We start from the raw sequence: 72,089 nt of genomic DNA, 5'->3' as shown, positions 1-72,089 counted from the left end.
TTAAATACTAGGGTTGTCTAGTACCTTTTCTATCTGATCCAAGCTTCAGCTCACCCGCTCTGTTTCTCTCAAGTTCCCTGGGTTGTTCTACAACTAAGATATCTATTTGCATGTGTCAGATAAACCCAATCAATGTGGGAAATCTAAGAGAATAGAGAGAAAAGATTTTATAATTTCCATAGGTCAAGGTCACCATCTTTGCACTTTTCTATTTTAGAAAAGAGAATTTCAACATGGTTTTGCTTGTATTTCCTCACTGAAACAGCTAGTTAAAAAAGAAACTCATATGCGTTTTTTTTTCTTTTATGGTTGTTTCATTGATCAAAGTTTAGTTCCTCTTCCACTCAAAATAAAGCCAGCTGTCCTTAAAATCTTTATCATTTGCAGTTCTGCAAGTGACCCCCAGTGAACCAGTTAGTGAGTACAGATGGAGAACTGGAAGAGAAAGGGTGTGGGTTTATAAAAGTGTCTCCTGGGTTTTAACTAGCCTCAGGCTACAATAAAATGTTAATGAAAATATATTAGAAGAAACAGTCAGAGACAACAATGATTAACCACATGAAACACCCCTGAATTATTTAAAACAATGCCTCCCCACCCTCCATCATTACACCTGCACAGGGAGAACAGGTCAGATGGAAAAGATCTCATAGCATTGCCTGAAGGTCAAGGTTCTAGGGCAAACCACAGAGAGCAAAAAAAATTCCAGAGGACAGGATGTAACATCTGCCTGAGGTCTGATTTGGGGAGGTTATAGTAAACATATTCCGCTGGATCCCGTCTGCAAATCCATGTTCCAATGCCTTCTGAATAAGAAGTGTTTCGAGGATGGCTAGGGCAATGCAGTCTCTGCTGAAGATGTGGTGTAGACAGTTTACATGTTTGTAAACCTAACCAAAATAATAGGAGCTAGTTTACGGTTATTCTGCTTTTTTTCCACAAAAAAAGCATTTCTGTGCTTCATGCTCTATTCGCCACCATACTGAATGCAATCTAACGTGTCACATTTTGAGAAACTGATTTTGGAAAGAGTCTCATTTGAATGAAATGGAATGAAATGTTTTTGTAGTGCAGATGAGAAAAGATGCTCTTTCGAATGTTCTCAGGCCCTGGTCTGTCACATCCACGGGCCTTAAATTCCACCAAATTCTTCATGGGACAGAGTGACATTTGCTTTCCTAACCACAGGAGAAGAAACTCTGAAGCCGAAAAACTGTCCCCAGGGACACAAAGTACTGGTAAAGCAACATGGCAACATGCATAATGCAAAAAACAGGTTAAATTTAGTGATGGATGAACATCAAATGATTTCTAGCTCTGTTTCAACTTAGATACTTATTCCAAGCATGTCGAAATGATATAAACCTTGTGAGCCTACATAACTGAGCTTAAAAATCTTTCTTTTCTGGAGCAGCTTGTCCTCACAACATCCCCCCCGGGCCCCCACCCCCCGGTACTTCTCCCTTCCCTCTCTTTGCCTCTTTGCATAGAAGAATCCGGAATGAAAAGCCAAAGAGTACACAAATATGAAAACAAACCTTGCAGAGTTTATAAATATGGTTCTGTCTGTTAGGCTAAAGAAGGACTCTGGTTTTGTTCACTTAACTTTGCCTACATCACCTAAACCTGATTCTCCTCATGCCACACAGGACAGGGAGCCAACATGCCAAAAATTCCCCATGGTCTTCGAAGCATAATTTATGGATAATGAAAAAATATGTCCTCAACTTGGATATAATGGCAATTTGCTTTCAAATTTTTAAAAGTTTGATTATTCTATTTTTCTAATACTTCAATAATGTATGTAAGAACACATATGTTTGTCCTTATGTAGTGTCATGCAAAAGACAAAAACTTTGGAACCAGTAGCCCTCCCTGAGATACCAGATTTGCCACTCAGTCTCTTTAAAGTGTTGCCTTCAATACTTTGGAAGAATATTAACCGTCTGATGCCCTTGAAGTTAAAATAAGAAAGTGGAAAGGGGCGCCTGGCTGGCCCAGTCGGTGGAGCGTGTGACTCTTGATCTCAAGTCATGGTTCGAGCCCCATGTTGGGTGTAGAGTTTAGTTAAAAATAAATAAATAAATAAATAAATAAATAAGAAAGTAGAAAGAGTCACACCTGAAACTTCTAAAGAAAGTAAGAAAATTGTCATGCCGAATTTCAATATAAAGAAGGAAAGACGGAGTGGCTCTGGGATTTGTCCCAGAGTCATGGTCACTGGAAGACCTAGACAAAACCTTTGGAATCCTAGCCCTGTGCTCTCATTCAGTTCCTGATGTCAATGTTTTGAAATGTGCCAGGAGAAATGTTTACTCAATAACACTTCACATGCCAAAAATGCTACCTAGCAAGAACAGGATCAGAACCAGAAGGAAGAACGGTGAATAAAAAACAAAAAACACTGCCATATACCTGAAATTAATATAGTATTGTATGTTAGCTATACTTCAATTAAAAAAGAAAGAAAAGATAATAAAATGGAGATCAAAAACAGAAAACAAATCTTTGAACAATCTAAAGCAAGGACTCCAGCCTCATGCATTTTTCTTAAAAGAGAATCCTTAAGCCTTCCCTAAGACTATTTACCTTTACTTTATATAGCAGTCTAACAACATTAATATGATTTGCGGACCTGTAATCAATCAGAAAAGAAAAAAGGGACCACTAGACAATAATGACAATAAACGACATTTATTGTTGAATGCATTAACATTGATGCCAGGGACAAATTTGAGGCTCAGATATGCCCTGTATGAATTTAGGTGGCATTACCGCTGGTATCTAGCAGAATCTGAAAATTTTCGTTGTGCAGAAATATGTCATGGGAAGAACAAGGGCTATACATAATTAAAAATTGGACATATGCAGCCAACCATGTTAGATAGAATGAGAGAGGGATGCCACAGTATTCAAGTTACCTGGAGCCCCTGAATAAAAAAAAAAAAAAAATCACCATCATTTTAAAAGGAAGTCCAAAAACCAGACATGATGTATAGAAAAAAACAAAACAAAACAGTTGTTCTGGGGTAAAGCATAACACCTAGACTTAAGTCCTTCCATCCCATCACTGAAAGAGTATAATTTCGGGACTCCCAGCAACTCTGCTATAAGGAACACCAAGAGAGGGATGCTAGCCAAAGAGAGAAAGTTAAGAGCCTGAGACCCAGAGCCCCGTGGACCTACTACTACTCAAAGTAGTATTGGAAAGAGCATCCTCAAAAGATCTATTTTATTGTTTGCCTCCTTCCAGTAGAATACTCCAGGAGAGCAGGAACTTTTGTCTATTTTGTTTACTGAGGTAGCCCAAGATCATAGAAGAGTGCTTGGAAAATAGTAGGTGTTGATGATTTTGATGGGTGAATCAGTCAACAGACTTGTGCACAAAGTGCAGGCATTGAGTACATCCCCAGCAATCAGCACGAGAGAAAGTGAGAGCAGCTAGAGCAGAGGAATGATAGAAGCTCGGAAAGCTGTGAATTTCCCTCTGAGGGAAAGAGCGAAGATCCTATCACTTGACAAGTGGGGGCTGTTGATTCAGCAGAACTGAACACAAATGGTTAGGATGTCTTTGTTTAAGCACCACTAACTCATGGGATCCAGGGGATGGTCAGGTTATGAGTGCGAATAGTTCTATCAAACAGCTCTACGTGTATCAAAAGTTCTTGAGGTCATTACTTCATAGAAATGAAATTTAAAAAAAAAATTAATGTTTATTTTTGAGAGAGAGAGAGACAGAGTGTGAGCTGGTGAAGGAGCAGAGAGAGAGAGAGACACAGAACCCGAAGCAGGTTCCAGGTTCTGAGCTGTCAGCACAGAGCCCGACACGGGGCTCCAACTCATCCACGAGACCACCACCCACGCCGAAGTCAGGCACTCAACCAACCAAGCCACACAAGCACCCCCATAGAAATGAAATTTTAAAGAAAATGTTCCTGATGCTACCTTGAGATATCAAAAAAAAAAATCTGTTATGTTCATTATGCTTTGGGAAAATCCATGATATATTTTAGAACTATTTTCCTCAAAAGTATCTAAAATATCAAGATCGTGAGGCTAGGTTAAGTTATCTGGGAATCTATGCTCTGTAAGACATCTCAACCATGGGCAATGGAGTAGTAACAATGCAGAATCACAGGATCAGTGCTCTGCCTCAGTCACACCAGGTATGATGCCTCCTGATTCGAGATGAACAGGGGTCTGGCATCACAATAGTGAAGATCAAAGCGGTCAATTCATTTTTTCCAACTTTGAGCACTTCACTGAAAAGGAACTTACAAATCTAGTGCAAAAAAATCTGTTCTGTATCAGTCCAGAATAATTATCCAAGCTCAAACCCAGTTCAGTTGGCCAATTATTTTATCTCAGTTATATTTACATAAACCTTATCAAAATCATCTCTTAAGATTTGGCTTAAGGGCTGCCAAAAGAATAATAATAATTTTTAAAAAGTAACAACTTCATGTCAAATCCCACCTTTACCAGCCCTAGAGTGCTAAAAAGAACCTTCGGTGTGTTACTGGATGTTGACTTCTATTGTTTTAATTAACAAGTCAATATGGGAGTCTTCCTGCTCTCTCTCTTCTCAATCTCAGAAGTGCGTTCCCCTGAAAACAGACATATATACTGCCTCACTTTGGCATGATATAAATAAAAGAACTTGGTATGGCATCACTGATCTACCAACCCTCATGAGGGTTTTAATTTTTGAAGATTAACAAGTCTGAGTAGGTATATTCATAACCTAAGCCAGATGTACTTTGCGATGCAGATTTTTCAGATTTTGAAAAGGCAATATGGCTCATATACTGAGCACCAGGTAGCCTCCCCTGGAAAGTCTGAGGAAACACCCAGACATATGATCTTGTCAGTGAAACATATAAATAAATAAAGATTATCAATAGCCCCACATCAATTTAGGACAAGTTTTGTGCTCAAATGAATTCTGGAAAAAACAATTTTCTCTCAAGAACTCTTTGGATTTGGGAGTTGGGGCTAATGGGTGGTAGACTGGAGTGGGAGTAGTATTGGAGTGTGAGAAGAGAACAAGGAAAGAGAACTCACGTTATTTTAACGCTCTGCCATCTAGAGAAGAAACTATTTTTGCATTTCCAATAGTTAATAGATTCTTTTGAGGGTTGATCCTTTCTAATTGAGACCTCACTGTCACATCTTCAAAAGGATCATTTGAAGTAGACAGCACGTGTATGTGCTTCCACTGTAGACCCTATAGTAATTTACTGCTTCCAAACTCCATCCAGTTCCTTTTAAAATGTTCACAGTTTCAGAATTCAGTCCTGCTTAAGTCTGAAATAGCAGTCCACCTGGCTCCATTTATCCCCCTTTCATATTAAGGACAATGTAACCCAAAACCCTTATCTTCAACCTTGAAACATTTCACACAGACCATTTGGGAAATTTATTGTCATCTTAAAAAGACTTGTCTTTTTCATTCAGCATACCCCACTACAAAAACCAGCTCAGTACCTGTCGGCCATCTGGTCTCTTTGTACACACCAGGCCAAAATTTCCAGATTTCCTCCTTGGAATTTGCTCTGTAGAAGACAAATCCGATTAGGTGAAAAATAATGCTGGAAGAGTTACAAGCCATTATTCTGAGCACAAATGACATTTTCTTTAATAAGTGTTCCCAGTCTAAATAAGCTTTGAACTTCGTATCTGCCTGGGTGCTGGAATATGTTTGCAATAGTCATGTCGCCAACATGACGACACCTCTGGCTGAGACCCAGATATTTCTAATCAGCAGAGCTGTAGTGTGTGAAACGGCTTCAAATGGTCCTTCCTTTACCATGTCAGAAATTTCCAGAAACCCAAGTTAGTGATTCTAGCACAGAGCCGAGAAAATTGAACCAAGCTTTGTTGCGTCATAACAGCCAATATGTACCAGTAATTTGAAATCTAACAGGCTTTGTAGCAACAAATAGGAAAAGATTTACTTTTTGAGAATATATAGGATTGTATGGCAGTGACAGCACGTAGGGTGAAAGCTCAGGGGTCTAGGTAAGGCATTTTAGTAGTTTATGAATGATTGCCCTTTCTTCCAGGTCATGGCTTCTCAACCCTACCTGCACATTAGACTCAGCTGAAATACATTTTATGTTATGTTGTGTTATGTTATGTTATGTTATGTTATGTTATGTTATGTTATGTTATTTTAACATACCAATGCTCCACTTCATAGCAGACATTAAACCAGAAACTCTAGGAGTGCATTTGAGACATCTTTATTTTTAATAGTTCTCTAGATGATTCAAATGTGCAGTCAAATTTGATAACAGCTGCTCTGAGCCATTCATTCATTCATTTGATCAATCATTCAACAAATATATACTGAGTATCAGCTATGTCCTGGGACTATTCTAAACGCTTGGGACTCAGAAGAAACATCTTCAGAGTGACTGGAAGATAGGCATCAAGGGTCACAGCTGATGTGGGACAGAGTGCAAGAGCTAGGTCATGCATAACCTTGAAGGACTTTGGATTTCATTCTAACCAATTGACAGCCATGGTGGTGGGTGGGGGAGTATCAAGCAGAGAAGTCACATGATCTGATTTATATTTTTAAAATAACATTTGGCTGCTCTTTGGAGAATACCATTAAAATTAAATCAAGTCCAAGGGCAGAGCAAAACAAATTTAGTGAGCAAGACAATGGAAACTATTGGACAATTGCTTTTATTATTGCCCTTGTCTCAGACCCCAACAGAGTGGTATGCCTGCTGTTTTAGAAAGTCATCATTCCTCCGGGCCATGTTTGGATGAATTACTCTGGCAGCGACCCACTCAGTGACCTCCCAATGTTTGGAGGAGACTGCATGTGACTTCCTCTGCTACTAGACAGAACTCACTTTCAGAGCACAGCACACATTTCTCAGCGTGATTATGCATGACTGGCTGCTTCCCAGCTTAGGCATTCATGTAGTGATAGGAGTATCAAAAGAATAACAAGCAATGACTCTTCCCAGCTGAGACACAGATGCACTATGTAGAAATAGCAAGTTTCTATGGGCTGTCAAACAGGTGCTAACATCTACAACCAGGGAGAAAGCTATGGTCTCTAACAAGGCTATGGGCTCTCTATCCTGTTTAGAAGATTATTGAAATAAGGTCTTATGTCTTTCTCATACATTATGATGCAAGCATTTTCCCTGTGGCATGGATTTGTGGGTCATACAAACATGATATAAGTCAAGGCCGATGAATTAAGGAACCCAATTTATGTTGTGTTCTCAACCAGATCACAACTGGGAATCAGAGCATCACTTAGAGAATAGGAAAAAAAGTAGAGACAACAGAACCTGGAAAACACAACCTGCTCTGTTAACGCCTTTTAATTGCCATTGCACTCCTTTCTCTTAAGTTGAGACTGTTCTGAAGTGTGCTCCAAGCTAAATAGTGCAGTCAAGGCCAAGAGCCAGTGAAAGACTCAAAAAGGCTCCTGCATAAATGGGTACAAAGGCAAATGCACCACATTTAGGTTTGGTTCCCACCATTTAGATCCATCAATTCATAAATTTTGGCCAGCATTTGAAAACGGGCAAAAGGATTTTTATAAGCTGATGTCACTGAAATAACATGCACAAAATAATCTTACTTTGAATCAGAAAATCAGTAACTGCTAAACCCCATTTCTCAAGGAGTCACTGTGTTTACGATGCAAGTTTCAATGACACAAATTTCCTGGGAAAGACAATTTTCTTTTAAAGCAGAATAAAAAGAAAATGAAAAAATCATTTGAGATGAGGCAAACTCTACCACAAAGTTATATTAAATTTAAGCATATTTAGTCTGGAAAATTCATACATTGCCATCTACTGAGAGATAATAATAACTTTAGTTGGAAATTTACTTATATTTAAAATGATAATCCCAGTTGGTAATGTAAATGAATCAATTAGTCAACAGTGATTTGATGGGCACCCATTCTAGGCACAGGGATAGAAAATGAGTAAGATCAAAGTGCTTCTGCGCATGGAGAGTTTGTCGAGCTGAGTGCCCACTTGCTCGGTTGCTTCTGTTTCCTGGCCCTTGTCACTAACCAATACGATGCATTTAGTTGTTTATTGTCATACTCCTCAGCTATGTTCAAGGAGGAACTGACTTATTTATGCTGTGTCACCAGACACCCAGCTCATAGCTGCCTGTCCATAAATATCTGCTAAATAATGAGTGAATCAATAAGCTGAAAATCACATAACTTGTAAAATACAGAACCCAAACTCAAACCCTGATCCATCAGACTGCAGAGCTCATGCCCTTCGGTTAAATTCTTCCATAATGTGCACGACTTCTTTAATTACGATGCCCCTACATTGGGAACAACCTACATTTTCTACAATAAGGGTGCCCTTTTAAGTGAATGATAGAACCAATGAAATAAAGTTTTCAAATTACCTTAAATGATGCTGGCAATTGCTGATTACATAATTTTTAGAAGGAAAAAAAAAAACCCAGGATATGATATTGTATATATAGCATGAGCAAAATTACTACAGGATATATGTCAAAGCAAGGATTGGAGGCAAATGCATGAAAATGTTTAGACTAGTTCACTCTGGATAATAAGACCGTGGTAATTTTGCTTTCTTTTTTTTTTTTTTTTTTTTTTTTTTTTTTTACTTTTGTAAAACACTATTTTCCAAGTGTTCTAGTAAGGACACACAACCACTTATAACCATAAAAAGATAATTTTGACACTTAAGAGATATTTTTAGTGGGATATTAGAGCAAAAATGGTGTGGTAGGTAGGGAGAATTTCACTAGCAAAGAAACAGAGGAAGAGATTTCCAGAAAATTAATTCATCTGGTCCTGACTCACTGTGTAAGGAGGTGGTAAAGAGACGCTCTTTACCAAAGGCATTTTGGAGCTTGATTATAGGAAACCTTTCAAGCTGAGCTTGGGCTTCCTCTCCAAGTAATAGGAAGCCATCTAGGGTATTTGACTTGACAGGAAAGTGCTACTGAATGCTCAAAGCCTAAGTAATTGTGAGAAAAGGGACACAACCCGAACGCTGATTAACCTCCATGTTCATTATTCCCCCTTGCTGACATGTCTTTAACTTTAGCATTCTGTAATTATATCTTAAAGATTCACACAAGAACACATTTACTTGCCAAAAGGCTCTTTGCTGACAAATGTTGCCACTGCAAACGCGCAGTGTCCCTTGTGCCAACGCCTTTGAGAAGACTGGTAATCTTAGAAGTACAACAAACAAAAGATTTTTTTTTCAAGTTATAGGTTCAATCAGGCATTAGTTTTCTCTATTTCTATTTGCTCCTCATGAAATAAATTTATAACAGGGAACTGGGATACAATATAGGAATATACTTATTGTTGAATATTGAGTATTTATGGTGGAAATTTTGTTTGTTAGATTTTTAATGCTGGGCATGTTCCTTTTTTTTCTTTTTTTTTTTTTTTTTTTTTTTGCTTTTTATTTTGACATGAATTTTTTTGGTTTTCTTGCACTATATCTAGAAGCCAATTAGCCAGGAGCATCATATGATGGTAATAGACATGCTCCTGTTATTATGGATTCTTACAAAATCATTGGACTGATTAATCAAACTTTTCTTCTTCTTCTTCTTCTTCTTCTTCTTCTTCTTCTTCTTCCCCTTTCCTCTTTTGCAGAGATAAACATCCATAGGAATTTTAAAATCCAAGCATATAATAATTCTCTTTTCTAAGGAGGGATTCAGAAGCCTCACGAAAATAGTTCTGAGTTTTTTCACTCTGAAAAGGAAATATGTACATGTACTAACTTATGTAAAACCTGTCTTTCCACTTGTTCTGCCATTAAACCTCATACTCGCTCTTCCCGATCTGGTTCGCATGTCACCTTTTTGGGAGGCCAAAGGTGTTAGAATTCTTTTGGTTTCAAGTGAAAGAAATGCAGCTCAAACTGGCTGAAGGGGGCAGGGGGAAGCCCAGTTTGTATAATTAAAAAGTCAGAGGGTATTTGACTTACATTCTACAAAGCTTAACAACTCCCGCAGAAAAATTGCATCTTTTATCCAACAGCTCGGCTCCTTCAGGGAACCCTAGATTTGTCTTTCACAGGACTGACTTGGGTATTTTGTCCTTCTCTGAACCCATCACTGAGCCTGGGCATGTAATGCTGTAATTGGTCAGAGGGAATCCTCTCTTGGCAGCCAGGTAGAAGATCCATTCTAAGCAGAGAAAATAACAAGAAAGAAGGACAAAGACTTACAATCAAAGGAAGGTGGAGTTTCTGGGGAATTACAAAGCACAGCATTCAGGAAAAATATTTGGAAAGGAGGAAAACATCGAGATGAGGCAGCAGAGAGAGTTAGGGAGAGACTACTGGATAATGAAGGACCTGGAATGTCCTACTCAGGGCTTGGAGTTCATCCTGAAACCAGGAGGGTAGCAACTGAAGAATTTAAAGCAAGAAAGTGGGATCATTTTGTGTTATTAGGGTAGCTCATTCTGAAAGCCAGATGAAAGGTGGATTGGAAGGAGGAAAAGTCTACATATTTTTTAACCTATGTTAAAATACTTATACTATTAAGTATGTAATAGTATACTTAATAGTATAAGTATTTTAATATACTACTGGTATATTGAATATATTAATAATATTAACAATATTAATAATAATATATTAACATATTTAATATATCTGGTATTGCCACTATGGAAAGCAGTATGGAGTTTTCTCAAAAAATAAAAAATAGAACTATATATGACCCAGCAATCCCATCTGTAGGATTATACCCCAAAGAAATGAAAACATTAAGTCAGAAAAATACCTGCAGTCCCAGGTATTTTTAATATTGGTAAGTTATTTTCATAAATTTTTATTATAGTATATAATATTATTATTTTAAAATAGTAAGGTATGTTTATAAATAATAGTGCATTATTTATAGTAACCAAGACATAGAAATAACTTAAGTGTCCCTTGATGGATGAATGGATAAAGAAACTGTGATATATATACACAATGGAATATTGGTCAGCCATCAAAAATAAGGAAATTCTATCATTTGTGATATGGATGGGCCTTGCAGGCATTATGCTAAGCAAAATAAGTCAGGCAGAGAAAGACAAATACTATTTGATCTCACTTGTATATGGAATCTTAAAAAAAGAAATTCATGCAAAAGATATCAGACTTGTGGTTACTAGAAATTTACTAGAAACCCCGACAGGGCGGTGGGGGAGGAGGGGATTGGAAGAAGGTGGTCAAAATGTACAAACCTTCAGTTATAAAGTAACAAATACTAGGGCTGTAATGTACAATATGATGACTACAGCTAACACTGCTACATGATACAGAGAAAAGTTTTGAAGAGACTAGCAGATTCTAAGTTTGTATCATAAGGAGAAGTTTTTTTCCCTTTCTTTTTATTGTATCTATGTGAGACAACGGATGTTAACTAAACCTATTACGGCAGACATTTCCCAATATATGCAAATTACATCATCATGTTGTACACCTTCAAATTACACAGTGATGTATGTCATTATTTCTCAGGAAAACTGGAAAAAATTGTAAGCCAATGTTCACGAGCTTTCTCTATTTTCTCTACTAACTGTCAGCTCCACTGGGGCAGGGCCAATTTTTTCTTCATCTTTATAGCCCTAATCTGTCACTGTAAATCCTTGATGAAACTCATTAAAATAAAGGAAAGTGAGTTTTCAATGAAACGACCATACGTTTTTCACATAAATCAGAACTGAAGGGTGAAGATATTACTGCAAATTCTAAGCTTCTGGAAAAAAAAAAGCCATAAAAATATTAATCTTCTTTTTATTTTTAAGTTTATTTTGAGGGGCACCTGGGTGGCTCAGTCGTTTAAGCGTCTGACTTCGGCTCAGGTCATGACCTCCTGGTTTGGGGGTTCGAGCCCAGCGTCGGACTCTGTGCTGATAGCTCAGAGCCTGGAGCCTGCTTCAGATTCTGCCCCTCCCCCACTCACGCTCTGTCTTTCTCTGTCTCTCAAAAAATAAACATCAAAAAAATAAATAAAGTTGTTTTTGTTTTTGTTTTTGTTTTGTTTTTGAGAGAGGGAGAGGGAAGAACAGAGAGAGAGGGAGAGAGAGAGAATCCCAAGCAGTCTCCACTGTCAGGCCAGAGCCTGATGCGGGTACCAAATTCATGAACCGTGAGATCATGGCCTGAGCCAAAATCAAGAGTCGGACACTTAACCAACTGAGCTACCCAGGTGCCCCATAAAAATATTAATCTTAGATTGGTTTCCAGACATTAAAATGTACTGAACTTAAGCCTTACACAAAATTTTTTTGCTGGATTGAAAAGTTGTCTTTGCTCTAGAAAGAATATTATACTTATGTGGATCCTGAGAAACTTAAGACCATGGGGGAGGGGAAGGAAAAAAAAAAGAGAGGGAGGGAGACAAACCATAAGAGACTCTCTTAAAAACTGAGAATAAACTAAGGGTTGAAGGGGGGTGGGAGGGAGGGGAAAGTGGGTGGTGGGCATTGAGGAGGGCACCTGTTGGGATGAGCACTGGGTGTTGTATGGAAACCAATTTGACAATAAATTTCATATAAAAAAAAAAGAAAGAGTATTATACATTTAGTAGCCCATGCTCTATTTTATCTTCTTCATTTCATGCTCTACACCACAAATAGGCAGTTTTTTACTGTAAAAGATCAAAAAGTAATTATTTTAGCCTTTGTGCACCACATGGTCTCTATTGCACCTACTCAAATCTGCCATTTAGCAAAAAAGCAGCCATAAACATTCATAAATGAATGCAGTTGTGTTCCAATGAAACTTTATTCATGAACAGTGAAATTCAAATATTATACAGTTTCGCATATCACAAAATATTACTCTTCTTTATTCTTTTACCAACCATTTAAAGTGTAGAAACCATTCTTAGCTCACAGGCCATACAAAAATGGGTGGCTCAGTTGGTTGAGCGACCAACCTGATTTCAGCTCAGGTCATGATCTCTTGGTTGGTGGGTTCAAGCCCCATGCTATAAGTGTGGAGCCTGCCTGGGAGTCTCTCTCTCCTTGTTCTCTGTCCCTCCCCCCACTGGCATGTGCACACGTTCTCTCTCTCTCTCTCTCTCTCTCAAAATAAATAAACTTTTTAAAGTTTTTTCTTTTAAGTTTATTTATTTATTTATTTTGAGATAGACAGAGGGAGTGAGGGAGGGAGGGGAACGGAGACAGGGAAAGGGAGAATCCAAGCTGGCTCCACGCTATCAGGGCAGAACCTGATGCGGGTCTGGAACTCACAAACCGTGAGATCATGACCTGAGCCAAAACCAAGAGTTGGACGCTTAACCGACTAAGCCACCCAGGTGCCCCAACTTTTTAAAGTTTTTTAAAAAGGATGACAGCAGCTGGATTTGATCTGCAGGCTGTAGTTAGTTGCCTATGCTTGCTTTACTATAAATCTGGAGAACTTGATTTTGCTCGCATCAACATCATCAGCAAGTGTATTGAGTGCCCATTGTATGGTCAGCCTAACATGTTTCCTTTGCCAAATTTAGTTCAGATGATATGTTTATTAAGTGATATCACTGCATTATCATCTGTCTTTGCAAAACTAAGTTAAATATATATTCCACTATATCCTTTTAAAGCGTTTTAAACTATGTTTATTGAAAATAAATAAAAATATTTATTATTATGATCATAAGAAGAGCAAGCCTTGAACCTAGCCTGATTCTATTTTTACTTTAACTATGCTTTAGAAGGATAATCAAGCAAGATGTTCATTAGTTTATAGCTGGCTGTCCGGTGAGTATACCTTTACTTACATTTACTGATTATATTTATTAGTCATCAACGTATGATTTGATTTATGAGTAACTCAGTAGGAGACCAACTTGACATTAAGGAATGTGGGCATGTCCTCTTGCCCCACAAATACCTCCCTATATTCTAGTAGGTGCCAAAAAATACTTGACATTCATTTGTTTGGGTTTCAACCAAGTATTCATTGCATTTTGTAGGACTTTCAGCTTTATGTTCTGGCACCTTAAAAGATAAAAAAAATAATAATAATAAGTAGCAGTCAATTAAAAGCCAAATATACACATAAAGTTGAAACACCAGCTGTCGGCTCCAAGTTTGTGGCTACAGAGTAAGAAGACGGTTGAAGGAGCAGCGGAAAGGAGGGTGCTAGGGAAAGAGTTCAGAAGGACAAGGTAGAAGAGAACGAAAGAAACGTATTTCTGACTTCACAGTTATGTCCAAGATGATGCCCCTAGTCCTGGATTTCTTTTGTGAGTCAGAGCACAATGTTTCCATTCTTAAAAATACTAGCTTTCCTTTTCATCTGACACTACCCATTGATAAGATTATTAAGGAAATAAATGGAATTATTCTTATTTCCTGAGCCTTTTATCCCCTTTCAAAGGGTTAAGTTCCTAGAGGATGGTAATAACTGAACCATGGTAGAGCAGTTTGTGGAAATTTTTACTTGACCTGTAACTTCGTTTTGTAAGTAATTCTAAGCAGTTCTCAATGACTATGCCTGATACATAATTGCTCATTGTGGTAGCAAATAAATTCTATCTGGGCAATTCAACAAGAATATAATCTCCAAAAACAAAAAAAAGACTTTCATTCAAAACTGTGGTTTCTAAGTATCATTGTTCATCAACTTGGCTAATAATATAACTTTGTATTTAGGAAATATACATTTTATATACTTAAAAGAAGGAGGAAAAAATACTTTGGTGTTCCAGGATTGTTTTTTGTTTTCTTTTTTTACAAGAGAACATAAGGAGAGGACATAGAGGGGAGGCAGGGCTGGAGAAGACCCAGTTAATGTAAATCAAGAAAACAAACCATAAGAGAGAAACACATACGTATTGCAATCCCAGAATAGCTGAATAATGCTTTGATGTATGGTAGCTAAGGGAAGGAATAAAAAACACAATATGCTCCAGTGACAGAAGGCTTTATTTTTCTTTGTTTCCCAATAATATGGTCTTCCTAATGTCTCCCTTCATTCTCATATTCCAAAATACTTATTGAATTTACTGAATACCAATGATTTGTTACGTACTAGGCAAGATGTTTTAAATCCTGAGACAAATAAGATACAATTCCTGACCTCTTTTCAGTTTTTTACTATTATAAATAAGGTTTCCGTGAGCATTCTTGCGTATGGCTTTTGGTGCACATAAACATTTTTATTTGTTAGGTATATGCTCGCAAGTGAAATCTTTGTGTAATAGAGAATTCTTATGTTTAGCTTTTCTCAGAACTGTCAGTTTTTTGAAATGATTATTCCAATTTTTACCCCCCATCAATGTAAGAGAGGTTCACATCCTCAGCAATGCTTATGAACGCCAGTCTTTAATTTTCGCAATCCTAGTGGGTAAATTGTGGTATCTTACCATAATTTTCACTTGAATTTCTTTGATAATTAATGATGCATATACTTATAGGACATTTTGATAGTCTTTCTTGTGGATTGCCTCTTCAAGTCTTTGTTATTTTTAAATTATCTATCTTTGTAATAATTTGAGGGTCATCCTATATATCTATAAGTCCTTTGAACTGGAGTCTGATCAAAGACTCTCCCCATTCCCAGAACTGGAGGACTTGACAGTAACTGGCTGGTGAAATTTCTGGATTTTTATAAGCCATCTCTCATTCTGTCCTTTTTATAATTACATTGTTTTTGTTCCATCATTTATGTGTATTTTGAATATTTTTGCCCAGTCTCTGATTTACCTTTTCACCCTTTTATTGATGTTTTTTTATAAACAGAAGTTTATAATTTATTTAAGTATATTTTATCAATTTTTTCAGGTTGATGGCTCTTGTGGCTGTTTAAGAAATCTTTGCCCATCTCAAGGCTGTCAGACTAGCCTATTGTCTTCTAAAAGTTTGCTTTCTTTCATTTAGGTCTATGGTCCATCCTGAATGAATTTTATATATGGCTTGAAATAGTGGTTAAAGTTAATTTTTTATCACATGGAAATATAGCTGCTCCAATAACATTTATTCCAAACATTGCATGTACCAATTTTTTACTAGTTACTATCTTCCAACTCCAAACCCACCTAGCTGTATGCTGTTTTGTGATGCTGGGGCTGAGACTTTGCAAAGCATGTTTCTGCTTTGCCAGCTGGCTTGCTGTTAAGCTGTACCAATGAACTTGCTAGGGAGAGGTGTCAAAGCTGGAGGAGAAGGAAAACCTACTGTTCCTGTTAGTTTGTTGTTTCTTTCCCGAGGGTTCTGGGGCTGGTGGTCTCTTTGTGTGGCAGCCCATCAACACTTCATCCTTATGGTGGCAAAAGAATGTTTTGCCCTTGTGCAGCAACAACACTCCCTTTTCAGAGGCCTGGGACCCATCACACAGGTTCATCCTCCAGCTGAGGACGTACCAGCTGAGGCGAGCCCTCCTCAGAGCTGAGAATCTGCCCTGCAAGCCCTTTCCCTAACTTCTCAAGCTTTTCCCTTTGATCCCTCAACTACAGGGATGGTGGCTGCAGTTTGCTTTCTGCAGTTGTTACGCTTGGATTCTCTGTTTGCCCTTTTAGTAGTTGATAACATCGTACTCTGTGAGCAATGCTTTATATTATCTTCTCTTTGTTCAAACTACTAGTGTGGTTTCTATCTCCTTTCAGAACCTCGACTGATGCACCATCTGTTCACTCACTGAATTGCGGGGGAATGTCACCGCAAATCAGGTGACTTCATATAAATGGGTGTGCTCTTGGCTTCTATTCTGTGTCATGAGTTTATTTGTGTGTCCTTGTGCCAGTACCACACTGTATTAATTACTGTATTATTGTAGTAAGTCTTAATATCTAATAGTCATGCACTTTTGTTTTTCTACAAGTGTCGTCTTGGCTCTCCTAGATGCTACATTTCCACGAGAATTTAGAATCAACTCATCAATTTCCACTTAAAAATGCTCAGATTATTATTGAGATTGCTTTGTGTCTATAGACCGACTTGGAAAGAGTGGACGTTTTACAATGTCGATTTTTTTCATGGTAACCAAAGGGATATATTCATGAACATGACAACTCCTACTTTGTATTTAAGACTTGCTTAATTCCTCACAAAACTGCTTTGTAACTTTCACCATAGTGTTTTTACATGTTTTTCATTAGGTTCAAACCTATGTACTTAATGGTTTTTGATACTATTGTAAAAGGCATAATTTTTCATTTCAATTTCCACTTGCTTGTTGTTAGTATATAGAAAAACATTTTTTCAGTATCCATCAACCTTGCTAAACTTACTTATTAGCTCTAATAATTCATAAGCTGCGTTTCTTTTTGTGTAGTTTTGATTAGTTGTGATTCCCAAGGAATTTTTCCTTTTAAGCTGAGCTGTCAAGTTTATCAGCATAAACTTGTCCACAGCATCTCTTATTATCCTCTTAATATCTGAAGGATCAATAATAGTATCTTCTTTTTCATTCTTCATATTGACATTTTTTGCCTCTATTTTATCTTGGTCAATACTGCTAAGGGTTTATTGATTTTATCGATTTATTAATCTTTTCAAAGAACCAACTTCTCCCTTTGCTGATTTTATTTATTAAACATTTGGTTTTTATTGCATTGCTTTTTTCTTTCATCTTTAGTGTTTTTCTCATTTTTTTTCTTTTTTCTTTTTTTGCTTTCTACATTTTGAATTTAATTTGCTCTCTTTTTATAGCTTATTGAAAATGCAAGGTCCCTCAAAGCATTGCTTCAGCTGCACCCCTGCAATTTTGATATGTCATATTTTTATTTTCATTTAGTTCAAAACACTTTCCAATTCTATCTTTCTTTTTAAAACAAAATATGGGTCATGCTGCTCAAAATATGAGTATGTGGCTTAATTTCCAAACATTTGGGAATTTTTCTAGGACCTTTGCTGCTGTTACTGACTTCTAGTTGAATTTCACTGTGGTCAGAGAACTTACAGTCTGATTTCAGCCCTTTCCAATTTATTAATATTTACTATGTATCATATGGTCTATTTTGGCAAATGTCCCATGTGTGCTGGAAAAGAATGTGTATCCTGTAGTTGTTAGATGAAATGTTCTAGAAGTATCAATTAAGGCAAGGTAAGTAATAACATAATTTGAGTTTTCTATAAACTTTTTTATAGTTTCTTCTGTTAAATAGTGAAAAATATTTGCTAAAAGTATACAATTCTGAATGTGGGTTTGTCTATTTCTTTTCAAAGTCCTGATGAATTTTTCACTGTTATTTATGTGCAAACACATTTTGAATCATTATGCCTTGTTGGTGAATTTTATTGAAAGATATAAAACAGATGAGAGAGAGAGAGAGAGAGAAATGGGAAGATTTAATATTGTAAAGATATTAAATAGTCTATAAGCTAACTGCAAGACCAATCAATAGCTTAACAATTTTCTCTTGTTGTAGTTGTCAAGTTCATTCTGTAAATCACACAGAAGAATTAAAACCTAAAAACAGACAAAACAATTTTAATGAAAGAATTTTAAAGGGGAGGATTCACATTTTACTAATCTTTCAATTACAAACATACAGAAATTAAATCAGAATGAGATTCTACCAAGTTACATAAGAAAATTAAGTGAATGGAAAAGAATACTTAGGAACATATCTATATCTATGTCTATATCTATGTCTATATCTATATCTATATCTATATCTATATCTATCTATATCTATATCTATGTCTACATAAGAGCTTGGCGTGTGATAGAGGTACATTACAAATCAGTGGAGAAAGAACAGTTTAATTATTGAATGGTGCTGGTATAACTGGCTATTCATTTGGGAGGTTAAAAAAAATGTGTTATCTCTACTTTCTACACACAAAAAATAAATTACAGGTAGATTAAAACCTAACTGTGATTTCTGTTTCTGGCACATTACAGAGTAGACATTTTGAATTAAATTGTTAAACTTCTAAGCAAATATGTAAATATTAAAAATCTTTTTGAATGCTTTGCTAAGCCGGCAACAAACAAAACAAAACAAAACAAAAAGCAAGCACACAGAGGTCAAAACTGATGGAATGCTAGAATTCTGTGATGAAATGTGTACCACAGCAGGTTTCCATCCTAGGGAATCTGGCCCCAAGTCCTAAAGACTGAGCTTTTATTTTGATGGCTGCATGGGGCAAGGACAGAGGATAAGCCTTGGGTTTAGCTAAAATGAATACCTAACAAAGCATAAAACTGGTTACCCAAAAACCTTTTTATCCTCTGTCAAAATGAAGAGGAAATAAACCTACTATACAGTAAGTTTACACTTATGGGAAGCTTTCCATTGAGTGAAAGTACAAACCAAAAATCTCCCCTGAGGATTTGTAACAAAGTCATCACTCACAATCATGTATGGTCCGAATTGCAGAACCAAGATGGTCTGAAAAACGTCAGTTCACTCAGATTGGTCGTATCCCCAGACAACTAGTACAAGCAAACACAAACCATCTTGGAGAGATTCAACTGAATTTGAGGCCTCAAAAAACTCAAACAAATGAAATAATAAAATTCCAAGGGAAATAGTCATCCAACAGTAAAAACACACAATCAGTGTTGGTTGGTGTGACAAGTAATGAGACGATTATCTGGGAAAGCAGTTTGTTGGTTTGGAGATGTGTGTCCCCATGTGTCCCCACAGTGGGCATGGTCCCTAGAGCAACTGTAGTATAGATGTGCAAGGAGAAATGAATATGCTCATGGACGCTGACTACAGCCCGCTGGTAATTCAAAAGCAGCAGGAATGAATGAGCTGTTTCTCGGTATGTGAATAAACTGGGGTCACAGAATGCTACATCTTCTAGAATGAATTCACTCCCTTTGAACAACTCTCAGTATCACAATGTTCAATTTTTTTTAAGTCAATTGCCAAAAGATGTGGGCAGGAGACCATTCATCTAATATTTTAAAACTCAAATCACAAGGTTATTTAAAGCATAAAAAAAAATACATGAGAATTTTAAACATTAACCTCTGGGAGAACATTTTCTTTGTGGGGAGGAAGGAAGAGAAACATTGTACGAGGCAGAGGAAAATAAGACTTAAGCTGTGTCCAGAAGATTTACATCTTTTTTGTATGAGACAGACCTGGATCAAATAATGCATTTTAGTCATGGGAAGCTGTTTTGTTCTTTTTTTGTCTGTATGTTTTAAATGTTTCAAATTTTATAATTTGAAACAAAACAAAAAAGATAGAAAATCAAAGCCAAACCCATGTTGATAAAAGATATCCATAATTAGTTACCTTGCTCAATTTTACTCAGAGTCTATAATTAATGTCAAATAATTCTTTAAAAATAAGACTCAGAGAAGAATCTTACTTAGGTGTGATTTGAAGCAGAAAATCTGCTATCCAATAAATATCTCATTTATAACCATATTGCATTCAACTTTCTATCAGTTTATAAGCTAGTATAATTATACTTTTAAAAAATATCTTCCCCAGATTTTGCTATCCCACAGGCTTCTCTTCCCCGGGAAAGGTAGAATGATTCATCTGATGGTAAATTAGGGCCTGCTATAACCTGGGCCTGCTTGGCTTAATTCCTCCTTTTTCCCCTTTGGAAACTGGAATATCTCTTGGGTAGCTCACTCTATGGCAGGATTTTATAATTTGGGGAGTGTTATCTCAAATCCAACTGTTGGTGTATGTGCTTTGAACACTGAAAAATAAAATTAGGAATAGAACAGTAGACCAAAATAACACATCAAGAGGATTCTCACAGGGCTTAGATTCGTGGGCCATGGACTTGAATGTGTAGGGAAGGATGTCCCCTTGGTGGTTCCATAAAGTCTCATATAGAGTCTGGTATGCCAAGAGGGTTTTTACTGTGTAACTGCTTCAGCCTGACCTTGGCAGGTGATTGCTCCTTCTGGCCATTGTGTCCACAGGCAATTAGCTGTTTTGTACACCAGGATTGTACACATGGGCAGCTTCACACAAATCTTTGGACCACACAGGCGTCAGCAGAGGCATCAGGGTGGTAAGACCTGGGATGGGGTGCAGAGGTCCAGTTCAAATTTCAGGAAAGGTATGTTTGTGCCTTTAGACCATCCTAAGCCAGATGGTGGAAGCTTTAGAATTCAGGTCACCGCATCTTACTCCACAGGCACACCTGAAGCAAAGGTTCAAGTCTAAAGAAAAGACAACCATTCCATTCTAGACAATGGAAAAAGGAACAATGTTGGCTGCTTTCAACACAAGACTGCTGAGTTTAATATATGCTTCAGAACCCTGGGGAGATAATGGCTGTATATTGTTAGAGCCAGTCTCTAGAAACGCAGCACGGATCAACTGCCTCAAATTCCACTCTGAAGTTAGGGCCAAGATGGAACCCATGGAATGCCCAATGTTGAATTTATAAGGTTGGTACATAGGCTCAAGAGTGGAAAATATTTAATTACTTGATAAAAATATTTAATTACAACAAGGTGATCCTGTTGTAGGTGGTGTGCAGGTACTCTGAGGGAACATGCCTGAGAGAATTTGTGGAATTCAATAGCACAAGAGAAAAAGCCACTGGGGAGCAAGAACCAATTCTCGCTGGACTCCTCTAAGGGTGTGGTTCTCAGCTGCAGCCGCACATTATAATAACCAATTAATTCAAAGATCTTTAAAATAAATAAATAAATAAATAAATAAATAAATAAATAAATAAAATTCTCTGTAAATGGGACCCAGGCATTGGTATTGAGATTCTGAATTGGGGTGTCTAATCTTAAGGCTGACAAATAGCTGGGATCTACTGAGTAAATCTTGTACATGATATGGCCAATTTCTTCATGTACATGGTATGGCCTTTCATTTTCCTAGGATAAGTTACGTAAGGAATTTTATTTCTTTAATTATTTTTTAAATGTTTATTTTTTTAATTTTAAGAGATAAGGAATCAGCCATGAATGGGGTAGGAGCAGAGAGAGAGAGGGAGAGAGAGAGAATCTCAAGCAGAATTGGCTGTGTCAGTGCAGAGCCCAACACAGGGCTCGATCTCATGAACTGTGAGATCATGACCTGAGCCAAAATCAAGAGTTGGACGCTTAACCAACTGAGCCACCCAGGCACCCTGTTACTTAAAGAATTGTAATTATGTTATCAACATTTTGTTTCACAACAGTCCAACGTTGCAATTTAATCCAGCAATCTCAGAAAATCTTATATGAATAGCCATTTTTCTTTGGAGGCTTAAAGGCCTCACAATCCCAATACCATTCCTTTTTTTCCTGCTCCCCTGAAGTGAATAATTGAAATTTCTCAGTTCTTTCACCAGACACACACTACTACCATTTAACCGTAAAGATATAGGATAACTACATATGAGAATAATCTGAGTAGTAGGGAAAATAGAATTTCTGCTCAAATATATGCTGTCCAAGATATTTTTAGGCTTTTTATGGCTGGATGCTTCCCAGGAAAGAAAGTTGGTTCTTCCATCAGAAACTTGTTCTTTCTATCTAAGGATTTTTAGATCTTTAGATCTTTGGAAAGTGCTTTCCAAAGTCCAGCATTTTAAACCACTGAGGGGTAATTAATGAGGATAAAAAAGGTATTGGGAGTTTAGCCAGCATCACACAGAGCCAGGCCCACAGCCTGACTTACAACCCATGGCTCCAACTTTCAGACCCATGAGACTGCTTTTCCCAAGTCAACACATACTCACCACATCCTAGTGCTCATTATACACATTTGATTCTCATTTTGTTTCTGAGTACTTATTGGGCTTAGTTTTCTTGACTTGCCTGTTTCTATATTAAGCATTTTTGGGGTTATTAAAAAAAAAAGAAGTCCAATTGCCAGTTATTATGGCTTCCAGTTATGAACGTATTAATGATTTCTTGCTTGCTTATGACATTCCTGACTATTTCCATCTCAAAATTTGCCATGAACCTTAACCTGTTTTCCCATATCATAATTTCTGCAGAGAACAACATGTTCTATTGGAATCACTTGAAATAGTGTCACAAATTACTCTTGGAGATAGAACAATCCAGGTGCAATGTCATGTTCGCCTTGGTTAGTTATTGCTCTTGGCTTTGCCACAATTGATGCTCAGATTGTATTAAATAGACATGACTTATTTGGGTCTCACCTTGCCAGCAATGCCAAAAGAGCTGTCTCGTCACTCGGCTTGATGCATGCTGTTGAACATCAAGGTGATTCCCAGATTACATCCCTTTTCATTTGCTGTCTGTCATTCCATGCAGCTCAGTTCCTGGTCCATGAGCCCTTCCCTGTCTTTTTGGTTTCACTGCTCAACATGATTGCTGGATAGCAGTCTTGGAAGGAGATTCTGAGAAGATTTATTATTCTGTGGAATATAGCTGGTGTCAAAATCCATTTTAAAAATTCAAATCTTTGAAGATGAAGTCTCTGATGGTCTTAAACTTTCTTTGAAGTGCGAAGAAGCTTCATAATCAAAATCAAAACTTGATAAGTAAATTTGTAAATGCTAACGCTATTTATTCTGATAACAATGATGGTATTATAGCTGCTAACACCTACTGAGTACTAACTGTACCATATGTCCAAAATATTTTGCATGTATTGTCCCATTTAATTTCACAGCAGCCCTGTAAAGAAACCCAGACAAATCTGATTACAGATTCTATAGCTCTTAATCACCACTCATAGATGGAGAAAATCAACAAACCCCTCTCATTAAAAAGGACAGGATATTCTAATCTGCAGATATTTCTGCAGTCAAGTTAATTGGTTGTAATTCATAGGACTTGTCAACTTTCATTTATGGTATGGCCATTTTAATGCCTTTAAAAACGCAAGCACTGCTTCTTATTCTTTCGTTCAATAAACATTGGTTGAACAAGTATCTGTGAGCTACTATGCTATGTGTGGTGAGGACATAAAGTTAGAAAGGCACATTTTTTGCCTGAAATTGTTCATAATCAGATTAAAGAGGCAGACATGGAAACAAAGCCTTGAAATATAGTGTAATAAAGGTTGTGATGGAGGTGTGCACAAAATATAAGGGTGAGACCGATCCATTTGGATTTATGGCAATATGGCAATATACTCTGATATTCAATTATTACGCTCAGTAATTTAGCTACTCTGGAAAAAAACCTAAAACTCTGTTTCTTAAACAAATTAGTTTTTTCTCCAAGAGAAACACTATAGTGTTGTGGTTCAAGAATGGAAGCTGTGGAGCCAGGGTGGCTGGGTTTGAAGCCTGGCTCTATTAATTTTTGGCAACTTACCTAATGTCTCTGTGGCTCAGTTTCCTTATTTGTTAAATAAAGATAATAATTCTAATAATAGAATCATCTTGAGAATTGAATGAGTTAACATATATAAATTCCTTAGAGCAACACCTGATATATAATAGTACTATATATAGTAGCTATTGCTATTGTATTTTTAATAAAAACATTGATATTCAATGGAAGAGCTGTATAAAATAAGGATGAATAGCTTTCTTCAAATGGACCAGGTGATACTAATGACAATGTATACTTATGAGCCTCTAATATATTCTAGGTACCATACTAGGGTCTGGGGAACAAATTCAATTCAAGATCTCAGGAATAGGGTTCCTGGGTGGCTCAGTTGGTTGAGCATCTGACACTTGATTTTGGCTCAGGTCATGATCTCAGGGTTGTAGGATCAAGCCCCGTGTCAGGAATTGCACTGAGCATGGAGCCTGCGTAAGATCTCTCTGTCCCTCTGCCCCTCTCCCCTTATCATCCTCTCTCTCTCTTTCTCTCTCTCTAAATTAAAAAAAAAACAAAAAACTTCTTTTAATTAAAAAAAAGAGAGCTCAGGAATACTCCAGAAGCATGTAATAAAATGGAGACAACAGAAAACTAGCCATAATACATTAGAATAAGTGATATTTAAATATAATGTGCTATGGAAAACTGCATATGAATGGAAAAATTCATTAGGTCCCCATGGACTCATAAAAACTTTATTCAGGAGGTCACATTTGAGCCAGACTTTGAAGGAATCCAACTACATAAGTAACAAGGCCATTCCGGACATAAGGAGCAGCATGGCAAAGATATAAAGGGATAACAGAAAAACAGAAAGTTGAAGGTTTGTAAGGTGCTTATGGAAGAGTGTCTGGAGATGAGCAGGGAAAAGTGGAATTAGTTCTTAAAAAGAGTTTTGTAGTCAATTCTAAACCTGGGAGAGAGTAATGTAACATGGTAACATCTGCATTTTAGAAATATCATTCTTGTGGCACCATGGGGAATAGGTTTGAAGAGAAAACAAAGGTAGAAAAAGACATCAAAAGATTATTACAATGATACTGAAGAGAAATGCAGATGTCTCATGCCTGGGCTGGGACTAGGGATGAGGAAGAGAGAAGATACAGTAGAGGTGTCAAGATGGAGTGACCAATTAGATATAACAAACAGGAGGTGTTGAAGATGACTCTGAGACATCTGGCTCGGATGACCAAGTATTGGTTAATGCTGATAGCCAAAATCAAAAAGGCAGAAGGAGAAGCAGATTTGTCTAAACCATCTGTATTTGGCAGCTAAAAAATTCAACTCAGGGCTCAGGAGAGCAGTCCTCATGAGGGCTATGGATCTAGAAGTCCTGGGGGTCTGCTGGAAATTTGGAAATAGTTACAATCAGCAAGGAAGAGAAAGGGGAAGGACAAGAAGACTAAGACTAGAAGCCTGAGAAACTCCTAAATGAAAGGGGTGCCAGGAGAAAGACAATAAGTAATAGAATATAGAACAGATACAGAAAGAGCAGCAATGACTGTGGGTTGGAGGGATGATGACAGTGTTGGAAGCAGAAGAATAAACAGGCAGTAGGACTGTGGAAGCTACAAGACAAGATTTCAAGAAAGTTGTGGTGACCTGGAGGCAAAGAGGTCAAGAAGAATAGAAGTCCATACTCTCAATTCATTGAAATGAATATAAAGAAATGTAACCAAACTTATGTTAGTGTCCACTGTGGGGAGGAGTGAAGGACATATAGTGTATAGAGGTAGAAACTCAATCTAAGCACATTTCTGGAAGTTTCAATGCCAAGATATTATGGGGGTATAGGAGGAGCCAGCTTGATTATCGCTCACCAGACCCCAGAATTGCACACAGAGCCCCATGAAAAAGACCTCATTTCAGTTTTCATGGCCACTTCAGGGAAAAATCCATACTTGAAGTAGAGGACAAGACTTTATTCCATTAGTTTGGTACCAAAATTGGGCAGGAGACTGGAACATTTACATGCCTACTCTATATATACTATGATGTCCTTCCTTCTGTGAGGGCTTGCTGCCTCCCGAGGTGCTTAGCCAAGTCTTACTTGGGTTCACACATACACAAACACATATACACACACAGTCACACACAGACACGGTCACACTCACACATTTCTCTTCTCATTCTCTCTTGCCCACAGTTTGGATCTGGGAGATATCTGTTCTAAGATGGTGAGGGGTCAACAACGCCACAATCTCACCCACTTGCTTCTCCCAAATATTTGTCTACACTCCAAATACATAAAATGTCCCCAGGTGGGGACTGCTTACAACAACTGACAGGTTACTTAGATGAATGAAACAGGCACACTGTGGCGATGCCAGACTGGAGTTCAAGCAGCCCATCTCAAAGAGCAGGCATTGTAGTGTTCTGGCTAATTCCTCCTTGTGAAATTGCAGATCCAGCTGTGTCAGATCTTCCAGACTTTTATGTTACGTGTCCCAATTATTAACTGCTAGGGGCTATTAAAAATATTTTAAACACTGTGAAGCAATACAAAACACATCTGAAGGCAAATAGGCCCAGAACTCATGAATTTAAGACATCTGCCTTCAAATTTTAAGCTTTTGAATGCAAAAGCTAGAAGCACAGCAGACTATGTCTGCTTTCCATTTTTTCACTTCCTCCCCGAGGGTCTTATGTGCCTGAACAGTGTGGGCATTTAGGGGTGGTGGTGAGGCAGGGAAGAGAGAAAGACAAAGATACAAGAATATAGTCTAATATGTAGAAAATAATATACAACACTACGGACAAAGAAGAATTCAAGCCAACAAGGGGCAGAAAACTAACATTTACTGTACGTTTTTGATATAACCAATAGCATACATATATTATCTCATTTCATTTTCATAATGGTCCTAATAAGTATGAACCATTTTCCCCAATCTACAGGTGAGAAACTGAGCTTCAAAGGGATGGTTTGCCTGTGGTTCTACAGTGATGGAGCTGGGATTTAAATCCAGATTTTTGTATTTTTTTGCAATATATGCAAAGTTCATGTTCATACTCAAACTGTTTTCCACGTGGCTGAATGCTCACTAATGACAAATGTGGATGTTGCTAATATAAAAATAAATGTGTTTAGCACCGTTTCTCTGTAGTCCAATGCCCGTTACCATCTTCCTTGGGGAAAGATATACGTCTGGGGAGCTGGCCCCTGTCACCACTCCAATGCCGTTAGTTACTATTTTCCTGGGTCCAAGCTCTTCCTCCAAATCTCTTTCTTCTTTCAGACTAACGAACCATCTAATCGAGAATGTCACTTAAAATGTTTTTTCTTTACATAAGTCCCCAGGGCTGTGCTGAATTTTAGCATAATTTTGGTTACTTACAAATCTAGCAGAAGTAAACCCTAATTTCAGAACGTGTAAAAAAAAAAGCCTGTGTATCTACATTGCACGCCCATGGAAGATACGACTTCTGTTTAACATTCCACTGGAAGCTTTAGTCAATGAGATAGAGTGAAAAAAAAAAAGAATAAAAATGTGTAAGTATTGGAAGAAATAAAGCTGTGTGATGAGCCAATGACACAGTGATATATATTGAAAATCCTTAAATAAAATAATCTACGGGTAAATTATTAAAATTAATTAGTAAGTTTAGCATGGTTACTGGATTCAAGATCAACACACAAAAATTGTATTTCTATATAATTTATTTGAATAATGTTTTATAAATTTTCTGTTAAAAGTCTTGCAATTATTTATTAGATCCATTCCTAGGTATTTGACATTTCATGACTCTTTCATAAATGATACCTTTTAAAAAATTTTTGTAATATGTAATTTTTGTCATTGGTATGTAGAAATACAATTTCATGTGTGTTGACCTTAAATCCAACAACTTTGCTAAACTTACATATTATTTCAAGAGAAATTCTAAAACATTATTAGGAGATATTAAGGAGAATCTAAATAAATGGATAGCTATACCAAGGATGAAAGGCTTAATATTGTAGAGCTGTCAATTTTCCCCATTCTAAGCTATAAATTCAAAACAATTTCAATAAAAATTCTAGTAGGACACTGTGTGCGTGTGTCTGTGTGTGTGTGCGTGTGTGTGTGTAAACTGGCAAGCTGATTTTTAAATTTCTACAGAAAAGCAAGGGCAAAGAATAACCACAAAACTTATGAAGAACAACAAAGTGAGAGAGCTTATTCTATTTTATATCAAGTCTTATAACATTCAACAGTATGGTATCAATCTAAGGACAGAACAAAATGAAGAGTCCAGAAACAGACTCTGAGATGATTTGGAACAATATCCTACTTTGCCAGCTAACTGTGTTTGTCTAGTACTGAGGTAGCTCTAAGGGGAAAGTGTTTGAAAAAGGCTTTCATTATCACCCAAGACAGCCATTCTGCCTGGGGTACAGAAGAAGTTGCACTTTTCAACTGTGCACAGTTCAAATTATGTGACTCTTGGTCAGTTTAGATTACGAACATCAGACAGTGTCTATTATATCGATATGATAAAACTCTACTTTAATGCTCTAAGTTGGATCCAGTAAATCCAGTCGTTTAAAAGATGTCCTTACAATACTGTGAGATTAATTAAAAATTGGATCAGCCTACTACTGTGGAAAATGAGAAACACTCACTAATTATGTGTGTTCTTTGTGTGTTTGTTAAGTATGTTCAAGAGTAGTTTTGGGGCAACCTGGGTGGCTCAGTTGGTTAAGCGTCGACTTCAGCTTAGGTCATGGTCTCATGGTTTGTGAGTTTGAGCCTCACATTGGTCTTTCTGCTGTCAGTGCAGAGCCTGCTTTGGATCCTCTGTCCCCTGTCTCTGCCCCTTACCATTTGTGCATTCTCTCCCCCTCTCTCTCTCTCTCTCTCAATCTCTCTCTCTCTCTCAAAAATAAATAAACATTTTAAAAAAGGAGTTTCACTACAGTAGGTGATGGGAAACAAAATATTTTAGTTGGGTTCATTGTACTCCAACAAGATCAGGATATACCAGTAAGGTAGACAAAAAAACAAAGGATGTTGAGTAGACTATTACTTGTGTCTATATCCAGAAGGATTGGAAAAGATCACACAGGATTGTAGAAACAGGGAAGCAGAGAAATGGACAGATTTGAGAAGCATTTGTCAAAATCTTATATAATTGTGTATATCTAAATTAGTGCAACAGTACAGTCTTAAGCATAATGAATATAATTCCTACATTTCTCTTAATTGGAAGAAGCATTTCCATCTACATTATCAATGATCAATTTGATGACATTTACCTTTTATTTTATTATTTTATAGCTGTTAAGTAATTTAATATGTCTTTGAATATTGTGGTTAGATCTGGGAGCCATGAAGGTAAAGTATGAGCTTATTCTGTTTTTTAAAAATTGTTTTTTAGTTTTTTTTAATGTTTATTTTTGAGAGAGAGAGAGAGAGAGAGAGCAGAGGGAGAGGGAGACACAGAATCTGAATCAGGCTCCAGGCTCTGAGCTGTCAGCACAGAGCCCGACACGGGCCTCAAACTCACAAACCACAAGATCATGACCTGAGCCAAAGTTGGATGCTTAACCGACTGAGCCACCCAGGTGCCCCAAGTGTGACTAATTCTTAAAATGAATCTTAATATACTTGAAGAGAATGAAAGCTTTCCTCATAATCACCTTCAGTACCAAAGGCCAAAATTAAAATCTTGATGAGCTATCACAAGCAGATAACTATCTTCTTGTAGGTAAAATTTCTTAATTGTAATTGAGGAAACTTCCAGTTAAGTGATTTGCAAAAGTCATAAAGCCAGCAGCCTATCAGAGCCTGGCCTAGGATGACTCCTGACCTACTCCATTTCACTTTCCATGGTAACATACCTTACTGTCCCCTGGAAAGAGGCTATTTTATTATTCAGATGCAACTCTCTAAAGCAGAGTTTCTCAATCAATTACAACAGAGACTGATATGGGCAGTTTGGACTGATAATTCTTAGTTGTAGGGGCACATTCCTGTGCATGATAGGATATTTAGCAGCATCCTTGGCCTCTGCCCACTAGGTGCCAGTAACATTCTCCTTCTACCCCAGTTGTGACAACACAGACCGTCTCTAGACATTGCCAATTAGTCCCCGAAGGACAAATGTCCCCCAGTTAACAGCAGCTAAAGTCCTCTCTATCCTTAAAATCGTTAAATTTTGACCAAAACAGAAAGAATCCAGGAAACTGTATAATTTCTCATGAAAATTTTAAATGTCAATTATACTTTTCACAATCAATAAAAATTCTAGTAGGACTCGTGTGTGTGTGTGTGTGTGTGTGTGTGTGTGCGCGCCCGCGCGCATGCGTAAATTGGCAAGCTGATTCTAAAATTTCATACTACCTTTAATCATAAAGTTCAGGCCCTTGTGCTTGCTCGCTGAATGTCCAGTTGCTATAACAACAGTCTTCTCGGTCTGCTCAGTCCAGTCCTTGCCATTCTCAGCTTTGCTTTGTATGAGACGAAACTACATTTCCCAGGCTCCCTTGTTCTCAGGCTTCTAGATTATTTCAGCCAATGGGAGGTACTGGCAAAAGGTTGGAGTGGGCCAGAGGGAAGAAGGCCGGCCCCTTCTCACTTTCTCTGTTGTGACAACAGTTTTTGAGTCACCTCCATAGCTCCTACTCCTGCTAGCCAGTCCTTCCTCTGTGGCCCCTGCCACGGTTCCATCTTCCACCTGGTGACCCTGGATCCTGGGGACACCATCTCTGTCCCTCCGGTTCTAAGGGTGGTATAACTTCCCACTGTTGCTAATCTCTGGTTTATCTTGCCATCCCATTTCTTCCTTCGCTTGTGTAAACGGTAGGTATGGACCCTCAAATTCATATGTTTGGGCTCTAACCCTCAGTGTGGTTATATTTGGAGTAAAGAAGTAATTAAGATCAAATTAAGTCATAAGGGTGGAGGTCTGATTTGATAGCATTAGTGTCCTTGTGAGAGAAGACAACAGAGAGCTAGTGCTCTCTTGCTCCCTTTCTCTGTATCTGTCTCTCTCCCTCTCTCTCCCTCTCCCCAGCTCTTGAGGACACAGCAAGAAGAAGGCTGTCTGAAACCTAGGAAGAGAGTTCTCACCAAAAACTTCATCTTACTGGCACTCTGATCTTGGACTTCCAGCCTCCAGAACCGTGAGAAAATTAATGTTTGTTGTTTCAGCCACTGAGTCTGTTGTATTTTGTTATATCAGCCCTAGCTGACTAATACAGCGATTCCCTGCATTGTATTTCCACTGTTTGAAATAACTAACAGAATGTTTGCTTTCCTGTTTACCGTGACTGACACGGTTCTTTATATCATTGATACCATAAAATATCCTAGTATGTGCCTGACACTACATAAAATGCACTTCCATATTCATTTCCTTATCTAGTCTCCCAACCATACTGTAACGTAGAGCAAAATGACATGACATAAGGAGCACACGTTTTGAGACACAGAGATGGAATTACAACTCCACCCCTTGCTGGCTGCATGACCTAAGAAAAGTTCATCTCATTCATCTTGTTTTCTTATCTGTAAAATGGACCTAATAATAGTACTAATGGAAGAAGGTTGTTCTCGATTAAAAGAGCTACTCTGTGCAAAGTGCTTAGATTATTTTTAGGTATATATATATATATATATATATATATATATATATATGCTCTGAATAATCTAAATATTCTTTTTTAGCTACAATTTATTGAGCACCTATTATGTGTCAAGCACTGTGATATGTACAGGAGACATAAAGACAAATAAAAACAACGAATGCCCTCAAAAAGTTGCACTATACCAACAGAGACAAATACATGAACAATGATTAAAATAAAATGTGGCAAGTATATTAATAGATATATGGGAAAGCCAAATGCAGCATGATCCATTTGGGAGGCAACTGTTTGGAAAGTTTGGAAGACGATTGTCAAGGTTTGGACCCAGTTCTGTCAATTACTAATGCTTTTACTCTAGACAAGTTACCTAACTTCGATAAGCTTCTATTTTCCCACTTGCAAAAATGAGAATAATAGGATCTAGCTCATAAAGGTGTGGTGAGAAGAAACAAGATAATAAAAAATACAGTTTCTCTGGTATAGTTCCCAGATGATGACAAGTGAGCAGAAAAGGATTGTTAATTATCTTTATCAGCAATAGGGGAGCACAGAAACAGGCTGCCTAACCCCCGCTCCACCAAGTTTCCCACTCCTTCCCCACTCTGATCTATTTGATAATTACTGACTTTCTTTCCCTTCCTCCTCCTCAGAAGAGATTAAGTCTCCCCTACTTTTCTAGTATGAGGATAGATTAGCAGAACCACTTTAGAAAATTTCTTGGATAGGGGCACCTGGGTGGCTCAGCCAGTTAAGTGTCCGACTCTGGGTTTTGGCTCAGGTCATGATCTCATGGTTTGTGAGTTTGAGTCCCACGTCGGGCTCTATGTTGAAAGTGTGGACCCTGCTTGGGATTTTCTCTCTCCCTCTCTCTCTGCCCCTCCCCAGCTCACTATCTCTATCTCTATCTCAAAAATAAATAAATAAACTTTAAAAATTAAAAAGATAATTTCTTGGGCAGAATCCTTTAAATCTAAATATATGAATACAAAGCAATTCCACTGCCACATATCTATCCAGAAATCAGTACTTGTAAGTGCCAGAAGATCTAAAAGAATGTTTATAGCAGCTTTATTTATACTGGCACCATACTGGAAGCAAACCCAATGCCCATCAGCAGGATGGGTAAATACATTGTGATACATTCATATACAATGGAATATTACATAGCAATGAGTGTAAACTAGAGTTGCGTGCAACAATTAGAGAGGAATCTCACAAACAAAACGTTGAGCAAAAGAAGCCAGAGTACATACTTTACTGTTACATTTATAGAAAGTTCAAGAATGGGCAAAATGAAGCTATAGTCATAGAAATCGGAAGAGTGGTTACCTTTGGGGAAGTACTTGCTGAGAGCACTGTTATACTGGTAAATGTTTAGCAGCCAGCTCTCGAAAGAAAAAAAATCCTGATTTTACAGCATTTGCCAGGTCCCATGGTATAAATACTCCCACCATGGTGGATTTCAAGTTACCAGTGTGGTATCACTGAACACAGATTACGTCTACAGTCTGCCTGGCAAGCTGGTGTGAGCCAGCCTAGCACACCACTGGGGGGTGCATGAAGGGACAATCTGGTGTGCTGAAAATGTTCTGTATCTTGGTCTGGATAGTGCTTACACAGGTAGAGTCTTAAGAGTGGTTCTTTATTACATGTATATTATACCCCAATAAAAAGTAAAATGTAAAAATGTCTGAGAACTAGAAAGACGAAAGCAGTTATATCTACGTCCCAGAGGAAGGTCCAAAGAGGGACCAGAGATTCAAAGACCAAAAGGCAGCACTCGGAGCTTCTTGCCTCACCTTCCCCACCCCGTCCCAATAGATAGGAGGAAAAAGAGAGATACCATTAGTAAACACGAGCACAAATGGAAAAGAGATGTTGACTTTTTTAGCTGGGCCACAATTTTTCAACTTGAGACTCAATTCTGTCTTATCACCAATGGTTGATACGGCACACAAAAGAGAGTGTTGCTTCTGAAAAGCCCACATTCACTGCTTTAACTATGGCCCTGTCTGTCACTTAGCAATGAAGATTATTCCACTGGGTGGCTCCAGAAGAAGGTTTCAAGCACAGTACCACCTGAACACAATGATCAGACGTGAAAATACACCAGCACAAACAGTGTTACTTTTATTTTAAGTAAAAATCACATTCATATCATTTTCCTTGCGTCGCTCAAATCTTAAATATGTTCAGTATGTCTGGAATATATCTGTGATCTAGTTAAATGAGACGTTTTAATAAGACAGCTGCTCCTAACATGTACAGCACTCATATATTTAAAGTTACAAAACCAAAGCAAAATTTTAAAGGGGGTTGATGGGTGATACCTCGACACATCCACAGATTCATTTGTTCCCAATCTGGCAGTACAGGACCATAGAAAATACCAGACCAAGTATCTAGAAAATAAAATAACAAGATTAACATGGAACTTAAAATGATGGCAACATTATAAATAGAAAGAACATTACACATGAAAAGATCCTGACTACTGACAGTTCTAATCTTATTTATCTAAGTTATCTCCCTTCTTGGGAAATTGGAGCCTCCAGTGGGACAAAAGAGCATTGAGAAAGCTTTCTGAGTATTGTTGTGTTTCAATCAGGGTTTTTAGATGGCCGATCTGCTTCTAACTGGCCCAATTTGATGGTGCAGAACTGGCTACCACCAGAGCACCCTACCTTTCTGGAAAACACACACCCTCCTGTGGGGCATCTACCCTGGAGCTCTGGAGAAGTCAGGCCTCTGGGGGCTAAATACACCTACTGCTTCCATGAAAGGGTTATATGATCATCTGGTTTAGATCATCTGCAGAAAATCAAGGAGTCTAGAATTTCTCTTGCCATATTTTTAGGCATCGCCAAGAGGAATGAAGAAAGTAACTTTTTTTTTTCTTAAAAAGCTTCTAAATCTGTGGGGAATAGCTTAATTCAGGAATTTCCTTTGAAGTGAAAAAGTACAGCTGAAAATCTGGGGCATAATTTCCATCTCATTAAATGGCTCTCCCAAGGAATGAGGGACCCCAAAACTTGCCCTAATTGGCCCTGCAGTTAGTGCTTTGCATGCTGTGGCTTTGATGTAGAAATGATGGAAAGGTCGAAAGTTTCCTCCCCACCAGAAGCAGGAGGATCATGAGGTGCCATTTATGCTTAGTCATCTCCAGTGTTCCTACTGTACTGAGGCATCCTGCTTACTAAATCTTTCCTGGAAACGAATCTCAAATGAGAACTGATGGCCAATACCTTCTTAAAAACAAACCAGTAGATTTTAAGATTTTTTTTTTTTGCTTTTGAGAAGATTCTTAAAAACACACCAATTCTCTGCAAAAAAAAATATGATTTTCATCCAGAATGTTCTAAAAGTCATTCTTTTAGAATGACCTGGAAAAGCACTGAAATTCAGTCTTTTTGCCTTTGTCCCAAGCTTGAAGTCTGGGAGACAAGTACCAGGACAGAGTAAAGAAAGTGGTCAAAATACTGGGATAACACAAATCTCTATTGTCATTCACTGTCACATCCTGGAAATGGAAGCCCACCATTCATCGGCAGACAAGACACTTAATGTCACACTTTCTTGCTTTGGAAAAGATAATTTATCATTGCTCATAAAAATGGAAATAATTAAAAGGGATTCGTCATACGGTAATGCATGCTGAGACTCAGGTAGTGTGCATGAATTCCCACATTGTGAAGCAGTCTAAAAAAATGTTACACAGTTCTCCTTTCCCTCTTTTAACTGCTCTGTTCCTGGGACCTCCTGCCAAGCTAACTTGTATCCTACAAAGTGGTGACTATCATTATCAACCGCTTCTTTTTTTTTTTTTTTTTCTAATTAAAATGAGAGTGAAAGCACTGCTTATGTTTTATGCTTGTAATTTGCTGTAGTCAAATAAGGAGAGACATGATAACCTGGTCATTTAATTCTGAACAAGGAGAATTCCGATGCCTATAGATAAAATTTTCTAACAAAATAAAGCATCCTGCATAGATCCCTAGCATCTTATCTGAGGAAAATTCCTCAGGTATGTGGTCTTAACAGAGCCTTGAAAATAACCATCCGCCACAGTCTGCTACAGCCTGTGACTAAACAGATTAACACCAAAAGTCTAAATGCCAGTGGGTAGTTTTTTCATGTGATATTTTTCTATGGAAATAGTTTGAATGTAATTTCTGCAGGAAGATATTTGTTTCTTTTTCCTTCTTAAAAAGAGGTATTACGTGGGGGCCTGTGCAAGTCTCAACCTGTCTGTGGTTTGGGCTTGCTATCTCCCTCATAAAGCAAAGTAAGAGGGTTTGTCTTCTGGGAAGACAAAGTCGTACTCTCCTCTGAAGAAGCCTGCCATATAGTTGGCTTTGGCGTCTTCTGGGAATTGGGAGGCAGGGATTGAGGCCTCATGAGTCTGGGTTTTCAGCTCAGGTAGAGAGAGAATACAGTGCTTGTAACCTCCAGGACTCATTGCTGTTAACCCAGTCTGGACTTCATGCTAGTCACACAAGTGGATTCCTTAACAATAAAATAGTAATAATACAGTTTTTAAAAAAAGCTATTAGAGTGATTTTTCTATCTATGTATTTTTGTGTTTTCTTGAATTTGAATTTGGGAAACAGAATGGAGATAGGCCTGTTAGGCAAGTAGTATTAACACCTGTAAGACAGACTAATGTACATTTTTTGGATACAGTTTTATAGACTAGATATTTTCAAAGCTCCTTTTTGAATAAAGAGAGAGGGAATATAAAAATGGATTTTTTTTCTCTTGAAATTCTGGAGGGAGGGCAGATTTTAGATTGAGGGAATGAACAACAAAAATGTCAAGCAGTTCTTTGAACTAACTATTTGCCATATCTACATATAGTCTAAAAATCGCACTTAATTTAACTGGCATTAACTCATAAAATGGTTATAATTTATGATATTACTATATAAATTCCATACCTATAAGTTACTCCATGGAAATTTTTTGTTAAGGTCTTTCCCTATACATGTCTTTAGAACAACCAGTAAAATATCTAAATATGCAACAAATACATGGAATATACCAATTTCATAAAATGTTATTCCTCTTGTAATGCTATTCCTCTTGTAATCTCATTTTCCATTAGATGTATTCAGATTCTTGGCAATGTCTTTGGCTAAGATATGAGAGACATCAATCTTCCCAGTTGATTATGTCCTTATTTTCTCTGGCTTTGCTTTTGAGAAGATTCTTAAAAGCATCAGTGGGTTGTAGCCAGTCATAGTCAATTGTCTGAATTCGAGTCTAACATGGATTTGACACTTAATAATATTGACACTTACATTGAATACCTCATTTAAAGCCTGATCTTTCAAACATTCATTTGAAGTCTAGTCACCAACATATATTTGTGTGTGTTTTATGCTTATAAATGTATGAGTGCATATGTGTGTGATTCCTTACTCACCTCTACAACCATTAGGGAAAACAGAGAAACAAAGGACATTTTACAAAAGGCAGAATCAAGAAAAATAGACCTAGTATATGGCACCATTTGACTTCCACCATATATCAGACAAAAAGAAAGACAGCCATATCTACCAACAGAGAATGTGTCATATTTAGACCTATTCATTTGGACTACGAGGAAGCAATACTCAACAGCCCAACTTACTGCTTATAGTACCTACCCTTTCCCTAATGGTTGGTGGGAAACTCTACCACTAACCAAAAGACCACTTAGAACACTAAATTGCTTCATTCCCAGCTAAAATTCCTCTCTGTTGGAGGAGTGGCTGAGTGGCTCAGTCAGTTAAGCTTCCAACTTTGGCTCAGGTCATGATCTCACGGCTCCTGGGTTCAAGCCCAGCATCAGGCTCTGTGCTGACAGCTCAGGTCATGATCTCGAGGTGCGTGGGTTCAAGCCCCGTGTCGGGCTCTGTGCTGACAGCTCAGAGTCTGGACTGTGTTTCTGATTCTGTGTCTCCCTCTCTCTCTGACCCTCCCCCATGCATTCTCTCTCTTTCTCTCTCTCTCTTTCAAAAGTAAATAAACATGAAAAAAAAATCAAAATTCCTCTCTGTTGGTAAAGTGGCACAAGTAAGAGGTAGAAAGTTACCAGAAATCCCAAGGAGGACATTGTACTACGTTCCATGACAGTGAAGCATAAGTCACTCATCTGACCTAACCAGCCCTCAGAGGCAGTAACCAGGAAAACACATCACATATTAGAATTCTTGCCAATGTCCTGATAGGGAATCAAGAGTGAATTGACTCATTTGATATCTAAATTAACCAAAATCTGGAATTATTCAAAAAATGCTTCTCTGAAATGGTTTTATTTCATCTTTTTAGCAAAGAATTTTAGGCCATATAGAAAGCATCCTTGGATTCTTTAAAAAGTCATGCCAAGAAAGTCCATCAAGATAAAAATCCTACACAGGATTTTTTTTCAACATCAATAATCACATTGTTGAGAATAAATATATAAACCTTAAATTTCCTTTAAAACTTCTTCAAGTGAGTCCATAGTCCTTAAGGCAACTGTCTCTAGTTTTTAAAAGTTGTTAGATTTCTCTTGTTAGTCCTTATCCAGGACTAAGAACTGGGTGGAAATTAATTCAATTTTTGTTTCCCCGTAGAGAGATCATTCATAAATAATGGTCTCAGCCCTGCTCAATTGGTAAGATTGTAATCCTCTCCCCAGACCAAAGACTGCTAGAAAAAGATGCTAGACCTTGGGCGTTGCTACCCAATGTTTTTCTCAAGAACCTGGTTTACATTTGGCTCACTAAAAATATTTGTTGGAATAATTAATGAATAAACAAGGGAATGAATGAAGAATCAACATTGCAAGATAATACTATACCTCAATTACTGCCAGTCCAAACGCAATTCCAATTACTATGAGAATATGTTTTGCAACTACGTCTTTTATCAAAGAAATGCATGGCTGTTAAAAAACAAAACATAAGAAGTTACCTTGAATCAAAACTTGGACCTCACTTTAAGATATTTGCCCATTGGGTTGACTTTTTACATTACTACTGAGGAACACACTCAACCAAGAGGAATTGGATTATATCACTCTGCCCCTCCACACTCCTTAAAAGATTGTTAACTGTGGTTTGTTCATACATTAGAAAGCACCAAGAAGTAAACTTTTGCTTCAACTGTCTCATTGCTAAATCTAGGGATCTTTAGGCATAAATAATAATTTTATCCTAACTTCCAATTTTTCATTTTAGAGTTATTATCACTTTGACTGTGTACTTTTTAGCCTTGTAATCTGTAGCAAAGAGTTTCCTAGTTGGGAACTTTCATTTTCATTTTTAGAACAAGGTTTTTTAAAAAATCCCTTAATAATATATATCAGGGTTATTTTTACCTTAAAAAGGAAAAAAAAAATATTATGTCCACTATTTTGTCCTTACTTTAGATAAAAAAGAGAATTTAGAAAGCTGCTTATCTGCCACATTTATTGAATTTACTCAAGCTAGCATGCAATTTCAAGCTTATAACATTTCAGACCAAACCTAAAAATTCCAACAATTTTAAATTATATGGCTAATTTTCAAAATGGAAAAATACTACATAATGTAATAGTGGTATTATCCATATTGCCAGAAAATATATCACTATCCCTATGATAGTTATATATGCACAAAGGGCTAACAAAACATTGCTCTGGTTAATAAAATAAGAGTTCTCCGTAAAAATGAGTAAAACATTCTTTTCCCTCTCATTCTTGAATGTAATTGGTTTCTCCATTCACATCTGATCCAAAGTGGTAAACATTAGAGTAAATTATTATGTCTTTTAGGGTTAACTATGAGATTAATGATCTTATCTACTGAGTCACATTTATTATATTTGAGGAGCTTTCGCTCTCTTTCCCTTCCAGATAACCAGGTTATCTTGGCAAAAGGGAGAGGACAAAAAAAAAAAAAAAAAAAAAGAAATGTGAATTATGGCCATTCCAGATTTCTTATTTTTCCAGACTTCTTGCAAACTACAGAAGTTTGCAAGTACAGATGGAAGTATTTTATGAATTTATGGCCCTCCTTTTGGGAAACGAGTGCAGCTATCAGCCTATCTTCAGCTGAATTATGTGTGAATTTGAAGGGAATGTCAATTACTTTTTACGATAACGCTAGAGCTTTGCAAAATCTATCCTGAGGAAAAACATCTTTGAGTTGAATCTTAAACAGATAACAACTGCCACTGAATTTACTAAGTTCCTCATTATCCGAAGTAGAAACTGCACTCATTTACACCATATTTATTTCCCCCCTTCCTTGCAGATACTGCAGCACTAAATTAGGAGTATAAAAAGTAAAAATAAAACTGTTTAGTGATACTACTTGGACAATTAAAAAAAACATGGTAGCTCTGTAGTCTGGTAGATAACTTCTCCACATGAATTATTTTAAATATTGGTAATAGCAATTTTCCTTTAGAAAAGAGTCTCCTTATTTTGATTGGATTAGTAAAAAGGGATGTGATAGCAGGAGAGAAATTTCCCCTGAGATGCTTTCTATTTCCTAATATGTAATTAACCTTAGTAGCCATTACTAAGCCAATGGCAAAATCAAACTAATCTTCAGGTATTACAGAAATTAATTCATTGGATTATAATAGCTTTAACATATCCCTCTGCCAACTAGATTATGATCTCCCAGAGGGTCCAGAAGTATGTGCGATTTTAGCAAGGGTCTGTCTGAGACATAGTGGGCACTGAAGAATAACAGCGACTACATTAAACATTAATATTAATTATCATTTTTGTATGCATTCCTCCCAGGCAGAAGGAACAATTTATGTAAAGCCCTCTGGTAAGAGACAGATATCATATCCTCTAGGATACCTTGAACCCTGAAGACTGAGTTAGACAGAGTTCCATAATACCTCGTGCCTGCCCCTATCTAAGAATTACCAATAATTCATTTGATTGAAGTTGCCTAATTATCTCTCTCTTTTCACTATTTGAACATCAGTTCCATGAGTGCAGACATTGTGCCTGTCAAGAATGGATTTCCAGTGGCCAATAAAAGGTCTGGAGAATCGGAGGGAGTCAATATTAATTGATGAATTAAGCAATAATAAGAAATATGACATCCATATATTGATGTTTACAAGTGACACAAATGTGACATTTACAACACATAAAAGATAAACCCAACTTTTTCAATATACTTTCAATGTCTGAGGCAACTTCTCAACTGGAGCAAAAATTAGGCAGATTTTTTGATAACATTTAGTATCCAGAGCCCAACCCCGAAAGGCCAGGTCTACGCAATTACTTGAGAAAAGGAACATTTCATAAGAAAAAGAGGTCTTTATTTGATAACTAAAGTGAAAATATAGATTTCCAGGATTTATGTTAAAATAGGAAAAAAAAAGAGAAGAGTAATGATTAAGGTCACCAAAGAAAGGACATGATAAACTTTCATCAGTTAGCTTGTACTTTCATTCTCCTTGCAGTGGGATGTTTCTTTGATCTATTAAAGTTGACTTCAAATGATATCAGACTCAGAAAAAAATGAACTAATTTCACTTTTTTATATCTGCTTTTATCTTTAAATAGGATTTATTTTTTATTTGGGAAATTCCTGGGACTTTTATATCATGATTCCTATTGTAATCGCTGCAATTTAATTTTTCTATAGAGACTTTCATTGTGAAAAAAAATTAATGGAACCACTTACTGTATCAAATTTGATTTGTCCTCACCTGTTTGTAAACATATATGCCATCATACAGTGTACAAGAAGAATCTGATGGACCCGGACATGCACATGACTTGGAATTCTGTTGAAAATTATTTCCCCAGTCAGCAGGTCCATTGACCAAACCACAGCATTTAAACTGTTGGATGAAAAATAGATATAAAAAGCTATTGTTAAAGAAGATAAAAATGTTGTCAATACACTGAATCATATTCTTCTAAAACTATTATTAAGATGTTTCTTATACTAAAATATCATCTAAATCACCTCACCAACTTTTCTGAATGTAGAAGCAAAAATACAGGAATCTTCCGTTTTGACTTTAATATTAATGAACGAAAAATAGGGTTGCAGATGCATAAGTCTCAGGAAGTTGGAGAAAAGATGAAAAACCCACCTAGTTTTAAATGACAAAAGAGAGGGGCAGAATCAAATCTATGTATCCTAGATTTTGGGAAAGAAGCTTCCAAAGAGTCCATGAGAGAGTCAAGGTCTCTTTAAAGAACTTTTGCCCAAAAGAGATGAGAGGTTTTAAAAAAATTATATTTCCATCTTTGATCTTTGATCATTTTTGGAGGAGAGGAGGAAAAGAGTGAGAGGCTTCTCAAAGGACAAAGTGGCTTAGCAGGCTTCCCATAAGTCTGAATTTAACATGGACATCTGCAAAATGGGGGAGGGGTGCAAATGAAGGATGAAACTCTTAGGATAATGTCAAGGAAGTTTAAGGCCCAGAATATACTGAAACACTTAGAGAATTTGTGGTTGTGTTTTGGGAAGAAAAACAAGGAAACCAAAAGCCCAATGACTCAGGGTATATGGCACATCATATTATTAGATGAAAGAGAAAAATAACTGTCCCTCATCTTGTCCTATTTGCTCTTCATGAAGAGCATGTCCTTTTCATGTTCCATTCTTCATGTCCTATTCAACTCTTCATGAAGAAAGGTAGAAAAAAAAATTGCTGAAGAAAACAGAACCAAGAGTACATTGTTTTCTAGGCTCAGATGCATTGTAATGCCAGGATATTGAGAAAACCTTCACTTCCTCACTGGGTGACCCACATTACTTAACCTCTCCATGCTACAGTTTTTTCATCTGTAAAAATGCAGATAATAGTAGTTGTTCCCAATAGTATGTAAGTTGTAGATTTGTTGTAAAGATAAAAATGGGAAAATTGATGTGAAGATTTGAAGTGCTTAACCCAGTGCCTGACTTGTAGGAAGTACTCAGTATATGTTAGGTATTATTGCTGTTGTTTCTATTTTGCAGTGGTTGTTGTTTCCATGATGCTCTCACATGAACATGATCTGTTCAACACTGGTATCAATAATTTAGATAAACATTTGGAAAGTACCTTTTCAACTCTGTAGTTGATATAAAGCTGAGAGTGATGGTTAACACACTGAAGACTGGAATCAAGTTCCAAAGTTAGTTCAAACAATGGACTCAAACCAACAAGTTCAACAGAGGCAGATATAAAGCCTTGGACTTTGGCTCAAAGACTTAATTGCACAAATATATGACTCATCAGCCATCCATATGACAAAAAGCTAAAGATTTCAGCTGGTCCCAAGGTCAATCCATATTAGCAAAGAGGGCAATCTTGAAATAGCCTCCTTTCTTGTCTTCCTATCATGTCCACGATAGACATGATTAATTGCGTATGCTTTCTGATTAAATAATCTAGAATAATATTAATTTATATAGAGACCTAGATCAAAAAAGAGAAAGTCCCATTGTATGCACTCACAAATCAGTCCATATTTTGAATACAATATACCTCAGGATTCCTCAGGGAAGCCTAGAAACAGAAGACAAGGTAGGAGGTAGAAAGGCTAAACTTGGTATGATATCTGGTCACCAGATCAGTTGTGAGCAAAGTTGAAGAAAAAGTTGGTCAAAACTCGTTGAAAGTGTTATAAAAGCTGAATGAACAAGGCACTGTGCACGGAATAATACAACAACCTCTAGACAAATAGTCATCACCAAGAATCCGAGAGGGGCACATTCCATTAGTATGTTAGCAGAGAGTTCATGTGAGAATTCTCTGAAATTCAAAGAGAAAACCACTTAGTGTCTACAATTTTTGTCCATGTGTGGTGGGGCCCCAGGTCATCCAGCCAGAGTTTGGTGTAGGACTCTTTATCCTAATCCTATCTGTTACTAAAAGGGAAAAACCCTGGTGGAAGAAAGAAAGAAAGAAAGAAAGAAAGAAAGAAAGAAAGAAAGCAAGCAAGCAAGCAAGCGAAGGAAGGAAGGAGAAAGAAAGAAAGAAAGAAAGAAAGAAAGAAAGAAAGAAAGAAAGAAAGAAAGAAAGAAAGAAAGAAAGACTCGAAATGGACATTAAGAAAGAACTATAGTACTGTGAAACAGGAAGCTTCAGGCATAGGATTAGTGTACAAGAACAGAAGTAATTCAGAAGCGTGCTACGACACACAGAACATTTAGAATCCCATGGTTGGCACTGAGATCTTGGATATCAGAAACAATGTGCAGCAAAGATGATTCAGGACCCAATCCAGAGATCCAGTGGATACCTACAGTATATTTTGTCTTAGGTCAACCACCTGGGAGGATCAAGGATGCTCAGTCCCACCCAGGGAAAGAATTGGGTTGCTTAAATCATTCCTGCTTTAAACCTGGATTGGTCTGGGCTCTAGAGTAGGATGCTAGAGGGGAGGGGATCAAGAAATGCAGCTATGGGGAAGCCGGGAAAAGCACAACACAGAGGAAGTGAAGCAGGGACTGACTCCTATCACGTTTCAGCTCTTGGAAATGATGCTTTCAGCAGAATTTTTACAAGCTGGAGTCTATTCAAACAGGAACTGGGGAATGCTCTGGAATAAAAAGTCATCTGATAAATAGTTCAAGAAACCAAGGATGTTTCAACTTGAAAAGCAAAGCTTTTTACAAGTCATACAACAGCCATTGTCAAAGAAGTTGCAATGTGCTAAAGCATCAGTAGATTTTCTTTTCCCTCTAAAACTCCAGAAGGAAGAACTAGATGATGTAAATCCTAGGGAAGCAGATTTTGTTTCAAATTAAGAAAAAACATGCTAATCATCAGACATGGACATAAATGGGATGGGATGGCAAAAATCGGGGCACTTTCAATTCTTCAATTTTTTAAAAAAAATTTTTTTAACATTTATTCATTTTTGAGAGTGTGAGAGACAGAGCATGAGCAGGGGAGGGGCAGAGAGAGAGGGAGACGCAGAATCAGAAGCAGGCTCCAGGCTCCGAGCTGTCAGCACAGAGCCTGACGTGGGGCTCGAACTCACAGACTGTGAGATCATGACCGGACGCTCAACTGACTGAGCCACCCAGGCACCCCAACAATTCTTCAATATTTAATGAGAGACTGGATGAACATAAATATAAAATACTCCAATCAATGGATCATGTTAAATGAATCATGTCAAGTCATGTCAGGTCAAATGCCCTAAATGTCCAGCTCTCCTCTAAGATTCTGAGAATTTCTATATGTGAAATGAATCTTCCATGTAGCTAATATGATTTGAACTCTGAACAAAGAAGGTGTGATTAGGAGTTTCACAAAGCAATTTTTTAGACACACCTTAAAGCATGTGTCATATTTAAAAGAAAGAGAAAAGGAGTAATTTCTAAGATAAGGTAGGGAATGATGCCAAGTCAGGAAGGCAGAATTATGTAAGGGAGCCTGAGTAGACAAACCTGACTGGACTAGGGTGGTTTTGTGTTATTTTGTTTGATGGGGTAGTGCTTACTAACGTTAAAATATTAAGTAAGAGCCAGAGAATGTAACACCTTCAACATCTGCCCAAGTTTTGACTATACCCTAATGACAGAGAAGCAGTTTCAATAACTAAATATGGGAGGGGTTGATATGCCAGTTTAAAAAATTAACTAGTCAGACAGCTGAGTTCAAATTCCAATCCCATTACTTGTTAGCTGTCAGACCTCTAAGCCCTAACCTACTTATCTGTAAAATAGGGATAATAAAGATAATATTATCCATCTCAAAGAGTTGTCATAAGAGTGAAATGAGCTACCAAAGGTAAAGTCTAGTAACAGTAAATAGCAATAAATGATAGGTATAATTATTTTTATGACAGATGGGGCAGATATGGAGGCAGAGAGAGAGAGAGAGAGAGAGAGAGAGAGAGAGAGAGAGAGAGACTCTCAAAATGCTCCAAACACACTACCCTACTAAATGGTAAATATGAAAACAACTATTGATTTGGCTGAACTGAGGCTTAATTGATCATAAAGATTTCTTAATCTCTGTCCTTCTAAACTGCTTCAAAACCTCATAAGAAGCTGGAAACAGAGTTAGAAATATTCTTGGATTTTTACTATTGCAGAGTGACAGAATAATCAGTCAAAATCTGCAAAGTGGAGATATGTTTTAACATTAAATAATCTTTAAAAATCTATAAAAATATCTTTAAAAATTAGGTAAACACGAAACCTATGGCAAACTACCCAGATGACCTACAAATTCAAATTACCTCTTCTTGAAATTCAGCCAGGGCTTTCTGGAATGCTTTGGCATCATTATCTGCTGCTTCCAAAAGCTTTACATTTTCATAGAGAGTCTCATTCAGAATGCGCTCGGACTGAAAATTGAAAAGCATTGTTAAATTATTCATGCCAGAAAGTACTATTTTGATTTTTCAGACTTTTCCAAAATTATCATATGTCATGTGTACGCACCTCAGATTTGAAAGTAGCTCCTAAGATGCCTGCTGCTACTTGCAGAAGCAGGATCAAAAGCAAGCCTATGAAAAACTGGAAAAAGAAAGAAATGGAACACATGTTATCTCCAGGGCATTCAGTGACATCTTGGGACATTTGAGCATGGCGTTTCTTTCTCCAGTCGGGATCATATTACTGTTGGAATAATAACTGTGTTCTTCATTTATTCTACCCTTTGCCTCAAAAAGCCAATTTGGGGGCCATTAGTGGTCAGAAACATTTGCTTCAGACACCAATCAAGCAGTGTTTAAAACAAAAATGTATGGATAAGATTGTAGACATCAGTGTGATGTTGAGTGGAGGGAAGTTTGAAAACTTAGATACAGTTACTTGTGTATTATCTTTCTCCTCTTTCTTCATCAAACACAAACTCACACAAACTTTAAAGCAAATTTCCGAAGTGACTTCAAAACAAGTTTTCTACCGCTACCAAAGTCACCCAGGGTCTTGTTATAAATGTAGACTCCTGAAACCTGCCTCAGGTCTACTGAATCATAACTTTAAAGAATGCGGTCCACAGATTAGGTTTTCTCTTTTTAAAACCAGCTCCTTGAGTAATTAAATTCCCCAAACTGCAAATGAGACCTATTGATCAAAAAGTAACCACTAGGGATACTATTAAAGTCCTGCTAAAGCTCTGTCTCTAGCTTCTCTCTTAATAAACAAACAGTTAACAAATATCTTTTCAAGGACAGACACAATACTTATTTTATTAGAGGAACAAGCTTAAATGAGTTCTGTAAACTCTAATGTTAGATTTTATTTAACAAATACGTCTTGGTCTTTATCTAATATTTTTCTACACCCATTCATCATTCTGTTGTTCATGTGAAAAGTAAATGTCTATGGGTTAGCCCAACCCAATCCATCCTCCTTGAAGCTTTCTAAGTAGCAAATCTGATTACGTCAGTCCCTTATAATTTTGTTACCGTGGGATATGATTTGGTGCCGTCCACATTCAGACCCATCTCCCATCATTTACTGAAAGCAGCCTCTGCCTGCCACGCTCCAGCCATACCCAAGGCCTTGTAATTCTCTAAATGTGCCAGCATTGTCCTGCCAGGCTCTCTCCCTGGAAAGCCCATCACACCCTCACCCACACAGCCACCTTATTCCCTTCTGCTCCTAGTGTGAAAATTCTCTCCTCTACTCTTGCCCTCCTCTTCTTGGACCATTCACACTTGTAGCTAATAATTTGCGTGTCAGTCTTCCCTAATGTCTTAATGTCTATGTCTTTTAGCACAGTATCTGGCACACAGCACGTACTCAGTAAGAGTGAATGAATGAATGAGTGAATGAATAAATGGATGGATGAATAAATGAAATTTCTCAGGGTACCTCTAATCTAAGCTAAAAATAGTACTCTCTATAATCAAACTCTTTAAACAAAAGTTAAAGTTTCATCAATCTTGGCAAGTTCTTTTGACAGACAACGGGGATGGGAGATAATCCTCCCAAGTCTGAAGACTGAGTATTTTGATTTGTCTGGAGAACTCACCAAAAGAAGCATGCAGCGGCTTTCTTTCACGGCACCACAGCATCCCAGGAAACCCAGAATCATGATGACAGAACCCACAGCAATCAAGATATTCACTGAAACATAGGGGTTAGTGCTAGAATCCCCAGGGCTGAGAATCTGAAAATAAGAAAGGAAATTAATGACAGAAAATCCCTTTCTTTGGTGTTTTTCAACAAATATCCATTGAGTACTTAGTATGTGCCTGACCCTATTCTAAACCTTGAGATACTTCAGTGATCTAAACAAGCAAAAATCCTTGCCCTTGAGGAGCTTACAATCTATTGAGGTGTTACTTATCTGAATAACATTTCCAACTTCCATGTGGTATGGAAGAAATATAATAGGCTTTTAAAAGACCAATTATTTTTAAAAGCTTAGGACAAGTACTTTCACCCATGATGTGATCTTTGGTTTGCATGTTTTGTGTTTTATATGTAAGAGTAGCATTGTAAAGCATGCACTTTTATGCCAATTTAATTATCTAAATTAGAAAGGCAAATTTCTCAAACTACTGACAGACGCGACAATATGAATGAATTTCAAAAAACATTGGGGTGAGCTAAATAAGCTATATTCAAAACTGTACAATTCCATTTATATGACATCCAAGAACAGGTAACTCAGAAATCACAGCGGTGCTTGACTTCGAGCGAGGTAGGAAGGAAAGACGGAACTGACAGCAAAGGGATAGGAGTGAACATCTCTAGGTTTATAAAAATGCTTTGCATACTGACTGCAATGGTGATTACACAGGTCTATATATTTGCCAAGACAAACAAAAACATTTAAACTAAGAAAATAGGGTCGCCTGGGTGGCATCTGACTCTTGATTTTGGCTCAGGTCATCATCTCACAGTTCATGAGTTCGAGTCCCACTTTGGGCTCCACAGCTGACAGCACAGAGCCTGCTTGGGATTCTCTCTATCCCCCTCTCTTTCTCTCTGCTGTTCGCACACTTGTGCACTCTCTCTTTCTCTCTCTCTCTCTCTCTCTCAAAATAAATCAATCAACTTTTTTAAAAAGTTTGAAAAAAAACTAAGAAAATAAGTATGGTTCTTGATATTCCATATAATTCTATCTCCTTGTTCCCAGAAAGTATAGTCTGTAGAGTCTTCCAGAAACTCTTTATTTTGCCTGTTAAGTAATGGGATATTGAAGAAAACATCCTAGAGCTCTTTATGTTGGCTTGGGCTACCCATCTTCTGTAATTCAGTTCTTCTCTCCAGCAACACACATACTGTCCTTCATCACCTTCATCATACCCTGCCTCAATCTACCACTTGTCCTCTAGATATATCACAATCAAAAAGTGAAGCCTTGTGCCTGTGTTAGACATGAGTACTCCATGTGGCCCATCTGTCTTGTATGATCTCTATCTACTGGGCTATTTCCAAGTGGAACACTACTTGTTAGACTAACTCAGAGACTATGCCTCCTAGGATCTGCTGCACAGCATGTAAGTTAGCTCCCTTAACAGGAAATACAAAACAACAACAACAACAAAAAACAAAAACAGAAAACTACTGATAATGATGCATACATTTTTAAAGACTTTAAAAATCAACTCAGAGCCTAGAGGAAAGCTTCATTCAATCATCAGTGGAAAGTAATGCGTTGAAATTGTAAAAGCAGTAAAACAAAGATTTATATTCTAGTCAGGGTCCTTATATATAACTAAGTTTATTATTTATCCCTGGAATAGTCACCTAACCCTGCTGGGCCCCAGTTTCCCATTTATAAAGGAAATTGGGTCAGCCTCTGTGGTATCTAAGGCCTCTTTGTCTCTAAAAGTCTATGCTTACAGACAATGTTTCAACTTACAGATTTAGAAAGCTTGGTTATGTCCCAAAGACTTTTTTTTTCAGGTTTTTTATTTGTTTGATTTTTGTTTGCTTGCTCATATTGGAGCTAAGAAATCAGTTTTGTTAATAAACATGCATGACATCTGGGTCAAAATAGATAATGACAAGAAAAGGAAAGGAAAGGGAAGGGAAGGGAGGGGAAGAAAAGAAAAGAAAAGAAAAGAAAAGAAAAGAAAAGAAAAGAAAAGAAAGAAGGCCAGCATTAGGAAATCCACTCTACCCCCTCACCATCAAATACCCCTTCACTAGAATGTCGTGGCTGGTGCAGGCAAAACTTAAGGCTTCTGAGAGGAATAACTCACTGTCTGAGTTATCAGAACTCTGCTTAGATAGGCCAGATATAGAAATAACAGGTCAAATATCTACAAGTGTGATGGATGGTGCAACCAGCATTTATTCAGCAGGTAGTGAAGTACTTCCCTAAGACTGGTCTGGGCAGGGTGACCCCCTGCCAGGTACTACTGGCCAGAAAGCAGTGTGTTGGATGCCTGGAGGTCACTGTTTCAAGTCCAGCTACACAAGTGGCTATTCTTTTTCAGGCAAGAAATGGAAATCTGAGTTCAGCTGTTTGTTCCAGGAGAGGCACAGCAGAGTTTTAAAAGCTGTCTTGGATGAACAGTGTCTGTGTGTATTAGGACAAGGGGAGAATTTCTAATGGCTGAACCTTGATCTTTGGATTATAAGGGATCTCCTGGGACAAGAATGACTGTCCATAGGCTTTTTTCCCTGAGGAAAAACAAAGTGTCCTTATGAGAGAGACATTTTTAGCACAAAGAGATATGCTAGAGGTTGTGCACAAAGACCTCCCTGACATTCTTCCTTTCTGTGCTTACGCTCATGTTTTTCCTTCTAAAACTGTTGCCTTTGTTTTTCCACTGCTAAATTCGGTTTTTTGCAGTCTTGATTCTTTGTCACTGACTGCAGATAAAGACAAATCAAGCCAGTTTCACAGAAGTCAAGCTGGTTAATGATGTCCTGGCAGATAAGGGCTTTTATTCAGGGCGTGAGGCTGACAGAACGCAAGAGTAAAAATGTAACCGAAGATGCTGCCTAGCTCTAGTAATTCATTCGTGTCCCCGGATGTGGAGTCCCACCCTCTCAAGGACAGCAGTTTTTCTCTTAATACATTCAATGTGTGGAATTTCTTAACAGACTAAACACCAAATTTGTTTACCAGAAGCACTTGGGGGAAAGAAAATGTTCCCACATCAACCAGAAATAAAATAACATAAATAAAATACAGGCTGCACACATATCTTAAAAAGGCCAAAGCACCCTCTCAATAGGTGGCTGTTTAATCTCTGTGCTTAATTATGAGTTCCAAAGTCAGACATCCACTTCTAGATAGCAGAGATTCAGCGCATCTTCAAATACCCTTCTAGAGTTCAAACCCAGAGCCCAAGCCCACCAGGAAGCCACAGTTAACATTTACCAGTATAAAAAAAATACATCAAGTCTGGATGGACTAGGGTATTAACAACTAGTTGCTACACCTGTCTCCCACCCAATTTCTTCATCATGGGTAGGCACAGAATGAGGAAGCAGCTGTCACTGTGATTCCCTAGGTTCTCTAAGGGTAGAAAGCAAATTTTAAAAAGAGAAGACAGAGAATGAAGGAAGGGAGGAGGGGAGGGAGGAAAGGAAGGGGCAGAAAAGTCACCCAGTTTAGGAAAGGAATCAGAACAGATGTTAATTTGTTTTCAATCTTTCTTACAACGAGGCTGTCTCCAAAGGCATTCAGCTTAATCATGATGTAATAAGTTTTTACAGAGAATACATTACTTTAATTGCTGGCTTAATATATCTTAATGATTATCAACTAAGAATCAAAATTCCTCTTACAGAGAGAAATTTTATTTGGGCAAATAAATACCTTGAAAGGGCGCTAGCAGTAGAAGATGTGATCCTGAATACTGGCAAGAGCCCAGACAACAAAGAACAAGGGGACTACGGTGCATACGGTTAAGAACAATAATTGAGGAATTTTGTGAGGGTTGGGTGGAGGGAGTGCTCCTGAGAAGAAGGGAGAGAGGAAAATGGGAGCAGGAGAGCCAGGAAACAATGCCAGGTATTATGCCGGGTAAAACCAAGAGAACGGCCCTACACGCCCTCCCCTTTTCTCCCACACACTCTCTTTCCACCTTCACAAATGTGTGCGTGGTATGGAACAGAAACAGCACACGTGCAGTCGAAAGACTGGAGCCAAAATTGACTCTATGAACTAAGCTTCCTCCAGACCCGTGGAGATCTTGGTAAGAGCTTTGCCACAGGGCGTGGAATGGTGCATGGTGAAGGAAAGAGGCTCGTGCTAATCTTATTTAGAGAGCAAGAAGCTCGACACCCCCAGCCAGCTGCTGAGTCACACTAGTGTGACCAGCTTCTTACTGCTATAAGGAGTTACCCTCAATGCCAGTTGATGCAGGAATTGCCAACCATCGTGGTACCTTGTTGCCTTTAAAACACAGATCCAGATTCTTCTTCTCCAAGAGAACTTCTCACCTTCTTTACTTTTGGACCAGCCTCCCACCTTGGGATCAGCCAAATGATTGTCAATACCTCGTATCGCAAATTTGTTCTTGGTGTGGAGGAATGGTAGTCTGTACCCTCCAGCTACACTTCAGCCTGGCCTATGCAAATAACAAAGGAGGCTGATTTCCATTTTGGCCCCTTCAACCCCCACTTTCATGGCAATCTCCCTATCTTTGGCATAACACCTCTCCCTTCTCCAGAAGGCTTGATCCATGCCTAGCAAAGTGCCAGGCACACAGTGAGTGAGTGATCTTGATTAATTAAACTGAATTTTTAAATGATAAAATCACATACCAGCACAAATGACTACATGAGGCAATTAAGGAATATGCTACAGAAATATTTACATTATTATTGTCATTACTCTCATCATAAGAGGAATAAACTGTTTTGGAAACAGAGAAGCTTATTTACCTCTTGACCGTCTTTGCTTACTCGTACCCAAATCGCTATTGCCAGGATCACGATGCCACATAGCTGTAGAAAGGAAAAAAAAAAAATGTTAGACAACCAAGGCAAACTGCAACTCTGATTGAACACACTCCCAGCCTTCCGGTTACGATGGTTTATCATTAATTATATATTACCACCTAAAAGAAAATCTGGTATATTCATGTGCAGGTAATTGCTAAAATGTTCTGCTGTGATTGGTAAATTTGATAAGAATAATTCTTTTTCCTGCCCATGATCCATTCATGGGTCTACAGACAAGAAATCATCACCACTACAGGGGAGGGGAAAAATGATTTTTTCATGTTTCAACTCGAACTCTGTTTTCGCTAGATTGTAATACACAAAAGATAAGTCACAACAGCTTAAAGGAAAAATATCCTTACTAGAGCCCTGGGCTTGTTTCTAAGAAGCTGTCTTGAACGAAAAAGGAAGAAAATAACTAATCATCAAACATTCCTTCAAGATTCAAGAAGCAAGAAATCAGGATAGACAGGGAACAGTAGTACATCTGACAAAATCTGCAGGTAAACAACAAGGGTTTACAACACTTTTTGTACCCAAATAAACTCTTTTAAAAACAAGCACTTTTAGGTTGTAAAGCTTACCCAGAGAGGAAGAACAACGAGCGACAGTACTTAAACTCTTAAATGCATTTAATGACTTTACCAGATTATTTAATTTGGACCAAAGCCAACACATAAAATGTGAAACACATTTTACTTTTGTGTAAAGAAAACCCTTGTCTTTCAGGGTTTGGTTTGCTTTTGTTTCGTTTCAGATATATATGTTGCAGCCTCGAAAAAAAAAAAAAATCAAAGATCTATTATCAAATAGAGATGTTGAGAACAAGCTTGGTAACATAACAGACACAGCAGGCCTCGCAAGACTTTCTAGACTATTCCAGCCGTATGGTGCTCTGACAGAGAAATGCCCGAGTCCTCTGAAGCCCGGTGACCTTGTAGTATCATTGCTTTTGTGCATGGTTGAGCCATATGCTTGGAATGTCAAAACAGCAGTTTCACTTTTTTTGTAATGTTTATTTAATCTTGAAGGACAAAGAGACAGAGCATGAGTAGAGGAGGGGCAGAGAAAGAGAGAGACACAGAATCTGAAGCAGGCTCCAGGCTCCCAGCTATCAGCACAGAGTCCAACATGGGGCTTGAACTCATGAGCTATGAGATCATGACTTGAGCTGAAGTCAGACACTTAACCGACTGAGCCACCCAGGTGCCCCCAACAATCTCACTTTTAATGGCGTCTCATGAAGCCTGCCGTGGAAATAGAGTCAAAGCCTTTGTTTGGGAATAGGACATACCATGAGCAGCTGAATAAGGGCAGAATATCTGTGTTCACTAAAAGATCTCAGAAAACATCATCTGAGTTCAAACCCTTCCTTTCAGGTAAAGAAGCTAGAACCCTGTGAGATAACAGTCACATCCTGAAAATCTGGCACCGCTCCTCATCCAATCCCGCCCGTCTATGTGCTCCAAGTGTTACAAAATAACAAACGCAGTGGAAAACCAAAGCTCTTTCTCAAATCGCCAAGTAACCTATACAATTTAATGATCTTGTAGGCACACACTCGCACACACTATAAAATACAAACCACTGAAAAGACAGCTTTAGAGCCTGAAAACCCTCATTTTTTTCCTCCTGTTTTCCACTAAATCCTAATTTCCCTTGCAGATGGAGATAAATGCTCATTTTACCTGTTCTGTGTTAATAAGTAAGTCTATAAAAATTTATGTTGAATGACAATGAGACCCTCTGAGGTTTTCAGTAATCTACAGCAGTTGGATTTTTGTTATTCAATTTGTTCATTGATATTTTCTTTCTTTTATGAATCTCAAGCAGATTTACACTGATTGCCTTAATAGTTGGCCTGGCTTTTAGCTTAACTGAAAATAGTATTAATTATCCAAATAGGTATTATAGTTATTATCGTTATCTGATATTTATTTATGAGACTATCAATGAGAAAATTGTAGGAGGTCCTAGAGACTAAGACTGTGGTTTTTTTTAAACTCTTAACTTTTTTGCTTGTTTCTGTGTGACTTTTTAGTTTACTTTTTCAATGCTTTTAGATCTCAAATCATTGAGAAATCTTATGAAATCAGCTCTATTTGCTCGTCAAATGATAACTTTTAGTCTTCTCAGTCACCAAAAGTCACCTGTAACATTCATTAACTTTAAAAGAAAGGTGTATCAAAATGAGACACTATTACATGCCCACTGAAATGGCCAAAATCTGAAACGCTGACAACCCCAAATGCTGGCAAAAATGTGAAGCGACAACAGGAACCCTCCCATTCGTTGCTGGTGGAAATGCAAAATGTCACAGCCACCCTCAAAAACGGCTTGGCAGTTTCTTACCAAACTAAACATGCTCTTACTATATGATCCAGCAATCATGCTCCTGGGTATTTATCCACAAAAAAACCTGCACAAGGATATTTACAGCAGCATTGTTCACCCTTGCTGAAGCTTAGAAGCAGCCAAAATGTCTTCTAGTAGGTGAACAAATGAATAAATAATCTGTGGTACATCCAGACAAGAAAGCATTATTCAGACTTAAACAATATAAGCTGTCACATCATGAAGAGACATGGAAGAAGCTTAAAAGCATGTTACTAAGTAAAAGAAGCCAATCCGAAAAGGCTACATACTGCATGATTTGGACTATATGACTCTCTGAAAAAGGCAAAACTATGGAGACAGTTAAAAGATTGGGGGTTGCTGGTGGTGGGCAGGGGGGACAGAATGCAGAGCTAGAGCACAGATGATTTTTAAGGCAACAAAAATACTCTATAAAACATTATAGTTATGGATACATATCAAGGCCGTTATACATTTGTTCAAACTCATAGAGTGTATAAAACCAAGAGAGAAAGAACCCTAATGAAAACTATGATCTTTGGATGGTTATGATGTGTCAATGGCGGCTCATCAATTATAACGGATGTTTACTGCTCTGGTGAGTGACACTAATAACAAGTTAGGCTATGCATGTGTGAGGGTAGGGTATATGGGAAATTTTTGTACCTTCCTCTCCATTTGGCTGTAAACCTAAAACTGCTCTAAAAAATTGAGTATTTTTTTAATGTGTATTTTTATTTTTCTAAGAGAAAGAGCAAAAAGAGAGAAGGAGACAGAGAATCTGAAGCAGGCTCCAGGCTTCGAGCTGTCAGCACAGAGCCCAATACAGGGCTCAAATTCATGAACTGAACGGTCAGATCATGACCTGAGCTGAAGTTGGATGCTTAACCAACTGAACGACCCAGGCAGCCTCCCAAAATTAAGGTTTTTTTCCTAAAGAAAGAACATCCAATTATTTCAGGAGTCAAGAGTATTTTGCCCAATTTCAATCTTTACAATTAGATCAGTTTTCTTAGAAATCTTGAAGTCGGACAAACTATCATTTCCATTCCTATCTCTCTATTTTTTCTTCAAACTTCCTCTTAAAAACAGAAGAAACAAATGTTGAGAACACGCCATTCTCATCTTTTTGAAGATATTGGCATGTAAAACTTAGTCTTAAAGATATAAAATTAATAAATTTTATGCTGACTGACTTTAAAAGTAAATTGATTTTCTGTAAAGAATAATCATTCCAGGGGCGCCTGGGTAGCTCAGGTCATGATCTCACAGTGTGTGAAGTTGAGTGCCAAGTCCAGCTCTACACTGAAGTGCAGAGGCTGCTTGGGATTCTCGGTCTCCCTCTCTCTCTGCCCCTCCCCCATTCTCTCTCTCTCTCTCTCCCTCTCAAAATACACTTTTTAAAAAAAAAAAAAAAGAATAATCATTCTAGAGTCATGGTTGATATTAACCTATGTTATCCCAGTTGTTAAAGACTGGCTATCATAATGGTTCTTTGAGCCTTTTTCCAGTTTGGCTTTGGGCGTTTGTCTCCAGCCTTCTTATGTTGTTTAAATAACTGAGAGTATAAATCAAGAAATAAGTATCCAGCTCTGTCCTACTTTCTGTTGATCAGGTTGTAAAGGAAATGAGTAGATATTTTGGGCCTCTGAGCCCAAAGTAGACGTGGCAGAACAGGCCTCCTTCCCCCCAGTGCCCACCTTCTGGCTTCTCTTTGAAGGAAGATCATTGTGGTTGCTACTCAGCTCTCATAAGACCTCTTTCTTTTTATGGAATTAGGCTGCATTTTGTCTGAGCCAGCATTCTAAAAAATTAGGTAATAATTTTGATGTTTGCTTTTGAGCATGCTATGGACTGAATTATATCCCCCCAAATTTACATATTAAAGCCCTACCCTACAGTTTGACTGTATTTTGAGATAGGACTTTATGAGGTTAATTACTGTTTAATGGGGTTCTAATCTGACATTACTGGTGACCTCATAACAAGAGGAAGAGACTTCTGTGTCTCTGTCTCTGTGTCTTTCACTTTCTCTCTGCATTGATGCATGGAGGAAAAACAATGCAAGGACACAGCAAGAAGGCAGCCATCTGCAAGCCAGGAAAAGAGCTCTCACCAGAAATCAAATTGGTTGGCACCTTGATCTTGGACTTCTAACCTCCAAGATGGCGAGAAAATAAATTTCTGTTGTTTAACCCACCAAGCCTGTGGTATTTTGTTATGGCAATCCAAGCAGACTGAGACAGGAAAGAAGCTGAAAACTACAAAGTGGTAGGAAGAAAAATGGAAGCACCATCTAGATCAAGGATAAATGGCATAGAACAAGCTGATTTGTCCTCTTCTCTGATAGTGTGTCTGCCAATCATCCCTACTCCTTCCTCTCAATTCTATCTTTTTTTAAAGTTTATTTATTTATTTGGGGGTGGGGGGCGGAAGGCAGAGAGAGAGAGAGAGAAAACAAAGCCAAGCAGGCTCTGTGCTGTTAGCACGGAGCCTGACACAAGGCTTGATCTCATCAGCCGTGAGATCATGACCTGAGCTGAAACCAAGAGGCAGACTCTCAACCAACTCAGCCACCTAGATGCCCCTCAATTCTATCTTTGGATTTTATCACATTGTATTTGAAGAGTGTTGCACATGGAGGGAAGTGCATAGCACTATGCTATGAGGAAGCATGGATTGTGAGCTACATCATTATTGGTCCAGAATGGATACATTTTAGATAAGCTTAGGGGAAAGCTTCCTAAAAGTTTATGAAAGAATAAGAACACACCTAAATGGATAGCCTGGAAAACTACAAGATTTGTCTTTATGGTAATCCCAGAACACTAGACACCATGATTACAGGTGGTGAGAATCCCAACAGCCCTAACATTTTAGGACAGTACTAACATTTTAGGAAAGTTGTTAATTTTCAAGTTTCTTCTTCTCTTCAACATTTATTTAAAAGTCTAGTTTCATTGCATCGTGGTAAGATAATGCAGAGTGTGCAACTGTTGCTTATGTGAATTTTTTATATTAAATTATTTGTTTTCCATTTATTGTATCCTCTTCTCCAGGAATACAAATTGCCCTGGTTTTCCATTCTCTGTTCTACCATCTTCTTCTACCTCATTTATCTCTTTTTGATTTTCCTCTGGGAGAGCTTCTCAATTTGGGATTCTATATCACTGTATCCATTTCATGTAGTTTCTGGAGTGGATTTTAATTCTATCATTGCATATCGGGTTTACATGAACCATTTCTTTATTGTATCCATTTTCCTTTCCTTCCCATTCTATGCTTTTCCGGCTCACTTTTTTCTTCTCTCATGGTCTCTCTCCTCTCTTTCACAGGGAGTTATTATTTTCTGGCATTGCATTGTGGAGACCGATTTCAGGATCCTTCTTCCACGATGCTGGAGTGTTTCAGGGATGTGTGCTTGTCCTCTAAGGTTTCAGAGGGACATTCCCTGTCACTTGTTCCTCAGTCCTTTTACTGGGACTTGGGCTAGATTTTCCTTTATTCATCCTTGAATAAGATGAGACCTTGTCTGCTGTATTATTCATTGAGAGTAGGGTCTGCCCTTTGCCTCACTCTCTAACAACGTGGGTCATGGTAATTCTCAGACTTCCTGTTGGAGGAGAGGTCACTCTACATTCTCTCCACAGCCATGGCCTAATGCAGCTCTGATTTACTGACACGGCCTCCTGCCACTCACACACTGCTTTTCTGCTCTAAACCAGTGGAGTCAATTAAAAACTTCAATTCTTAGCAGGCTCTGCCTTCATGGTTTTTCTATCTTCAGCCCCAAATGACTGGTATTTATTGTAACAATGAGTATTAAGTACACAGCAAAGTGTCTCTGTAGTCGCATTCATGGGTATCTTCTAAACCTAGTAAGTAAGCCAAACACCCAGTACAACTGCTGCAAATTCTAATTTCAAATAGCTCTAAATGTAGGGGAAAGAAATCAAACACATTCCTTTCTGACATAAGTAGGGTCTGGGTGAACGTGCTTCGGGTTATCTTTGCTGCATGAAAGCACACAATCACTAAAATTTACATAACTTCAAAATAGGTAAAGAGAGATGTTCAGCATTTGATTAGCACCCGAATGTTTCTGAATCATAAAACAGATGCAAATTCAGGGATGTTTTTATCGCTTTGTGTCAGAAGTACAACTGCCATGGCAGTAACACCTGCAGACCTGAACATACGTTTGCAGGCCCCCCCCCCCCCCCCCCGGGGGGCAAGGACACAAATCACAGACGGTCCACAGACCACAGGTCTCTATATTGAGAAGTTAGAATTCACAGTAATAAACATATAGAAAATGTTTCCTAGCTTCAACCTTGACAAGTGTGCCCACGTAATGACCTGGAAGATGAGGTTTGATTTAGAATTCTCTGACTCCTCAGAATCTGCTACCAGCAGCTGGTGGCCTGGGGAGAGCCAGCCCCGCCCAGGCCCTCACTTCCGGTTCCGTCCTGAATGAACTCTGAGAGACATGATAGCAATGAGTGTGGATACCTCAGTGCAAGCCAGCTCTGTTACAACCTGCTCCCCTTCTGCCAAACAGCCCCCCCTTGATCGCTTCAGGAGAAGGGCCTGTGCAGACTCTGGAAACAGGTTTGGAGCCATTTGGGAAGGGAAAGTTGGGGTCCCAAATCCCCAAAGTGGAGCCCAGGCTCAGAGTGAGCATAGTTCTGTAGCCCCACAGATCCCTTGCCCCATGAGGCGAGAAGAGGACCAGAGTAGGGCTAAAATAATATTTAAGTTTTAAAAGCCAATTAGGTATAAAATGTTACCATACCAGATTCTAATACTTAAAATGAAAAAGCAATATAATGGTTGGAATTGAGGAAAATTGCATTAATTGAACTATTATTGCATGACAGTCCTTGGTTATAGGCTTTCAGAAAGTATCTTATTTAATCTTCACAATTAACTCTGCTGGATAAAATTATCATCCTCATTTTACAAATACAGAGACTGGGGCACAGAAAAGTCAAGGGACATGTTCCAGGCCACAGAGCAATATAGAGTGAATTCAGGATTTGTATCTCAAGTCGGCTTACAAAAATATGCTCTTTCCATTCTCCTAATTTGTAATAGAAGAATTTCTGCCTTCATCATAATTCTTGCCATCTTATTTCCTCCTCTGTTTCAAACTCCAACATTGGAATTGATTTATCACTACACAGAGTACTTTCATATTTTTGTCTCATAAAAATGTCTATACAACATTGGTCGAAATGTCCATTTCTTGGACATTTCTTTTGCGTTGTTCTGAGTTCTTTCCTATGCATTAACTCAATCAATGACTTTCCCAGCAACGCCATGAAGTAGATACTACTATGATCCCCAGTTTTAAAGATGAAGAACTTTAAAGCACAGAGAAATTAACTAATTTCCCCTAGGTCACACAGCTAGTGATGAAGGAGCTGAGGTTCAGTCTGGACTCTCAACCACTGGGCTTCCATGTTGTAATTCTACACTGGGCTTCTGTCATTGTTGTAATTCTACACTGATGGCACAGTGTCAGAAAGCCACTGTATATAAAAAGTTCACACATTCTAGCCACAGTCAAGTCTTTATCATGGGAGATTTCAACAACTGACAGGATGTAATATAATTGGGCCTGATTGTTTGTTTGTTTGTTTGTTTGTTTCTTTCTTTCTTTCTTTCTTTCTTTCTTTGGGAGAGAGAGAACACAGGAGTGAGGGAGAGAGGCATAGACAGGAGACAGAGAGTAGTAAGCAGGCTCCACACTCAGCACAGAGTCCAACTTGGGGCTCAATCCCAAGACCCTGAGATCATGACCTGAGCTGAAATCAAGAGTCAGAAGCTCAAGTAACTGAGCCACCCAGGGGCCCCTGGGCCTGATTTTTTAAGGTTCCCCTATCTCAGTTATGTCTGCCTTAACTCTCTTCATTGCTCTCAGCACAGCCAGCCAAGAGACCCAGGCACCACATAAAATACAATGAGGAATATCAAAATTCTGGTTCCTGGACTCTCTCCAAGTTCTGACTTCCTTCTGCTCTCTTCACACTGCTTCACGCACTGGCTTCCTGCAGTTGCTGATACATTTGGTTTTTACAACCTGGCTTCTCCTTCTCCCCTTACCTCATTTGGGATTGGTAATGTGGCTTCACTCTGCTTCCCTGCACACAGGGCTGGCGTCTCTATAGCTCTCTACTTCTGGCAGGAGTTCCACTGCATCCCTGGGCTAACAGCTGTGTCCCGTGTTTTTCTGGGCAACTACCATATCCGAGCCTCCACCATATGCCCCAGCATCTACCATATTCCCTCTCAGATATCTGAGAGGAGCACAAGAAAATTGGGGCGTCTCATCTGTTCACACACAAGACTTGGAGAAATAGACTTTGAACCTGGAATTTATCCATTCTCTATGGCACCTTCCATTCACTGTAACTTACATCAAATGTTAGCATCAGTGATGAAGAATGATTTTTTCTTCTGACAAATGAAATTCTGACAATTTGAATTGTCAAATTCTGACAAATGAAAATTGCTGCCTATTTATGTGACATATCTCAAGTTCTGTCACAAAAGAAACTGGTATGTTTAGCTTACACGACCATATGCATATCTCAGAGATATTTCAACATCTGGCCCTACTTTGCAAAAGCTTAGTTTTGCAAGTTATACCAGAAAGAATGCATTTGAAAACATAAAGCCATGGATATCTATAAGAAAACCACATCAGTGGGACCATTAAAATTTTTACTTAAGTAAACATTAGGAATGTGACAAATCGCTAATTTCCTATGAAGAGTCATAAAATCCTAACCGAGAACTTTGGGCTGGGGGATAGAGGGGAGAATAGAAATAGCAGTGATTCCCTAACCTCAGAGACTCCTGCTGTCTAGATTTTGAATGAGAATATTGATGTCACCTGTTGGCTGAGAAGTTATCATTGGTCTTTACCACCATTGTTCTCACTCAAAGACTACATTTCAAGATATGTCATATAGAGATTGTAGGTCTTACCAATATGTTGATGGAAAGAACAAGGCCTTTTACCCCAGCGAAATTAGAAATGTCTAACTGAAATATAATGCATCAGAAAGACTTTGTATTCATTATCAGAAAACAAAGAGACAATAGCAACCATAAAATAATCAGAGGTCCCCAGGAAAGCAGTGACAATATCTAGGTTCAGCATGGTACAGATCTCTAATCTTACATATATAATCCTAAACATATAGCATGCCCCTTTCCTAATGTGCCTTTATCATTTCAGTTTAAAATTCAGATCTATTTCAAATTCCCAATTAGCTATTTAATGAAACATTGACCTCTGATGTATTCATAATAGCAACCGGCAATTTATATGCTATTTTTATGCAACAAATATATTTTGACGATTTCATGATTTGAAGATTGCCACCAGTTTAGGCACTTTAGAACGTCTTATTAAAGAACATCTTATTAAAATAGGAGCCATGCATTTATTAGCATTTTCACATTTTGGTTGTTTAAATGGCCCATGTACATTGTGTACCATAAAAAAACAATGGTCATAGTTTCTTAAAAACAAATATGAGGACTTCTTGAAGAAAAAACTGATTCCAGGTATATTGCAGGAACCAGTGAAGTAAGCCTGGAACATCTTGTCATACCAAATGGGGAAGAAGTTATGTTGTTGAGATCATGTCAAAAGGTCTCACTGAAAATACTCCCCAGTGGTCAAAGGTAAAACAAATTGCACATCAACAAAGATAAGAATGGTGATAGAGTTTAAATCTACTATATCATAAGGCTACTTACAGAAATACTTGCTTATTACTGTTGTATGATCCTGCAAATTAACTCATCATTTTGTTAAGTGAAGAGTAAGAAGCCTTTATGCTGCCTTTTTTTTTAAATAAAAACTGGATACTACTGGTAACCAATCAGTAAATGCCAAGTTTCTCTTTATTGAAAATATTCCAGCTAATAAATGAAGAAAAGGTGATAGACATAGAGTATCACCAGTTTGTATATGTGCTGCCGAAGCGAGCACAGAGTATCTCCAGTTTGGAACTCTTAATGGACTGATTCTTAGGTTCTCCAGCATCAGTGGCAACTAACATCACAAAATGTGACATGGTCAGAGAGTGTGTGAAGAAAGAACACAATGTCACTTATAAAGTAGTTGTGCTCCTACCCAAATAGCAACCTGAATCTTTTCAAGGTGACAAATGCCATCACTAGATTGGAGATAATACGGAGGACAGGGGAACATGATAAACTATACCATGGATATGTAAATAGCAAACTCCAGCCCGTGGGTAATGTGATAACACAAACAATGACACCAATTCATAAAATTTCAAGGTGGGGAGAAAGAGATGAAGACAGAAGGGGAACCTAAAGATGAAAATGGACGTAAAGGATATATCAACCAATCACAATGTCTGAACCTTATTTAGATTCTGATTCAAAGAGGAATATGTATGAAGCAATTAAAAATTTAAACCCTAGGTGGATATTTGATAATCAATTAAGAAATTCTTATTAAATTTTAACATTGTGGTTATATTTTTTAAAGAATTATTTCTCTTTTAGAGATATATATTAAAATATTTATAGGTGAAATATCTAGGATTTGCTTCAATTTACATAGGGTGGAGAAAGTGGATGAGAGCACCCGGAAGGATTGCCATGATGTCCTGGCTGTTGGGGCTGGGTGATGGGTTGATTATCCTTTTCTGTTCTGTGAATGTTCAAAATTCTCCGTAACAAAAAGCCACAAACAAAGCCAATCAAAAGTACAGAGACATTCCTTTGTTTATCTTCTACTCTCAAGCTTTAACCAATTTTAAATATTTCAAGGGAAGAAATTAATCTGGAGTAACTTTAAAAAACTGTATATATTCATGACCTACATTTAATATTTGCAAAAGCAGCCCATTTTTCCTAGGGAAAAGAGGAAGTAAAAGACAAATTTTCTTCTTTATTTTATTTTATTTATTTATATCCTCATTTGCTTACTTCATCAATATTTCATCTGTAGTCATTAGGGCTACTGACATTGAATGAAAGTAATTTTGGACAATAAGACTGTATTCCTGCAATTGAGATTAATTAGGTACATCATCATTTTAATTGGACAGAAATTTACCAACATAGATACCAGCTGCCTGTTTCCCAAAGGTAACCAGGTAAAAAACAAAACCAGAATTCTCTCCTGCTTACACCGCATAAGCCATTTTTAAATTCAGTATACAAAATGACTTTTTCATTTAAGAACTTTGGGCTATTTTTAATGATTTACTTCTGAACAATCTTTAACTGTACCATATATACTAAAAGTGATAATGGCAATTTTCCAACATCCCAGCCTGCCTTTTACCTTTTGCCTTCCAGATCTTATTTTTCCATTTTTTAACATTTGATGCTACTTACCAACTTATTTGCTGTCTTATGTCAATAAGCTTTCAAAAAAAAAAAACCACCTAAGAACCTGCTAAAATACCAACGCTGTTGGTTAAAAGGTGGGGCGATGACACATCAAAATCAAAATACTGACTTTCAGTGGTTGATATAAACCTAGTAAGTTTAATTTTTATTTTTTCCATGATGAAAGTTTAATTTTTCCTTGATTAAACAATTTTATTGTTTCCCTCTCAAGTTATTTTATGACTCACTGTTTCTTCTCTGGGTCTCTGAAAACGATCCCTTCTTCATGTCTATCATCTGACAACCCACCACTCACCTGTTTCAGACCCAGATGTAAAGATTAGAATTCAGGGGCTGGGTTCTGGTGGAATCAAACCAAATTTTTCCCACAAGGTCCTTAAAACTAGAGAGGCCTATATGATATACAACTAAGAATAGTTGTCCTTTAATTAAAGGGTATTTTTTCTTCTGTGATTGTTTTGCAACAATATCAAAACATTTATGAAATGTTTACCCTCGCAGATCCTGAAGTCTACTTTCTTGAGTCACTGGCTCATTTTCAATTACTGAAATAACCAAAGAAAGAACAAACAAATCCAAACAAGTAAATGGAAGATACATTTTCTTCCTCCTCCTATTTCTCTAGTGCAGAGTCTGTTCTTATTTGTGCTATTGATATCAAGATCCCCTTTCTTGCATAAAATTGATAATTAGAAAAAAAAGAAAACACTTACCCAGAACAAGAAGTTGAAGATAAACATAGAATATTTTAAACAGCCACTCACACCTGCCATGTCGAAGAAAGATCAGGAATCCAGATGCTGCAAATGTATCTGTTGGTTATAGGATTGTCCTGCAATATGCTCAGGAGTAATCTGCCTGCAGAGATTTCTGTGCCCACGGCTTCCGAGCAGAAATAGAAAGCAAAGGAGGGGTGGAGGGGAATAATCCAGTTATTAAAGTGGATAAAAAATTAACCCACACATTTAAATATCACAAGGGCTATCTCTAGGCGAGTATGTTCTTTTGCTTGTCATGGCTCCTGGGGCACTGGGCCAGGATATTTATGATCCTTTCTCCAAAACTGCCTCCTCTAAAGTAAACAGATATCAAGTTAAGGAGTGGCGCTGGGTCGGGGAGAGAGTGGCACAGCGATACTTGGTTGTTGGATTTCAGAACCCACAACTTCCCTGCTCTCTATTTCCACTTTAGAGAAGTAAGACTGGTTTTGCTTAGAGATAAAGGGGCATTGTGTCTCAACTCGTTTTTGCATTGTATTTTCTCAACAATGCACAATTTTTCCAGGTGCAATAAAATACATTGAGAAATCTGCACAATCTGAAGGCTTACACGTAGCCACCTTTCATTCTTAACCCCAGAATAGTGGGAACAACCATTCCAGGTACCACCTTGCAAAGCCTCTAAACTAAACTCAAAACAAGTCCACGGAGCTGCTATGAATGACTCATAGAGGAAGTGAGGAAGAAGAGATTGCCCTGCCTATGATAAGACCATCCGGTTTTTATCTTTATTTCTTACAGTGGAAAAGAAAAAAAATTCAGGAGTCATTCTCTGACTGCCCCATTATGTTCATTTTATAATGTGTAGCTATTTTGATAGTTCAGTTTACTGTTAAGGCAGGCACTGTACTTCCCATTCTCTGATAAGTTATACCTAGCAACAGCTCCTCTCCACCAACCCAGTTTCTGGATTCCAGGTCCTCTCGGACAAAAAAAAAAAAAATTCAAAATGTGAAGGTGGTCATAGTTCAGCGACCATAGATGGTACAGTTTGTTTCTAGTGCTAATAGAAGGCAGCTGCTGCAGGTAAAGGCAAAATTCTCTGACCTAATCAGGGAGGTGTGGACTGCTTTTGTATAAACAATTTGGGTCATGCTAATTTTCACATCCTGCATCTAAAAGGGAGTCCTTTTCCCCCTAGAGGAAAGAACCCCATACTTCAAAATGCTGTTGGGGAAAATACCTCTTTAAATCTTTGTTAAGTTCTGTACAATAAGCAAGTGTGGGCTTGTAAAAAAAAATGGATTAGTTAGAATATTTTTCTACTTTTCATGAACATACAAAGATGCTTTTGAAACAATTCCACTCCCTGACTATAAACAAAATGTATTTTTAATGTATGAGCACCAATAATGTTTAGTGCTAAGGCCAAATTTAGGATTAGTTCAAAAAGAATGGCTTAATATTTAAATAATTATTAAAATTGTTGGTGTTCTATGCTATTTCTTCTAGAAAATGGAAATAATTTCACTCCTACTTCTACTGAGATAATAGTGCATATAGGATTATCCATCGCTGAAAGAAGAAAGAGTTTTTGATTGAACTGAAAAACCAAATGGATTTGAAGTCCTACAAATGATTATCATTTAGAGGTAAAATCAAAAGAAATATATAGATAAAAATGCTGTTTTGTTGACAAGAATGTATTGAGTACTTATCAAATTTCAGTTTGGAATATACTTTTTTAAATCTGCTTGTAAAGAATATAATCCTTAGTTAAATCACTGTGGAACCCTGAAACATAAAAATCAATGGATGTGTTTTACAGAAAAATTACTCTTTGTAAAAGAATCCCCAGTCCAATTCAAAATCTGTATGAAGGAGTTCATTCTTCTGAATTCCTATCCTGGTAAATGTTATGATCACATAAAACTTGCCCAAGCTAAATATTGTGGAATCCCTTTGTGGTCCTCTTTTTTTCTTGCCTGGTATCCAGTCACTTCCCACAGTTCGCTGAGCCCCTCAATTTCCGTCAAATCTGGTTCCCCCATCTCTCCTTTAGCTACTGTCATTATTCAACCTGTTATCATCTCATACGTGGGCCATTCCACTAGAATCTTAGTTTTCCTGCCAGTCTCTTCCCCCTCTTGTCTGCCTTAACACTCCAGAATTTTCTCTCTTTCCCTTCCTATAATTCTTTTCATGAATACTTATTGACTATAAGTCAATATGTAATTCTCCTGGTTAAAAACCAGTCTAAAGGGCTCCTGGGTGGTTCAGTCAGTTGAGCACCCAACTTTGGCTCAGGTCATAATCTCACTGTGTGGGTTCAAGCCCCATGTCCGGCTTTGTGCTGACAGCTCAGAGCCTGGAACCTGCTCCAGATTCTGCGTCTCCCTCTATCTCTGCCCCTCCCCCACTCACACTGTGTGTGTGTGTGTGTGTGTGTGTGTGTGTGTGTGTACATGTGCACACACCAGCGTGTCTCTCTCTCTCTCTCTCTGTCTCTCTCAAAAATAAATAAACATTAAAAAAAACATTCTAAGGATGGCTTCCTGTCACAGGAAAAATTTCAGATTTCTTAGAATGGCACTGATAGCACAGGGCAAGCTGTCCTCTACCCACCTCCCAGAGAAAAGATTATATTCTATTTTATGTTATATATTTTCCCATCATCACTGTCACTATGTACTATATTGTTTTTTAATAGCATTGTAAATATTAATTTCCTCAAAGGCTAATAGCACTAGCGAGAGAAATGATGTTGAAGTTTCTCTTCCTTATGACTACTTAGGTGTGGGTATGTAAGTGCATGAAGACATGAGGTCATGCATTCTAAATAATTAGAGTGAAGAGAAAGTTCTGATGCTCTTTAGCATTTCTCATTTTGAAAAAAAAAAAAACTTTTTCCTACTTTTGGAAAATAAAGGTTGCTGACTTACAGGTTTTATGATCCCTTTCACAGGAGCAGAGGCCTGGCTCTTGTCCTCTAGGCCAATTCCAACATTCCCAAGACCAACATTTTTCTTCTGTTTTCATTTGAACATAATACTCTATGCTTCCTATCCTGTGTGCTTATGGAGCCTAGCTCATAAAAACCTCTTGCATATTCCCACTGGGGATGGGAAGCATCTGGTATGAGAATGATCTGTCTCCTTCCATTGCAGGAAATTTTGAAACAACAATATTTGTGGTGTTAATTCCAGCTCAAAAATAAATGACTTAAAATTGTCTTTGTAAAGTACCAAAATGGTGTTCATGAACAATGGATAGCCAATGAATATTCTTCCTCTTTCACAGATATTTTTACTCTAAAATTGTCATGATTTGTACCTAGACATAAAGTCACTAACCACATTGGTTACAAAAGGAAAAATATGAAAACGTGCATAAGAAAATAGACCTTAGATCACCAAAATCCATTTTTAGGTGTTTATTAGTGAAGATAGAGGCAAAATAGTACAGTCATTACAAATGCAGTTTTGACCATGATGGATTAGAGATGCCCATGAATTCTTATTAGATCTCACTATAGTGTTTATACTCTCTTCACGCTTTGCAGTAAGATGAGAAAGGGCCCAGTTGCTCGTTGGGGTCCAGGGTCGGGTCCTTGGCTTGACAGCCCCCGAAGCTCAGCTTTGCCAACCTTTCCTGAAGTGATCTGCTTCTTAGGACAGATTCACTTTCAATGATCTCACAGGAGCCAGAATGTCAATTTCTTAGTTTATGGTGAGAAATGTACCCATTAAGCCATCCAGCATAAGACAGTGGCTGACCGGAAAAACCACTCCCTGTCAGAAAGCAGCACGGAAGCCAGAGCATACACACGTGGTCTCTTGGAGGGGAAATTCAGTAAAGGAGTCGGTGGATGCATTGCTAAGATTTGATAGGCTGATGAGTCTAGCACCATCTCAGGGATCTCACAGCCAAACCCACCAAATGACACCCTCAGCAGAGGCAGCAGCCTCTCCATGAACATTGCTGTGACAAACCACAAATTCCTTCTCCTCCAGATTGCCTTCTCTGTCCTCTGTTCAGTCCATGCCCTCTCTGTGATCACAGTCTATCCCCAGGCAAGAGGACGTGAACATTGGGTATCCATTTACTTGACCATAATTACAATTCAGTCCTCCTACCAAGATCACATTTTAATTGCATTTTACATATTTTTAAAATTCTTCACTTAAAAAATGATTGCTCTCTTGGTCCAGTCCTATAGATTTTACTAGTTGGTCTCTCCGAGGTCAATCCTATTTTCCTTCTCTCCAAATCAGGATGTGTGCCCACATACAGACTAGAATACTTAACAGGAGAATGAAGAATACAAAACAGAGCTCTGTCATCTCCAGCCCAGGATCATTGGATACTCCATTTTCGTGCTGAATCTGCCTGGCTGTTTGCTTTTTAAGTTTAAAGTGTAAATGCCAACCTGCTTTTCTCTGAGTTCTCTCTGAATCAGTCCTTTGTTTGGTCAGTTCACAAGGTACACATTAGCTGCCAGGCATGATTAGGCTCTGAGGTAACAGTGATTAAGAGGTAGGGAAATGAGCAGAGGCCACCAACACAGAATTTAAAAAAGAAAAAGAAAAAATAGGAGGGCGGGGATGTTTCATGCTTATATCAGACACCAGTTTCTCAAACTGAAAGAGCCAACAAAACGTTACACTGAATTTAACACAGGCATATCCCATGACTGGTCAGAAATAAACATAGACGTTTTACTCATAATGCTAATTAGGATCTCACAAGTGACTGATTCTAAATTAGAAAGGTTTATTCAACCTCACACAGTGGGAATGTATTGCATGGCTATTCTAGTTCCCAGGAGAAAATAAAATAACAGAAAGTCGCTGTAAAAGGTCATTTATGAGGAAATCCCAAACTTCCATTTCACACCTTTATAAGAAGCACCAAATATATCCCAAATTAAGCCCAGGTAGAAAACAACTCAGACTCTATTTTGAATTTTTTTTTTAAACTACAGAGAGTCCTATTTATATTTTCCCTGAGCACTTGAAAGACTTGATTTTCCCTTACCGTGAGAAAGCAAAAGAAACTGAGAAAAGCAGAAAACCTGTGGATAAACACCTAAACCATCGTTCCCACAATGACCGTGCCTGGCTGCATTTTCTTCACTATCATACTGTTTAAATGGATCACCCCAATCTCAATCCATATCAAATAAAACTATACATATTTAGGAATATAATATCTAAATGCACTATTTCCAGAAATGGAATACACCATTTCTCCCAGAATTCTCTTCTAGTTCCATTTTTCATTTATATTCAGGTATTAAAGTATCCTTCCCTAACTCTTCCCAGTAATTATTTTATTATTAACACATTGATTTATTCAGAAAATGCTTCATCCGTAGGCGAATCATGTGAGGAAGTCAAAAAAATTTTAAATAAGATACTCTTGGGGTCATTAAAGTGTCTATGGGTAAAACAAAGCTGAGGAATTGTTTTGCTTTCTACAGAATCAAGTTGACCTCTCATTTAGCCTACACTAATCATTAAACCTTAAGAAAATATTCCAAAAGAGAACTTACTGATTTTTTTCTAATTGTGGAATAGGTCCAGACTCTTTCTGCATACTAATTTATTTATACCATATTCATACTTGAGGCTTCAGATAGCCAGAAAATTCCCGTAAGTGCTCTGCTCTGTTTCCTATTCACTCTTCATGGTTTCTTGAATCCACGAGTGTGAAGAGGTGCTGTTAAGCCAGGAAGATTGGCCTAGCCAAGGTCCCTCAAAAAGGAATGTGCAAATCTGGGAACACATTCCAGGATTTCTAGCTACCAGTTCAGGGCCTGATGTATAAGAAATAGCCAGAAATTTCAAGTTTCTTGAGAATCACAGATTCTCAGCCAATCCCCTAAGGAGCTCTCTGAAAAGGAAATAGTTCATAAAGCAATTCTCTGTGCAGTAAAGGATTATGTCACTCCCATGCTTTGAACGCTCTAATGGATTCCCATCACAATTAGAATCAAATCCAAAGCCACACAAGATGGGCCCTTGGCTGCCTCACTGACCCCATTTCCTCCCACTTTCTCCCTCACTCATGCTGCTCCAGCCACAGCGGACTCCTTGTTGATCCTTGGACTTGCCAAGTATATTCCTGACTCAGGGCCTTCCCACTTCCTCCTCTTTCTGGAATCCTCTTCATCTACAAGAGCTAGATGGTTCATCCTCTCCACTCACACCATTACATATTTATTTATCCATATTATTGTCTGCTTCCTTTCTGGAATGTAAATTTCAGGGGATCAGGAGCACTTTCTGTGTTGTTCACAGAATAACATATCCCTTGGGTTCAGAACATAGTAGGTGTTCAATAAATATGCATTGACCGAATGTCTAAATAGCAAGTTATCTAACTATATTTTCTAACTTATTTTTTAAGAATAACAAAGAGCACCTGTTTGTGTTCCCCATTATATTCCTACTGCCTACCACAGTGACTAGCAGATATAATCACCACATGTGCTAGGATGCAACACTGCAAAAGAAAATTAAAGTCCACAATGTCCTTATGAACTTTATATTCCACCAACTTGACACACACACACACACACACACACACACACACACACACAAACAAATATACAAATAAATATGCAAGAAAACACTAGGAAGAGAAAAATGGCAGGATCTCGTGTTGCAAAGTAGCTGAGGCAAATACTTTACATTAGATGGAACCCTGAAGACTTGACATTCAAACTGAGTCCTGACTTGGGTCAAATCATGAGGAAGCACAAAACAAGCCCAAATCAAGGGCATTCTATGAGATAACTGGCCAAATCATTTAAATGCTCAGACAAGGAAAGTTAGGAAAGACTGAGGACTTATTCCATATTCAAAGAGGCTGATGAGAGACACGGTAACTTGGGGGAAATGTGATCCTGAATTAGAGCTTTTGCTATAAAAAAAAAGTTGTTACTGGTGAAATTAATCAACATGACTGGGATCTCTTGGCAGGGAAACATGGGGATTCTTTGTATCAGTCTTGTAACTTTTCTGTA

The 72,089-nt window shown here is 37.8% G+C and overlaps 1 protein-coding gene and 2 long non-coding RNA genes across 3 annotated transcripts; 1 reads left to right on the top strand and 2 right to left on the bottom strand.

Annotated features, from left to right (window-relative positions):
- Window positions 1-22,031: 22,031 nt before the first annotated feature.
- On the bottom strand, window positions 22,032-31,439 carry LOC109270512 (uncharacterized). The gene is made up of 2 exons (XR_002081568.2): window positions 30,521-31,439; window positions 22,032-23,534 (listed from the first exon to the last, which is right to left on the bottom strand). It is a non-coding gene; the product is annotated as an uncharacterized LOC109270512 (long non-coding RNA).
- Window positions 31,440-33,872: 2,433 nt separating this feature from the next.
- Window positions 33,873-65,468, bottom strand: TSPAN8 (tetraspanin 8). The gene is made up of 8 exons (XM_019455102.2): window positions 65,054-65,468; window positions 52,515-52,577; window positions 47,689-47,826; window positions 46,149-46,223; window positions 45,944-46,051; window positions 41,458-41,592; window positions 38,594-38,677; window positions 33,873-34,169 (listed from the first exon to the last, which is right to left on the bottom strand). The coding sequence occupies exons 1-8, from the start codon at window positions 65,111-65,113 to the stop codon at window positions 34,116-34,118; spliced, it is 717 nt and encodes a 238-aa protein (XP_019310647.1). The 5' UTR covers window positions 65,114-65,468; the 3' UTR covers window positions 33,873-34,115.
- A 1,114-nt stretch (window positions 65,469-66,582) lies between these two features.
- Window positions 66,583-69,502, top strand: LOC109270602 (uncharacterized). The gene is made up of 2 exons (XR_002081600.2): window positions 66,583-66,711; window positions 69,334-69,502. It is a non-coding gene; the product is annotated as an uncharacterized LOC109270602 (long non-coding RNA).
- The last annotated feature ends 2,587 nt before the right edge of the window (window positions 69,503-72,089 follow it).

This window comes from Panthera pardus, unplaced genomic scaffold, assembly GCF_024362965.1.
Source record: "Panthera pardus isolate Hobbes unplaced genomic scaffold, ASM2436296v1 HiC_scaffold_6, whole genome shotgun sequence".
NCBI classification, from domain to species: Eukaryota; Metazoa; Chordata; class Mammalia; order Carnivora; family Felidae; genus Panthera; species Panthera pardus.
This window is presented reverse-complemented; position numbering and strand designations above follow the sequence as displayed.

Bases quoted from the DNA above. Each gene is read 5' to 3' on its own strand.
- TSPAN8 (XM_019455102.2), bottom strand. From the start codon at position 65,113: ATGGCAGGTGTGAGTGGCTGTTTAAAATATTCTATGTTTATCTTCAAC. The intron at 46,052-46,148 runs GTGCGTACACAT...TTCAATTTTCAG, and splicing joins GAGCTACTTTCAAATCTGAG to TCCGAGCGCATTCTGAATGA. The intron at 34,170-38,593 runs GTATAGTATTAT...TTTATTTTCTAG, and splicing joins TTGGACTGGCAGTAATTGAG to ATACTTGGTCTGGTATTTTC.